Source organism: Daktulosphaira vitifoliae, unplaced genomic scaffold, assembly GCF_025091365.1.
Source record: "Daktulosphaira vitifoliae isolate Bord-2020 unplaced genomic scaffold, ASM2509136v1 Scaffold_1, whole genome shotgun sequence".
NCBI classification, from domain to species: Eukaryota; Metazoa; Arthropoda; class Insecta; order Hemiptera; family Phylloxeridae; genus Daktulosphaira; species Daktulosphaira vitifoliae.
Genome location: NW_026099572.1, coordinates 24,519,435 through 24,591,523, shown reverse-complemented (window position 1 = coordinate 24,591,523; position 72,089 = coordinate 24,519,435). Strand labels below are relative to the sequence as shown.

Sequence of the window (72,089 nt, the reverse complement as noted above, 5' to 3'; positions counted from 1 at the left end):
CTGCGACGGGTATGGTGCGAACCTCGTACGTGAAATATTATAATAAAACGGTGCGATAATTGTTTATCACATTTATAAGCTGATTTCAAGCTAGCTCATTTTTCTCGACTTAAAAGAAGCAAAATAATAAAATAAGTTTAACGTTACATTCTGTCGTTTAATTCATATAATTTTTATAAAAATCATTGGCCTATCCATGAAAATTATATTAAAATAAAATAATCGCCTAGTTTAGACAATTTTATATTGCATTTTTTTGGAGGGAATGGGAGTTGGAAATATAAATAATTTTTAAAAAGATATTAAAGTTATCAGTCCTAATAAATATTTTCAAATATAAATGCCAATGTAGTTTATTTTAATTTTTTAAAAAAAAATTTCAAATTAGTGTTTGTATAACAATTTATTAAATTTCTGAATTTTGCAATTTTCACACAAAAATCATACTTTTTAATACTTTTACAATTCCTGATGACATTATTTTATTTAAAATAAAGGATATTACATAAGATTTAACTTAATTTATACATAAGTGTTAGGATCACACATTAAGTCCTGTGAACTATATTATGTTAAGTTGAAGAATTTCTAATTTTTTACGCCTATTTTAAATTTTAAAAGTCCCTTGTATAAGGGGAAGATGTCAGATAATTGAAAGAAGGATGTCAAATGCAAGAGACTTGTATAGGTCTTTATAAAAAAATAATTACTGACCCAAACATTTTTCAAAAAACTATAGTAATAATATAGTTGAAGTTCAAAGTATAAAATCGAGAATAAAAAAAATAGTCTGTTTTTAAATTTGGTAGCCGTTTATAGCACTAATATACATACTGAGGACAACATTTTTTTTTTTTTTTAAATGAAATATATAACATAAAATTTAATTTAAGAAATATATAAAGATGTTTGAATTACCAGAACACTTTCAAAAGTTAAGTTGAAAGAGTTAACTTTTCATGTAAAAGTTTTTCAAGGTTATTTTAGTTTTAAGTAAAAAAATTATATTGTAATTCAATATATTACCCTCAAAATTGAATATAATTGCAATGCATTTTTTGTGTAATAATCTTGAGTTTTTTATATTTCTATAACACTCTAAATAATTTGAAAATAAAACTATGAAAGCATTCTATAATAGAGATTTTCATTGTAATGAATAAAAATTCAAATATAATAAGTCGTAACTGTATTTAATTTTTTTATTTTATAATATAGGTAATTATTGTGTAAAATAGATTTGTTTTACTAGAAATATAATATTTTAAAAATGCCAGTCAAAAATTTTGTTGAAAAAACTATTTACAAAAATATTTTTTAACGCTATCTATGATTATTATATTGAATCATTTCTCGCTTGATTATTACCAAGTTAACATAAGAACTACTATAGCAAAACAGTAAAAAAAATTTGTATGCATCAATTTTTTTATTATTCTATAAAATCACTATTAAAATGTTATTTATTATTTAAAATATAATAACCAAATTACTTATTACTTTTTCAGTTATTTTAATAAATTTACATAAAGAACTACTTTTAAAATTTTTTAGCTTATTTAATGAAATTTAAACAGAGGTTCATATACCTTGGTAATGTTATATATTGATATGTAATAAAAATACTAGACAGTGGAGATGTGGTATAGACGAGACAAGTATAGATTTTATCTAATATTAATTAAAATCAACATCACACAAAACGCTTCAATGAGATGCTGTTGATAGTATTTTAATTTTAGAAGGAAGTATTAGGAATATTTCCAAAATCAAATCAATTATCATTAGTTGATTACAAGTTTTATAATTTATAAGTATAATTGAGGAACAAACACTTATTATACCGATTGAATTTAGTATGAAATGGATCTTCAATAATTTAGTACTGTAATTTTAGCGGAATAATTTTAAAATGTTATAAAATAGTTGTGTAACTTATATACCTGGCAGAATTTTTTTCCGAATACTGTAATCATATTTTAATAATTACTTATATAATCAAAAAGAAATGAATAAACCTAAAATAAGCAATTTCTATAGTTATCAATACATAAGGATTTTGATAGATGTAAATTTATTCTAAATACAAACATTTTATCGTAAAAATTATTTTTCTAAATAAGAGTATTCGGTGCTTTTATATTTTGTAATACATTTAGGAATACTTAATAAAAAAAAAAACATTATAATGCAAAATGTGAATATTTAAAATTTTAGTGGAAACGAGGGAAATTTGTTCAGTTTTTGGGGTGTAATGTTTTTGACTAGATACGATTTGTGATCTTTTGACGTATCGACGAAAAAAATCAATTCGGTGAGAGCTGAAAAAAGGGGTAACAGACACAAAAAAAAAATCATAGTAAAATTAATATCTTCTGAGATTTGCATTGAAGCTTAAATCATTTTTAGATTTCGTATAAAGATTCAAGAAAGTATTCTTAGAGAATTTCAAAAAAGTATTCTATACAAATATAATAATTTATACGTTTTATTTTTATTTTACAAACATTTTACAAACATTTATTTTAAACAAAGTATTTATAAATTTAAACCAAGTCATATAGCTTGACGCGTTTTAGACATCTTAGGTTATTGAATTTGTCCAAAGGTTGAATTGCCGCTATTTTTTTATGGTGTTCCAACCTTGTTATATGCCTATGTACAAACCGAGTGACTTCATCTACTACGGTCGGTAACATCATATCGCGATGAACTACATAATTTCTATCGAATCAATAAGCCGCGACGTACGAAGTGAGATAATTTGACAGCGTTATATAACCCCTATGCTGAACTTACTGGCACAACCCACAATGGAATTCTGTAAATCCACATGGGTTTTACGAACCATACGTATAACATACGTTTGTTCTTTAGTGATAGCTCAATATGTTTTTCAAACAACCAGTAAAGTTTGCTATGGCAAACTTGTTATTATATATTTATCAACAAAAATAACAGAAAATTAATTTTCTTAATTCTGTTATATGCAGGCACGTAGCCAGAAAATATTTATTGGAGGGGCCAACAATTTTGGGCATTGTATCATTTTCCATAATTTGTTTCCCTTGAAAAGCTTATGGGGGGCTCCCTCCACTCCTCCTTAGACAGTATCCCATTCTATGAATCTTACAAGTTCAAAATTTTACCATTGGTTGGTTAAAAACAAATTGTTTTTGTATAAAGTATACTAATTATTACAGTATTCTAAAAAAACCAGCACAGAGGGGTCGCGGCACAGTGTTGACGTGGCATAGTTGGATCAAGTATAATGATATCTGACAGTTATTAAAATCACTATTAAAAAAAAAACGCTTCGATGCAAATCTTTAGATAGTGTTTAATTTTAAAAAATTGGTGGATTATTCCAAAAGCTACATAATCTGCTAGTTCTTTATTAATATCCTGATTAAGATAAAGTCTGTCGAATGAAAAAGGGATTATTAAAAAATATTATTTCTCATAAAAAATTGTATTGATCCATACACTTTTCAATAAGTTATAGCATTATAAAGTTAAAAATATAAAAAAATAAAATCGAGAATTTTCACACAATAATAGCATATGTTAGCCATTTTCACCGTGAAGACAAAATAAAGTCCGAAATTTTTTTATCCATAGTAAAGTAAATTACATTAGCTTTAATTTAATATATATATACAGGGTGATTTTTTTATCATAACCCACTCAATTACTTATAGAATAATAATAATTAAAAATTTTTTTTTTTTTATTATCTTCAGTTACACATTATTCTTAAATTATTAACTATGTAATACTTTTTAAGTTCATCCCTTATGCCTGGTAAGGGTGTCAACTTTGTTTTTTTAAATGGTAACACATATTTTTAATTTAATAAAATGTTTGAGTTTTTAATTCAATAATAAATGGCATTTGAATTTTTAATAAAACTTAATTTGTTTATTAGATATAAACATTTAAAGTTTCAAATTTTTGAGTTAATATATAGGTATAATACACAAAGTATTACAAATACAGGTAGTTAATTGTTTTTTTATGATATTGCTATCACAGTCACGGATTGTTTATTATCAATTATGACTATCAATAGATATACTTTTTGTATTGTCAGTTAGTGTATTTATAAACTCACAACAATGTACCTTACTATCATTGATAATANTCAATAATGTACCTTACTATCATTGATAATAACAATGCTCTGTACCTGCTAATATCGATGTCATAAAAAATCAATTAGCTACCTGTATTTGTAATCGCTTGTGTATTATACCTATATATTAACTCAAAAATTTGAAACTTTAAATGTTTATATCTAATAAACAAATTAAGTTTTATTAAAAATTCAAATGCCATTTACTATTGAATTAAAAACTCAAACATTTTATTAAATTAAAAATATATGTTACCATTTAAAAAAACAAAGTTGACACCCTTACCAGGCATAAGGGATGAACTTAAAAAGTATTACATAGTTAATAATTCAAGAATAATGTGTAACTAAAGATAATAATAAAAAAAAATTTATTACCATAACTTTTAGCTCAATTCGCAAGACCGAAATTTTTATTTCCATAATAAAGTACATTACATTAGCTTTAATTTAATATATATATAAAAGTGTCAGATTTTCAAAACTTAAGTGTAATTTAAATGTAAATTTTTTGTGAAAAAGTTGTCATTTTGAATCCCCCCCTGTAGGCAGGTAAAAAGTCAGATTTATAAAAAAAAATATACCAAATGATAGGTAAATACATCATGCATCTATAAAAAAAATAATTATATTGATCCATACATCTTTCAAAAAGTTATAGCAATTTTAAGTAAAAAAAATTGAAAAAATTTCAAAAATAAGCGATTTTTAAATTTGTAATTTTTTTGGAGGTTTCCCCCATTTACGGGGAACGAGGGAATTTTTTTCAATTTTTGAGGGTAATGTCTTCGACTAGATACGATTTGTGATCTTTTGACGNTTTTTGAGGGTAATGTCTTCGACTAGATACGATTTGTGGTCTTTTGACGTATCATTGAAACACATCGGTTTGGTGAGAACTGAGAAAAAGTGGTAACAGACACAAAAAAAAACACATCATAGTAAAAGCAATACCTTCTCAGCTTTGCATCGAAGCTAATAAAATAATAATGTGAACATAAGCTGATTTAATTTTTCAACTTTTAAGCTATTAAGAAAAAATAATTTATACCTAAATACTAATAACAAATATCTTATAAATAATTTTGAAAATAAATATAAATTATAAACAATGTAAAATTTATTTTAATTAAAATTAAAAACAATTCCTGCCTTTTTTTAGTCATATTTTCATTATTATTATTTAGAGCACGCAAATAACAAATTAACAAAAACAAGTAAATTACCTATTATAACATCTAAATTATATAAAAAAAAAACTGATTAAAGATAAGATTTATCAAAAAATTTCTCATAGAGTATAACTCTATCGAATTTTGTAATCAACTATATTCTATAGAATTATAATCAATGCATATTTCAATAAGTATCAATGATACTTGGTAGTTTGCTATCATTTGTTGGACCAGAGTTAAAAAAAATTTATCTACAACCACGTTCGGAGTAACTGCTATTCCATTTATTATTACGTCCAGAACGTTATCTTTTTCAAATAACGTTTTCTATGAATATAAAAATGAAAATACAGCCATAATAATAACTGTATTACTCAATAGTAATCACAAATTAATAATAATTTCAATGTATATAAGGCCTAGTACGTTATTGATAATTCGTAAAAATAATTGAATTTTAAATTTGGGGGGNTACGTTAGTAATGATTCGTAAAAATAATTGAATTTTAAATTTGGGGGGGCCGGCCCTGGGCCACATTAAATTTAAGGGGGGCCAGGCCCACCCATGTCTACGTGCCTGATTATATGACCCTTGTTAGTTAATTATTATTTCAGTCATGAAGTTAAAATTTTAATGTATCTTAAACCATTGGTAGTTAGAGCACTTCATTTAAAGGTACTCATTGAATTGACATTAAAAGTTTGCAAAAAATATTTTTAATGAACGCTTAAATGTTTTTAGCTTCGATGCGAAGCTGAGAAGGTATTAATTTTACTATGATGTGTTTTTTTTTTTATGCCTGTTACCAATCAATCTCAGCTCTTATTGGACCGATTTTTATGAATAATACGTTAAAAGATCACAAATTTTATCTAGTCGAAGACATTACCCTAAAAAATAGAAAAAAATTAACTCGTTTGTCGTAAATGAGGGAAATCCCCCAAAAATTACAATTTTAAAAATCGGTAACTTTCGACATTTTTTAAATTTTTTATTTTTAAAACTGTCATAATCATTTTAAAAATGAACAAATCAATATCATATTTTTTTATAGATACCTTAGGTATTTAACTATTATTTGATAGATTTTTGTGAACATTTGACATTTTACCTACTCATAAGGAGGATTTCAATATGGCAACTTTTCAACATAATTTTTTAAAATGTTCCCGAAAGACTGACACTATTATATATATCTTAGATTAAAGCTTATATAATAAAATTTAATTTGAAAAAAAAAATTGACCTCGGGACTTGTCTTCATGGTAAAAATGACTGCCGTAATCAAAAATATGCTATTTTAGTAAAAAAATCTTGATATTATATTTTACATTTTTTAATATTATGTTGCTATAATTTTTTAAAAAATGCATTAATCAATTCTATTCTTTAATAATAAATACTTTATATATACCCCTTTCATCTGACACACTTTTTTATAAATCGGATCATATCTCTTTGTACAAGGCAGGTCAAAACATTAAACATACGTATTGAAACTAGGATATATTCAATTAAATTTTTAAAAGTGTTCCGGAAATACTTATACATATATATTAAATTAAAGCTTATGTAATATACCGTATTCAAAAATATGCCATTTTTGTGTTAAAATTCTGGGTTTTGTATTTTATATTATTTTAAAATACCTGACAAGGGGAGAACACTGATTTAATGAATATTATATAAATCGAATTGATATAGCATAGAAAGTTAAACATTTTAAAATTTTTCTAAGTCGAGAAAAATAATTTTGAATTTTTAACTAGCTTAAATTGCCATTTTTTCAGTTAACGAAAGTGACGTACGGTTGGTTAACACTTGTGTTTTACGCGCTTGAGGTACAAAGTTCCCAACTCGTGTATGACAAGGATTTTTTTGCATTTTTTTCTTAATTCTTTTTAAGTTAGAATAAATTTAAAACTTCTTTAATTTTTATCTCGTTTAGATTCAATAACTTCAATAAAGATCAAAGATCCCATCATTATAGTCGCTACTCGCGAGAAAAAATTTCTTATTCATATTAAAATTATTTTACTATATTTTAAGTTTTAGCTTCGATGTAAAGCTGAGAAGATATTTTTTTGTGACTATCATTTATTTTCTCTGCTCTAACTTGACCTACTTTTTTCAACTATACGTCAAATGATTATAATTTGTATCTAGTTGAAGATATTACCCACAAAATCGAAACAAATTCTAATTTATCAATTAAACAGTTACTTATTCCATGTTCTCCATACAGACAATTAAAATCATTTATTTCTAATGTTTTCAAAGTATTTATTGACGAATCAAGTTTGATATGATAATTTGATATGACAGGTTTCAACTACAATATTAAAACATTTTACTTTGTAATGAATATTTTTTTTACTCTATTTGTGTGTGCTACTGCTAGACTATAATATTTCAAATTTTTTGGTAACATGTTGCTATATATCATTTCTAAAAAAAAAAGTTGTTAGTTTCTCTTGAATTAACAATGGATTTTTAGATCATTTTAACAACTTTTTTTTGATTAATTATTTTAGTTAAAGTAAATCATTAAAATTAATTCAATTCATATTTCAATTGCAGAATCTTTTTAAACACCAAAAGTTACTGGAAAATTATTATTATTATTTCTATTTAAGTTGTCTATTACGATAAAAATGCAAAAAAAATATTGAGCTTATCTGATAAATTTACTATAAATAGTTATTATACAATTTCCTGACTGCATACTAATCTTAACGATACAATTATTTTAATTCTCATAAAATTTCCTATTAAATTATATCAATTTCAAACTTGTATATTGAGATAAAATTTATGATAATTAATTAATTTTTTTTTTTACAATAAACTTTCACAAAAATCAACTTTAAAGGATTAAAAAAATAGGTTAAAAATGTCATTTTCCTTATTTTTAATATATTAATATTCAAAATCAGTATTAATTTAAAACAATTTTTTTTGTTCTTAATTATTTTTTATATGTAAATACTTATTTTTTAATAATATTATTAATATTAAAACTTAGAAGTGATAGAAAAAAACTAATTGCACATTTGAAACATCGCAAAAAGTTTATTTAGAGAAGTATATTTTTGTTTCTGATGAAAGTTCCTTGAAGTCCAGTTTATAAAACTTATAACTTAGTTATAAATAACAAACATTTTTTATTGAAAAGTATTGCATCAAGCCCTTTAAATTTTTATACGCATTAAAAGTAAAAACATATACAACTACTATATTATTTTTATAATATCTCCGGAAAAATTACAATATTAAATTATTAAATATCAATTTCATACTAAATTGAATTACTATAATTATTATTTATTCATATATTATAATAATAAATAAAACATCTAATCGGGATAAAATTAAGGGAATAAGAGTGTGGGTTATATCTTACAACACANGTTATTGTTGCTTTTGAAATAATCTACTAATTTCTTAAAATTAATCACTATCTACAGATTTGCATGGAAGCGTTTCTTATGATAGTGATTTTAATCACTGTCAGATATCATCTATACTTGTCCTAACTATATCACGTCCATACTATGCTGTGACCTCACTGTGGTACCGTTTTTTTTTATTATTTTTTTGAAAAAGAAGGAATTAAAAACGGGTACTTACAATTCCTCATAAAAGAACTTAACGGTTTGATCTAAAACATAAACTTAAATATATTTAAAAAGAAAATTATAATAACATGAAAAACGGTGATTTTTTTAAACAAAAATAATATTTTTTGTTTAGTTTCGATGGCCGTTTATATATAACGTTTATAAAAGGCAAGGTGTCAAAATAATTTTTTTTTAACTTATGGTAAATAGCTTAATATTCAATTTAACATATGTTTAAATTATTTTTAAAAGTTAAGGTAAAAATTTGAACTGTTCTTAAAAAAGTTGTTATTAGAATCTCCCCTGATTTTAGGCGTTATAGATTATGCGTATAACCAAAAGTATATAGTTTTTTTTAAAGTTAAAGCTTAATTATTCAATCGGATATGATGTAAAAAAAATTTTTTATAGTAATTATTTAAACTAAATTCAGTGTTTTAATAGAAATCAAATAATTTTAATCAGAGTAAATATTTAATTTAATCTATTTAGCTAGTTTAGATTACTTAAGATTTTGTATACAACGTTAAAAATAATGCGTTCAACCGTGGAAGTAAGCATAAAATGTAGATAAAAAAAAACTCAATAATACAATTATTGAATCTATAAATTATGTAAAACTTGTTTATTTGATATGCAAATAGACAAGTTAAGTAGAGCACGAATAATACCGTCACAGCATATTAAATCTTTTAAGATCATGTCATGTTACTTATGGCTATTAATAAATACAAAAATTTATTTTATCACAGACGATAGGACACCTCTTTATTAGCATAGATTTAGCTAATTATTTTTAATAACATTAAAACATTATAAAGATAACTACAAAAATTTATAAATTATAAAAATAGAAGTAGACTAATCACTGTTATAGTATTTAAAGTCATCAAATAAAGCAAAAAATAATAATATTATAAAAACAATAGTTTTGTATATTACATCAAATAATAATTAAAATGTTAATTTATGATAAAATTATGTTTTAGCTATTAAAAATATTATAATAGTAATATCTTATTTATAAACATGTATATTTAACTAGTCGTAGAATTCATCTCCGAGAGATAGTTAAAGGTTTGAGCTGGAGCTATACTGTCAACATAGCTTGTCTATTATTTGTTTTTTTAAATTTTGTTGCTATAATTTTTTTACTATTTTAATTTTTTTCGTTTTTTTGTTTTTATCAATAATATTATTTATGTTATTGTTGTTATTAATGTTTTTGTTTTTCATTAAATGAGGTAAAAATTGATTAAAAAATTATTTTATTTCAATGTAAATGCTAAGTATAGAAAAGAAACAATGTTATTTTACTAAATGTTTATTAAAACTTATAGTATAAAAGTTTAAAAAATAAAAAAACAATATTTTAGTTATTAAACTGCATTAATAAATTAATAATACATAAGAGATAATAGTGTAAAATAATTAAAAATGCTCTAATGAATAAAAAAAATTGTATTTTACTATTTTTAGTGCTATGCCATCCATTTATATGTTATTAAGCTTTTCTTATCTGATTCCTATATAACACTATTTATAACAAAAGTTTTTATTTAAAAATTGATCAAATTTTTCAGAATTTTGATTTTACATAAAAATTGTAATTTTTCCTTTAACTTTAATTTCCGTTTTCAGCACAAAAACAAGTTCTGGTAACATGATTTTTTTTAAAAATAAATAATATTATATAAAATTAACTTAAGATATATGTAGGTGCTAAGTCACTATCATGAATCCCATATGGGTAAGTAAAAGGTCGCATTTCCAAAAAAATTATACCTAATAAAATAAAAATACCTAAGGTATCTATAAAAAAATATATTTTTATTCATATATTTTTTAAAAAGTTACCGCAGTATTAAGTAAAAAAAGTTTTATTAATGTCAAAATTTATCTATAAAAACCGCAATTTTTCAAATAAAATTTGTTTAACTTTTTTGTGCAAAAGTAGGTATTACGATTCCTTTTTGTAGTAAAACAAGACCTTTTTTAAGGAAAAAAATCATTTAAAAAATTTCGAAATTCACATATTTAAAAATTTTTAATTTTTTGGGGAATTCCACTATTTACAGGGAGTGTGAAAATTGTATTTAATTTTTAAAGGTAATGCCTTAAACTAGATACGACTTGTGATCTTTAGACGTAATTTGAGAAAAATAGGTCCACTGAGAGCTGAGAATATGTATAATTAGTGATCCTGCCCAAACCAATTAATCACATATTATTTACTTTCTCTCTTTTTACTGTAGTCATTATTTAATAATTATGTCATTCGTTTTTAATGAATTTTCATAACCCTTCTTAAATATCCCATATTTTATAAAAGATATAAGGGATTATTTTTGACATTTTGTAAACATTTTATACACTAAATTATGATAATCCTCTTAAAATTCTAAATAAATGGGCATTTTATACTTGAATACCAATTGTTAATGGTCCGATTTAATCAAACTAGACCAGTTAGGGACAATAAATACACTTTTCTGGATCAATACTCTTACCTATGCATACTTATAATAAAAAATACAAGAACTAAGTTTACTTCTTAAATTTTACAGGTAGGCAATTCTAATGACTGTTAAGAATAAAATGTTTAAGATTATCATAAAACACAATGATTGATTAACTATGAATCACTAAATATCTTTAAATTTATTTAACATAATACAATTTTATGTTAACAGTATCCTACTTTCTAAAACTTATTAACATCTAATCTAGTAAAATGTGTGTATAATTTGTATTACGTTTTACCTAGTTTACTTAATTTTTAAAGAGAAAGGTGTGAATAGACCAAATTTTTTATAAAAATCGTAAGACTAGAATACTATCCTTCTAAGGATAGTAAAAAACGATAAAACAGTATTATATTATATTATTTAAAACACATTGCGTGAGTAATAGTTAAGTTATTATCAGAGTTCATAACTGATAGCAATAAAAAATGCAATTTTGAGCACTATAATAATCACTTAAAAATAATTGTTTTTAGTGTTTTAAAATGCACCAAATAAGGGTTTATATTACAAAAAAATTAAATAAATATGAAAAAAAATGTCAACTCTAATTCTATGAAAATTATTGCAATTTTAATTTAATGCTCGACGTACTTTCACAATTTGATTATTAAAATGTAATAAATAATTTTTTTTGAGACAAAACAATTTTATTAAATGTTAAGGATAACATTCTAGTCTTAATCGTATTATACAATTTGTTTTTGATATTCAAACATTTTCCCTTGCTTCTACTCGAATATTTGATATTTATAACAAATATTTTACTGAGATTATACAAACATACAGTGGAGAAAATTCAACAATTTAAAAAAAAACATATTATCATATGTTTCATAAAAAAATTTATTTAAAAATATTTGTACTCTTAAATTAAGATAAATTTAGAAACTAACATTAAATTTGAAATCAGTGACCTTAATAAATATCCACATACTATAAAGAAGTTTTATATTTTAAAAATGTTTCCTCCTTTGTATTCCTAAGATATATAATCAAAAAACTTATATTACATTTAAGATTAACGACCGTTTGTAACATTACAAACTCGAATGCAGACAGTCTATAACTTTTGTTATGGTCTGTTAATCTGTTTTTTTTCGCTCAAGAGAATGCGCGAGTGAACCTTTTTTGACAATACAGTGTTAGTAACTTATTATTTTTGCTACTGACCTCTATTTAAATCAGTTAATCAGAGAGAATAAATATCATTAAAATCTATTTGTTTATCGATTTTGATATCTCCAAAAATGACTGTTTGGTTTAATAGGTTTTAAATGGCCATTCAATCGATGTGGGCGTCTGATGTTTGGAAATTTTCCACGGCGTAGGAAAATTTTGAAAAAGGGATTACAAACAATTTTCAATAATAACCAAATTTTAAAAAAATTTCAATGTTTTAAAATTAATAAAAAAAAATTCCTAAATCTGCCAATAATTTAATTCAGAAAAAGTTTTAGTTTTATATAATGATAAACAACGATATAGATATTGCTTATAGAGAGTAATCCACGATATTTTTAACAAATCTAATAAATTTTGATCAGATAGGTTTAATTAGTGAGAAAGAGGTATGGAGGCTGTGACATCAATGAAAAATAATAAAACAGTAGGACCAGATGAAGTGCGTGTAAAAGTTTGAAAAATATTAGGTGGTATTGGCATAAAGTGGTTGAAGGAACTTTTAAATAAAATCTTATTAGAAGGGAAAATTCTAAATGAATGGAGGATTAGTATTGTGGTGTCGATAAATAAAGGTAAATGAGACATACAGGAGTGTGCAAATTATAGAGGCATAAAGCTTATAAGTCATAGTATGAAAATTTGGGAAAAGGCAATAGATAAAAGAATAATAAATGAGACATCGGTATCTAAAAACCAGTTTGTATTTATGCCTGGTAAGACAACAATGGGGTCATTATTTTGTGTGAGGCAACTAATAGAAAAGTTTAGGGAAAAGAAGAAAAAGCTGTATATGGTATTTATAGATTTGGAGAAAGCGTATGATAGAGTACCAAAAGAGGTTTTAAAGTGGTCATTAATGAGAAAAGGAGTCCCGAAAAGGTACATTAATATAATAGAAGATATGTATGATGACATTTGTACCAGGGTAAAAAGTGTAGTAGGAGTAACAGAAGGTTTTCGGGTAAGAGTTGGAGTGCACCAAGATTCTGCTTTAAGCCCTTACTTATTCTCTATAGTGATATATGAAATTACTAGAGAAATACAAGAAGAGGTGCCATGGTGCATGTTGTTTGTTGATGATCAAAGGCTAGAGGTCTGGAAATTAGATTCTGAAGAAAAGGGTTTAAAAATAAGTAGAAGTAAGACAGAGTATATAGAGTACGAGTTTGACAAAGGAGAACCCGAGGTAGGTGAAATGAGTAAATCAGTGGCAATAGGCGAGGACGTGATTGGAGAGGTGGAAAGTTTTGACAAGGATGTGAGACACAGGATTAAGTGCGGATGGTTAAAGTTGAGACAAGCATCTGGCGTCTTATGCGATAAAAAAATTCCAATGAGGCTGAAAGGTAAATTCTACAAGACTATAGTGACTATACATCATAATATAATGTATAGTTCAGAGTGTTGGGTGGTTGATAAAAAAAGTAGAGTAGATAATGAGCAGAGATGAGAATACTTAGATGGATGAGTGGAGTGACTAGAAAAGATAGGATAAGGAACGAGCATATAAAAGGGAATATAAGTGTAGCGTCAATTGTGGATAAGTTGAGAGAAAATAAACTTAGATAGTTTGGTCATATTATGAGGAGAGAAGAATCGGAAGCTGTAAGAACATTTATAGAAATGAATGTTAAAGGAAGAAGAGGTAAAGGAAGATCAAAAAAGAGATGGAGGAATGCTATTGAATGCGATATGAGGAAAACTGATGTGAACGTAGATAATATGGGAGATCATGTCAAGTGGAAGTTTAGAAAATGGGTGGCAGAACCCAAATAGTTGGGATTAAGGCGAGGAAGAAGAAGAACAATAACTAATGTATTATGCTAATAAACAAAATCTTTGTACCTTCTATTTTACATTCCGTATATTTATATTTATAATGCTTATTTACCATTTGGCTTTTTAGCTTATGTATATATAAATAAAATAAGAAATTGATAAATTATTTACTTACTTCAATTGTGGTGTTATCGACTTTTCTTACTATAAATATTAAAAATGTAAGACGAATTAGTATTTAACCAATAAGTATCAAAATTATTTTTGAATTTAATTTATCAATTGAATATGAATAATTATATGATATTGTGGTAGCGTCTATACAAATTATAACTATTGTTTCCACAACAAGTAAAAACACAAGCATTCCATAATAACATTTTACATTATTAGTAAGTAATTGAAATTCACTAAATAATTGTCTAATATTTCTCGAATATCCAACATTAATATTGTTTATACCTAAAAAAAATATTTATAAACAATTATTTTTATATAAATAAAAAGAAAAAAAACAAACCAACCAATAAGTGCCAATAGATTGAGCTATACCATTTTAAGCTATAACAATTTTTTAAAATTCAAAAACTGTGATCATTAAATAAACGTGTATAAATATGTGATCTGAGGTTAACTTTAAATCCAACTATAAAAACACATGCACATTGCGCATGTGGCATGATTGAGACAAATATGATCAGATGATATCTGACAGGGGTTAAAATAACTACCATAAAAAATGCTTCGATGCAAATCTGTAGTGTCTACAATAATCTGTTGGCGTCAAACAAAGAGGAGTGGCTTCAACGACAAGGCATTACCTTTAATAGATGAAATGATAGACTGGAATTTAGACCAAATAAATATAATTGAGAAATTAATAAATAACAAAGTAAAATCATAAAACTTTTAAATTTAAACCTATTATCATATAACAACGAATACTTTAAATACATTACAAATTAACGATTATGTCTATATTGATAAATTGATCGAAGTAACTCTTTAAATGATAAAGAGGATTTTTTGTTCAATTATTGAGCGTGTTAACATCAACTAGGTACGGGTTGTGATCATTTGACAAACCGTTAAAAAAAATTGGTCAAATGAGAGTTGAAAAAATTGAATGACAGACACAAAATAAAAACTTTATAGCGAAATAATTTTAATATAAATAACAAATTCCTTCTCACAAGTTAATCAATCTAAATGAGATAAAAATCATATTAATTTTGAGATTTTTCTTAAACTCAAAAAGATTAACGAAAGAAGTTCAGAAAAACTGCGATGGACGTAATACTGATACAGTAATTATACATCACATTTTTAAATTGATAAAAAAAGACAATTTAAACTAGTTCAAAATATTAAAATTGTTTTTCTCGACTTAAAAGGAGTAAAAAATTAAAAATAAGTTCAACTTTATATTCTATGCTCGTTATATTCTTATAATTTTTATAAATATAAGTGGCTTCCCCTTATAAGGTATTTTATAATAATATTATAAAGTTATACAAGTTTAAAATCAAAATAAATATTTTCGAAAAAAAAAGTTTAGTTCCCTGACCATATATTTTTTAATACGTCAACGCTGTTTACACTATTTTTTTAAATGCACTGTACAAATGTTTGTACAAAAAATGTATTAAATTTTTTGGTATTTTGCAATCATTTTACAAATAACAAAAACAAACTACAAAAAACCTAAAAAAATTATGGCAAATTTACTAAAGTTCACTTACAATCTTTTAAAATTTTATTAACTATTTTATATCTGTTATCTAACATTCTCACAAATAGAGCATACTGCAACGAAGCGACCATTATGATACTATATTCAATATAAAAAAATATAAATATTATTTCAATGTTATTTTAAAAATGTAAAATCTACACATGAAACATGAGTTTTCTGAAAATACTAATCGTAGCAATGAAACTGATCGACTAGAGAAAAAAAACTGTTGTTTTGATATGCTGATACAATTATACTAATAAAAAACGTGACACTTTGAATAACAAACTTCAGTACCGTAAACTAAAAAAAATATTATTATGATAAAAGCATTAGTAAATAAACATGTTAAAATTTTTATGCTTTGCAAATATATAATTTAATTATATATTGATATAAAACACAAAAATGAGTATACAGAGGGCTCAGTAAGTAAGGAAACAAGTCAGATGTTACTAACAATGAGAACAATAGAAACCCATTTCTTTACTTACTGAACTCCTTCCATATATTTTTACCATGAAAATTATGTAAGTTAAAAATAATAACTATTGTTATGTTTAATCTACACGATGATTATAATAAAAAATAACTTAATTTAACATGTTTTATTCTAATATTAATTTCTTTTTTTTTGTTACCTGAACCAATAAATCGTTTTTAAATAAGGAAATTATCAATTTTTTTACTACAAGAAAAAAATAGAAGTTCAAATAAAAGACAAAAGACCACACCATAATTGAATATACTAAAGAGAAATATCCTTTATCTCTTGAAAAAGGAAATAATCCAAATGCTTTGTTTACATAGTACACATTTTTAATGTTCAACTCTATGGAGTCCATGACGCAAATAAAAAAAACTATAATATCTACTAATAATGTATTACATAGCTGACCATTCTTATTAAAATTTTGTATTAATACTTCACTCTCCTGTTTAAACACTTATAATATTCAAGTATAACATGACATTTTTTAATTTCGGAAAGCAATGCTCAATATTGTTATAATTTGTTTACTTAACTAAAAAATATGTATTTATATAGTGTATAGTAAGTAAGGAAACGAGCATTACTATTTCTAACAAATGACCTGTTTTCTTAATTACTGAACACTCTGTATAATTTACTCAAAGCTTAAATTATAAAATGGGATTTTTGATCATTTTTGTAATTTGTCAATAAATGTTATCTATTATGTCCAAAAAATTACCATTTAAAATTGATTGAGGCTCGTTTTATATACTTAAAAATGTCAATTCGTAGAAGACTCTATTAAAATTTAAAATTTCTTTTTTTTTTTCTAAAAACTACTATAATGTAAATAAGGTGATTCTTTTATTATTTATAAATTAATTAATTGAAAAATATGTACCCGATTTATTAAGTATACTACACCTTATTTTTCTAAAAATGTACAAATTATAATTTGATTTATTTTTAAGTTATCGTAAATATCTATTTTATTTTATGAAAATTATTCATAATTATAGATTTTAGAAGTAACTTTCGAAAGTTAATTGAGAATAAATTATTATTTTTGCTATTAAATGAAAAATGGTCTAAATAAAATTTTAATTTAAATCAGTTTTGTGTTATTACTTTTTGAAATATTATCATTAAAATATTTAAAATAAGTAAAAAATGGGCAATATTTAGCGCCGCCTTATTTTTTTCATAATACAAAAATAATAATACATTGTGCACCCCACACGTCTATCACTAAAAATTATATTAATTCAAAAAGTAATAATACAATACTGGTTATCAACCTGTCAACATTTTATTTAGGCCATTCTCCATCTAATATTAAAAAAATAATAATAGATTTCCATTTAACTTTCGAAAATTACCCTTAAAAACTACCGTTAGAAATAAAAATAAACTTGATATTATCAATGTTTTACAATATTTTGTACATTTTTATTAAAAAGTCTTTATTTAACAAACATATGGAGGGCAATGTTTTTAATAAATCACTATGTATAAAATTAAGATTTTTTTTTGGTTTCTTTCAGTTACATATCATTTATTAATAATGGTGTAATAATTATTTCTACTTTTGATACATTGTTAGCGTCAATTGTAATTTTTCAAATCGTAACATACATAATAAATTAGATTCTTTTATTAAATAATGATCTAGTAATAAATAAAGTTTTTACACTTTTATACCAAGAAAAGAATAGGAGTGCAGCAGAAAAATAATAAAAATAGTCAAATTCGTGTCTCTTTTTAAGTCTACATTTAAAAATCGACATAATTTCCGAATTACTTTTGTATAAAAATTTTTTAATCCGTCATTTTTATGAATAGGCCATTTTAGACTTTTTAAGCTAGTTGAACATGTATATTACCATTAAAAAAATAAATGTAATACTCCTGTTTATTTTAAGAGATAATGCTAAAAAGTAATTAATAACTAAAATACAAGCAACTAAAAAAAAAAAAAACTTTTCTTTTTAATTGAATATACTTTGCGAGTAGTTTAATGGGTTATTGTAAACAGATGAACTGTATAAAGTCTAGTTTATATCTTACCCTATATGTACATATATCAATCTGATACAACTATTTGTTAAAGATTTATAATTTAGAATCTATATTCCATTTAATACCAATATTAATTTTCAGTCTCTTATAGGAGCTTAATATAATTTATTACCTCTCACGGAGTACAAATCTAAACTATACATAGGAAATCTTGCATTGCACCAAAAATTTATAGAAAACGTCTTTTAACTAAAACACAAAATTTCATGTTATATGTATATTACATAATTAATATTTCTTTAATTTTAATTGCTCTCACATCTTGAAATATTTTTATAAAGTGTTTCAAAAAATGTGTTTTTTGTAACACAATACTTATTGAAAAATGCACATCTGTCGTTTTATTAAAATGCTATCTGTCTAATCTAATAAATAAATCTGATCTTATCAGTCTTTTTTTTTTTTGAGAGAGTTTTGCAATCCACTAATACCTAAATCATTATCAAGGACCAAGCTACTAAGTTAACGGGCGCCATCGCGGGGAAAGGGCTGGAGCCCCTACACACTTGCATTCGATATGTCAGAGAGGGCGCGGTCCCAGGGTTTTGACGGCAGTGGCTATCGGCTATCGATTGCTTAGGCATCATGACTGTGTAGTTCCGGAGCAACTCGACGACAACGCTCTGCTTCACCGTTGTAAATGCGAGCCGACGCCGACCGACGCCCGTCGATCCTCCTGCAGTGGGGTAAAGTTAACAAGACGAGCTGGACTAATGATACGTGGTTAATTTTGAAGGGTTTTGCAAAAAATAAAAAAAAAATTTATTTTTATTTCAAGTTTTTTAAAGTAATTTTTATTGATTTGTTTTTTAACATATTAATTTGTTTTATTTGTTATGTATAAAAGTTGCACATTCGATATTTTACGTTATAATATTTGAAAAAACTGAAAAGAACGTAAACTTTTTGTACAATAGCCATACCTAATGGGAATCATCGTTATCAACACACAACGTAGACAATTCCACTCAATAGCTCGTATTCAAAAACATCTTTAGGATATTTTTTAAGGTAAATTTTACATAATAAATTTATTAGTGTAATGAGATAGTCAACTCAAACGAAATGTTCAATCCGTTAAATTGTTATTAATAATGTTATCTATTGAAAACTCAGGATCGTGAAAACAATTTACATCCTAAATAAACATTTATACTATGTGATTTTTTGAAAATCAGGAAATATGTATACACATCACAATGTTAACGCCTAGCGTGTGTTAATGACATTTACAAATATATTTTTTTTTTTAATCTAACATCTCTAAATTACACTCGTCAATGCTTTAAATAAAAATATTTCCTAAAGCCTCAAGTTCGTTGACTGTCTCGGTCACTATGTACCCAAGGGTACTTGTCATGTGCACAATAAGAATTGTGCGAAGGTGGATAACAACAAATTGCTAGCAGGTAACAACAAAATCGATATAATTAACTTTGTTAAAATGTTAAAAATATCGAATAATAAACGTTTAAAGACACTTCCAAAGACAGCTTATGCGTTTACTATCATTATTTCAAAAACAAATGCTTTGTTGTAACTTTAAGCAATTTTTATTTATGTCAGCCATTAAATATTCAACAGACAATTATTGAGTGTACTCCAATGAACTGGCAGTAAACTTACTTGATCCAAAGACGTATTTATGGTCCAACGCCTATTATAAATTTACTGAGGAAAAAATATAGACTTAAATAATTGCCTTATCGAATGTTCAATGGTGTGTTCAATATTTCCTTATTGAAACCATCGTGCTGAAAACTCTTTAAGCAAGTATTTTATGGAAGACTATTTGAAATAAAAAATACAATATGCCAAAATTTCAGCCACTTTATTTGCACCATTAACGATGATACTTAAAATACAAAACCATTGTTAATTATTACAAGTTATGGTGCATAACACAAAACTGCTGATATTATACTCAATGATTTCATTGATAAGCTTATTGTATCAGAATTTTAGCGTATTTACTTTATTTAATTATTAAATTACTATAACATTCAATGAATTTGAAATTTGAATAACTTCTATGTTAGATCTCAGCCAGTTACATGTCTGCCCTTTGTAATGTCGACATTATTTTAACAAAAATAAAAGTTTTTAAAAATTGTATATGCTGTTGTACAATATCAACTTATTTTTCCTAAACCAGTACGTCAACAAATGAGTTAATTAAAGTTGACCTCTACACATACGTCAATGATTTATATAGATGAAATCACTTTAAATAAACTTAAGCATATGAAATAGATATGTGGACTTTCTTAAGGATAGGGATTTGAGTATTTAATATAGCTTCTAATAGGTCTTACTGTTATTGACTCCACTTTACGGGTAGCAGAATACACAAAGATGACAATAATAAAGAAATAATATCTGCTTTATTAACGAATGTCACATTTGATTTTTATGACAAAGCTTTGAAGGAGTCAGTATGCAAAACATTCAGGATATCTACCTTTCACGTTCGTGACGGTAACACTGTTTAGAGGTAGTAAACCAACCCTAATTCGAATAATAATTTTCTGCGAGCAATAGTAGTGTACAATAATGTTTTATTTTTAACTGAGCATGTCAAAATCCTTCCATGACCTTTGGCATATCGACTATTATTCTATCAGAGAACAATTTACTTTATAAAAAATAAATTAAGTGTTAAGCATTTATAAAAAAAACCCGACGGTTTAACATAAAAAAAATATTAAAATTATGTGCTAATATTAAATATCTTTTTAAAAATTGTACAACTAAATAAAAACCAATCATAAAAACAAACATATTTTTATCTATTACATTAAACAAAGGTATATAAAAAAATTAATTTAGATATTTTTTATTTTTTTTATTATTTTTACATTATAAATTAGTTTAGATTATTATTAAAATTGAAATAAAACTAATATGCAGTTAATTATTTTCTATACTTCCACTTCAATAAACCAATAATAACAATTAGTTTTATAAGATATGCGACAAAGAAATATAGTAGACCATTATTTTAAAAACTTAACATTTTGACTCTTGATATTTTTTAATAAAACCATATTAATAATCTACCTTATTTTCATACCACATCATTTGCAATAATCTCATTTACATATTTGTAAATTTATGCTTTTTCCAATTTTATTGAAAAACATTTTCTTGGATAATTTCTTAAAACAAATAATAAATTAAAAGGAATTCCACGAAAAAAAAGAGAGAAAATTAAAAATAATGTGCTCACTACTATAGTTATTCAAATAGGACAAAAAACTAATAAGATGGTAGAGTATTTTTAATCAAGATAAGTTATAAATCTAAGAGATAAAAACTTAATTCAGTTTAAATTTTCATTTTAATATAATTAAATAAAAAAGACAATCTAAAATGAAAATTATTCAAATTTTTAAATCAACTTTCTTATAAATCGTCTTAATCTCATTATTAAACAAAAGCAAAATGGCTTTCAAAGCTTTCAAGTTTTCCAACATTATCAATAATTAAAAAATGACTTAACTAAATAGTTATGATATTTTGGAACATTAAATTACGTCAAGTTGGCCATTCGTAATTTACCTAATAGTCTACATAACTACAAAAAAAACTATAACTTGTTAAAAGCCTTTCTTTTCTCTCTATACTCAATTAACCAAATTTCAATGCTCTTGCAAATTCAGTTAAACTTTTCAACTGACATTGTTAAACGACAATTCATTAATTTTCAATGTGGTTGATGTACAATTCAGTTTTTTTGGCCAAACGACAAACTTCAAGTCTTTACAATGTACACGTATTTCTTCAAATTTAGGGAATATAATTTATTGTTTTTTCAAAAAAATAGATTTAAAAAAATTAATTACAGAAAATTGATGAAATGTGCTCTATTAAATATAAGAAATTGAAGAAACAAATCATATTAAAATAAATGTCTTCTAAACTAAATAGTTGTGTATAAAACTATACACTTTCGTATAATAAATAAAATTTTTAAAACGCAATTTTTACATGTAAAATTAAGACATAACATTTACTTTAATATCATTATTACTAACAATAAAATAAAGTATTTTTACAATTGAGGTTAGCCAAATATTAATATTAAATATTAACGTGAAATGGAGGTAAAGGGTCTTATAATACATAGTTTACACCCGTTATCTTAGAATAACAAAGTTTATCTTGCTATGCATTACACTATAAAAGCTCTTAATTAATTTATGTTGCATTATTCCAGCTGTAACAATTTAAATTTTAATCCAAAAACAACATTAAAATTAATTTTCTAAGTTATTAATCGATTGAACAAGGAAATAGCGTCATTTTCTATAAGACTAAAACAAAATTTACCTCACTTAAAAAAAAAACAATTTAGCAGAAATTTTATGCGTTATAAAATATTTTTTATGTTTATCCATTATGCCTTACAAGGAGTTAAACTTTATTGTTTATATATTAGATAATAATATAATTAAGAAAAGATATTTCAGAAGTCATTTATATTTTTACATAGACGGGATGAAGTTAAAAAGATCAAGAAATGACTAGTGATAAATAGTTGCACCCAGTCATGACTTTAAGTTAGTTATAATTTCTGAAATACTGATACAACAATTGCTATCGAACAGTCATCTTTTTAAATAGATTATTATCTAATAAATAAGCTAGTTAATTTCGTATATTATCACCTAAAAATTAAGTTGACACTTATATCTTTATAAATAAAGAACATAAAAATAGCATATAAATATAAATATATATGTAACTAACAAAAGACCAAAAATAAACCACAAAGAAATTAGTACTTTAAGATTAATCGAGTAGTTAGCGTTAAAAGAATTACCTTGAATATTAAAATTTATTAAACTTTTATAAAACATTTTATAATTCAGTTTAATGTATGAAAATTATTTCTAAGAGTACAATTTAGAGGTAACTTTCGAAAGTTTTATGAGAACCTATTATTATTTTTAACTTCGATGCGATGTATTGGTTTTACTATGAAGTGTTTTTTTTTGCGTGTGTCTGTTATTATTTTTTCTCAGCTCTCGCCGAACCTATTTCTTTCAACGATACGTCACAATATTACAAATATCTATTCGAAGAAATTGCCCTCAAAAATTTTAAAATTTCCCTCGTTCCCCGTAAATGGGGGAAATCTACAAAAAAATTACAAATTTTAAAAATCGCTAGTTTTCGAATTTTTTTCAATTTTATTTACTTAAAACTACCATAACTTTTTGAAAAATGAACAAATCAATATCATTTTTTTTTATGGATGCATGATATCTTTACCTATCATTTAGTATATTTTTTTTTATAAATTTGACCCTTTACCTGCTCACAGGAAGTGATTTAAAATGACAACTTTTTCACAAAAATGATCTTTTTCAACTTAACTTTTGAAAGTGTTATGGAAAGTCTAACACTTTTATATATATCTTAAATTAAAGCTAATGTAATATTCTTTATCATGGAAAAAAAAATTTTGGACTTTATTTTGTCTTCATAGTGAAAATGGCTACCAAATGCTATTTTTGTGTGAAAATTCTCGATTTTATATTTTTAACTTAATAATGCTATAACTTATTGAAAAGTGTATGGATCAATACAATTTTTTCATGAGAAATAATATTTATTTATCTTTATATTTATATATTACACTTATAAATCATAATACTTCTAATCAGGATATTAATAAAGAACTAGCAGATTATGTAGCTTTTGGAATAATCCACCAATTTTTTTAAATTAAACACTATCTAAAGATTTGCATCGAAGCGTTTTTTTTTTTATAGTGATTTTAATCACTGTCAGATATCATTATACTTGATCCAACTATGCCGCGACCCCCCTGTGCTGGGTTTTTTTTACTATTAAATAAAGGATGGCCTAAAAAAAATGTTAATAAGTCAATAACCAATATTGTTTTATTATTTTTTTATTAATATAATTTTTAGTTATATGCAAGTCACACTCGTTATTCAATTAGATTTTCACAAAAAAAAATTCAAAACATAGATAAATATGTCTAGTATACCATTTATAAGATCGTTTGAATTTTTAAAAAATTATAATTTTGCCTTATAATTAATAAGCAAATTATATGAATTCTCTCTTAATTTTTAAATACAAAAGGGTTTATTTCTTTTTATTTAAGAACAAACAATAAATTCAACTAGATAAAATTCAGATTCTTGTAACGTATAGATGCGTATAATAGGTCCTGTAGGAGCTGAGTGTTTTTATCTTTACAAAAATTATTTACAAAAAATAACAACACCTTAGCTTTATATTCAAGCTAATTTACGAAATTGATCATATCAAGAAACTTCACAGATTTATATTGTCAAAACGTTCAGATGACGTATACAGAGGACAGATTTTCATCTGTTTTTATTTGCAATGTAAATAGATATAGAAGTTAATGAAATTCTATATTTAAGTGTCTTAAAACGTCGAAAAATGATAATATGTGAACTAGAACAAACAATGTATTACAAGCCACAGGGAGTTTACGGCATTTACACAACACGGCCATAAAAGTACGAAACATGATATTATACTGGTATGTCACTAAATGAACCTCTTCATTCTTGTAGTGTTGCCTAATAATTGATAACATTTTGTTTATTGAGATAATTCCCTATTCAAAAAAAAAAAAATCTATCAAAGGAATTGATGGACAATATTTATAAAAGATCTAAATTAAAAAAACCCAGCACAGGGGGGTCGCGGCACAGTTGTGACGTGGTATAGTTGGATCAAGTATAATGATATCTGACAGTGATTAAAATCACTATCAAAAATAAACGCTTCGATGCAAATCTTTAGATAGTGCTTAATTTAAAAAAAATTGGTGTTTTATTCCAAAAGCTACTTGATCTGCTGGTTCCTTATTAATATCTCGATAAAGATAAAGTATGTCAAATGAAAAAGGGTTTATTAAAAAATATTATTTCTCATAAAAAAATTGTGTGGATCCATAAACTTTTCAATAAGTTATAGCATTATAAAGTTAAATATAATATAAATAATAAAATCGAGAATTTTCACACGAAAATAGCATTCGGTAGCCATTTTCGCCGTGAAGACAAGTCCAGAGGTCAAATTTTTTTTTTTCAAATTAAAGTATATTACATTAGCTTTAATTTAAGATATATATAAAAGTGTCAGACCTTCCGGAACATTTTCAAAAGTTATGTTGAAAAAGTAAATTTTTTGTGAAAAAGTTGTCATTTTAAATCCCCCCCTGTGGGCAGGTTAAGTGTCAGATTTACAAAAAAAATATACCAAATGATAAGTAAAGACATCAAGCATCTATATAAAAAAAAATTATATTGATATGTTCATTTTTGAAAAAGTTAGAGCATTATTAAGTTAAAAATATAAAAAAAAATTATTTTACAAAAATCGTAATTTTTTATTAACTTTGATGTCAACTTTCACCACGAAGACAAGTCCAGAGGTCAAATTTTTTTTTTTCAAATTAAAGTATATTACATTAGCTTTAATTTAAGATATATATAAAAGTGTCAGACCTTCCGGAACATTTTCAAAAGTTAAGTTGAAAAAGTTAATTTTTTGTGAAAAAGTTGTCATTTTAAATCCCCCCCTGTGGGCAGGTTAAGTGTCAGATTTACAAAAAAAATATACCAAATGATAGGTAAAGACATCAAGCATCTATATAAAAAAAAATTATATTGATATGTTCATTTTTGAAAAAGTTACGGCAGTTTTTAGTAAAAAAAATTGAAAAAATTTCGAAAATTAGCGATTTTTAAATTTGTAATTTTTTTGGAGGTTTCCCCCATTTACGGGGAACGAGGGAAATTTTTTCAATTTTGAAGGGTAATGTCTTCGACTACATACAATTTGTGATCTTTTGACGTATCGTTGAAAGAAATCCGTTCGGTGAGAGCTGAAAAAAAGTGGTAACAGACACAAAAAAAAAAAAACATATCATAGTAAAACCAATACCTTCTCAGCTTCGCATCGAAGCTAATAATAAAACAAATATAGCAATCAGAAACCGTTCATAAATTAAATTTAAACCTTTTCAATTGTATATTTTCCAAAAGTAAACTTATTAAATTATTAGTGCTTGTATATCTACATAAAATACAATTGATATAAAAGTTTATTTGAGAATTATACGCTGATAATTCCATCAATATAATTAATCATTTATTAAAATTGTCTAGTTTTGTACTCCAAGTAATTTTGTACTTAAATAATATCTAAATTGATTACAATCGATACATGAAAATGTATTATATCAAAATCATAAAAAAAATTTTTAAGGTAACATTTTAAAATAATTTGTTTAGAAAACCATGTTCGATATCAATATAATTTAAATTTTTTTTGATAATTATAACATTTTTCTTTCTTACAATGTTAAATTATGCTGCCTTTATTTAAAATTTTTCTATAAAACTAAAAAAAAAATATTTTTCAGAGCACAGACCTAACATTATTTTTCAGGGCATCATAAATAACGCTTATTTCGATTATTCTATTCATACAAAGTATGTACTATAATGTAAGTGCCACACCATAAGTATGGTATTATTATGACAAAAGTAGTATTATCATAATAATATTTTAAACGAAATTTTAATCAAAATAAATTTAATTTAAACGTCTCTCTATATTTATCTATAAATTCTAAATTTAGCATTTAACATTATAATATTAGAACAATAAATATACTCTTAAGGTATGTTCCTTAGAACAAATTTTTTCATTGATTTTGTGAGTACTTTTAAGTTTTATTTGCGAACTGAGTTTGTTAAAACTTAACAAAAAAAATCTATAATTTGTTGTTCTTTATTTTTTCAAGACGAGTTTCAAAGAATGTTACATTATTAAAAGTGTGTTATGCTATTCGACGAGTAGACTAATCCGAATTGTCGAATTGGCCTGCGGACAATTTATATTCAAGTCTCGAACTTTATAAGCAAAAGTTTCTTTCAACGGTGACAATAAAATTCACAATATTTCATTTTATTTCTCGTTCATTTAATAGTACTAACCCTAAAACTCAGAAGTATACAAATGTTGATTGGCTATTATCAATTATTCCTCTCTTTCTTGAAGGCGCCTACTGATGTTTATGACTAACAAAATATTGATCTAGTTGATGACTTTTGCCCTAAAAAGATTTTCTGTACTAACTTGGTTGCTGTTTGTCATAAACCATGAATTTCCATTTACAATTTAATTTTTTACTAGAAGCCGTATATATTGCCTATCTATCTTGTAAAGAATTCCAATATGCGCTATGACTTTAAGTACTACAAAAGTTTACTTTATGCAAATTTTTTATGAAACTTGCAGTAAATGATAAAAGTATTCAAAATTATACATATTAAATTTTGTAATAAAATTATGATCTCTACTATGACTTGGATTTATCAATTTTAAATTGAATGAACTTAGTTACTAATTAGAATAAATCAATTGTTTCTTAATATTTAAGTAAAACATATAATATGAAATAAGTAAAAAAAACTGACTTTAAATTACTATTACTATAAAGAAATTACTTGTTTTTCTATAAAACAGTTTATTTATAATAAGTCGTTCATAACATATTTTTTACTCCATTAAATTCAGATGACTAATTAAAAATTATAGTTAACAGTCCTACATTTCTTAAAAATTTTCGTATAGTTACATATTCTATTTGCTATAGTTCCTTACAACTTTTCAAATATATATATATATTTTTTTCAAAGACAGTAAATATAAACTTGAATAAAATATCAAACGACATTTTTTTACGAGCCACATTATAATTTATTCATAGTATAAAAGATACCTTAAAGAAAACATTCATTTTGCTTTTAGATATCTAGAGAAATAATAAGCTCGTTTAATTAGCTTTTATTTCAGTGTATTATCATTACGCGAAATTAAGGAAGATTCTATTTAATCTTAAATTTTAAGTAAATGAAAAAAACTACTATATTGATATGTTTTAAAACAAATAGACAGAATTAGACCATATCAATAAAAATATTTCACTAACTCTGAATAATATTATATTTAATCAAATCATTATTGATTCACTAAGACAATAATTTGGACTACAATATCTTTAATAACACTAAGGTGTTCAGAATTAAATAGATGTAATAAACTACATGCAAATTTTAAAATCATATAGTTATCTCAAAGTAATTAAATATTATATATAAACTATATTAAATAATTGTACATTCAATGTCAGCTTAAACGGGTCTGGAATAATACGTCAAGTATTAATACTCATGAATTTACTTTTCACCGCCTATTTAAACATTTCTTTAATAAAAATCCGATACTACATAATATCCTCATCATAAAAATGACGCATACACTTTATACACTTGTCATAACATTAAGTCAAATAATGAACTTTTATATATAATGTCAGATCACACGTTTGAAAATTGACTTTAATAGTACTCACAGAAATGTTAAAACTGCTTTATTTGAAAAAAAAAACACGTGTAAATAGATTTTTTTACTTAAATGTTAAATTGTAAATACTAAGACACTCTAATGAATTAAGCTGAAAATTCAAAGCCTTATGTTCAAGTCTAATCTTGAGCAAAATATTAACAAAAGTTATTTGTACAAAAATTTTTTATATGACAAATTTGATAACAATTGTTATAATACAAATAATTTGAAAAATTCTTACAATTTTCACTATAGGTCTAGCTAAAAAAAAATTATGATAATCTTTTTGTTTTTATCTAGTGTAAGCATAAAAATCTTAACAATATTTATAATACATGTAAATTCATAAACCCACACATACTTATTCATTTGAACCCCTTGTATTGACCTGCCGTTTTATAGTAGTGGTGGGCCAGGCGCCCCGACGCCGCCGTATCGATCACAGGCAACACACACATTTACGTACATACCCAAAGCAAGGGCGTCGTCCGGGCTTATTCCCTTACCACCATCACCACTACTATTGCCGCTTCTACTAGTGAACCCTCTTCATCGTAGCTACCACCAGAGCTTTTTTCGCCTTTTCTCTTCTCGCTTTTTCTTAACTCGATCACACCTCATTTTCCACCTAACCTTACCAACGTTTTCATCAATTATTTTATGAATAAAACATCCATACTCGAAGCTTTTGTCGAATTTTCTTATTTGTTTTTTTTTTCATATAAAACCCAGAATTTTAAAGAATGAAACATACTTCTCGTAAATTATCTATGTTAAGCTGATAATATTACCAAATATTAATGCTAAATAAATAGTAGATACAACTTACAATGAATATTATTTCTGTTATTTTTAGTAATGATTAAATATTATCAATGTATTTGCTGTCAAAACTACATAAAGTTTTATTTTATTGTAAATAACTTTCCCCTGAAATGTTCATGATATTATAAATAATAGATAATGTATGTATACAAATTTTTCATTGTTACCATTATTCGTAACAATTGATCTATTTCCTTATTTATAGAACACTCTTTGTTAATTTGTTAATCATTGATTTTTTTTTCTAGAAACTAAATCACTTAATAGAATACAATGAATATTATTTAAAAACATGGAATGTTATTTGAAAATTTTACCTAGCAAATTTTATATCTATACCTTATTAGTTTTTGAATATATTGGAAATATTTAAATAAATAGATATAACACCGAATGTATAGGACACATTACTAGTTAACACATTAACATGGATCTTAAACTTTGACGCTCTTAATTGACTAAATATAGCTTCGAATAGAATCATTATGGACAGAATCATATCGTGTTAATTACAAAGTTAAATTAATTCTATGACTGGTATTCAAAAACTAATATTTCACTTAAATAGAACGTTGAGATTTTTTAACGTGTAAATAAAGGAAAATATTTTTTTTTTATTAAAATTTACGATCACTTTTAAATGAGAAATTTGTTTTAGTGAATTTAAAAAATATTGATTTGCATACGACACCATTGAAGTTTTTGGTTTTTTTTTTTACGCTCCTGAAAAATGAATATGATTAACATATAAAATGTAGAAAATAACTATTGAATTCAACTCTTTTTAAAATTTTATATTATTGTAATGTTATTAAGAAATAATACGGTATTGCTATTTAAATAATATTTAAAATATATTTGTATATATTAATTAAGAACTAATATAAAATTACTAATATTAAATAAATAATATTATCTAAATTAGAACTTGACCAAATAATTTTGATTTTTGTATAAATAAAAATATATGAACTTTCTCTATCACATTAAATTGGCGCATCAACTTCAGTTTTTATTACTCAGAAAGTATGAAAAATTCCAACACAAACATTGTGGAGTTCAAAGCAAGAATGTTTGTGGGAACCTTTTTTATTTCGTAACTAAAGAAACCTTTTATTATTTTTATATTTGTATGTTAATGGCCTTTTTAGGTACTAGGTATATTAAATGCAGTGCTTTTCCCCCGACCTAGAGTAACTACCTCATTTATTATAATTTAAATATATTTATAAAAGAGATTTAATTAAACCAAATTAAATAAAAATTTGTATTACTTAATTTATAAGTTAATTCATATCAAATTATCCATGGCTAATATCCAAATGTCATACATACATCGTTTTAAAAATACCTTCCCCTCGTAAAACACTAGAATTCATAAATGTCAATCAATGTAAATGTCAAGTTATTCACTACACTTTATGTAATTAAAAAAAAATTAGATTCAAGTATTAAATGAGAAAGGAAAAATTTTGAATTCATATATTTATCCTCGGCGAAGGATAAATACAATTTTATATTTTTACTTTATATATATATATATACATATATAAAAGTTTAAAACTAAATTATAAGACGTCTTTAAGATTAAAGCTATTAAACAATTTTACGAATTGTTGACATTTTAATTATTACTGTTGTATTTTTATTTTGAACATTTTTAGAAATAAAACACCATTATCTTGATTGATGAATATAAAAAGGATTTAGCGAAAATTCCGTTGTTATTTTATAATTAAAAATGTTATAGAGAGCATCTTTAGGCGTTTTAATCATATTTACATCTATTATATTTATTACTTAAATTTTCTTTAAAATTTATTATGGTTCAAAAATTAATTTGTTTTAATGTTGTAATATTGTAAATATTTTAGACTAAACAAAAATTTGAGATATTTGATTCAATAATATGTATACAAAAATGTAATAAAAAATTGTGTAATATTAACTACCCATGTATAATATCTCAGATAATTCATATAACTTCAAAAACTGTAATAAAAAGATTTAAATTAATAAATAAAGTCAATACGACTTTATAAATTCATTTTCTTCAAATTTCTAATAATAAACACTTTTACTATGTAATAATCGTTTTTTTGCATGAAAATAATTTTTAGATTTTTGAATATGGGATCATAAACATGCAATCTTATTTACGGTATATTACTGAGTCATTATTCACAACTTATTGAAAATTTTATATAAATTTGTTAAGAATCGTATTATCATGAAAAGGAATATTTTATTTTTTGATGTATAAAAATATCGACCATATAAAATATAGACAATAAAATACTAAAAAAAGTTTTTAATAACATTAGTAAAATGAGAACTATGAACAACTATATTGTAATGAACTTTAAACAATTGTCATTTAATTATTTCGTTCACACCAGGTAGTGTCCGACAATTCTTTTCTTTGACTCTTATGTCATTATGGTACATAAATTGTATTATTCAGCGTAAATTAATATTTTCCCTGTAGACAATTTTAATGGCGTGACGTGTATCTTAAGTTCGTGAGTAACTGAAATTAGTCAAGCACACAATAATATAAACCACAAATATTGATCCTTGGCACTTTTATTGAACACTGAGAACAAGTGCGTGCACGCGGGTCTGTCTGATTATATATATATATATATGTTTTATTTATTTATTTATAACTATATAGGTACTTAACACAATATGCACCTTAAAAATAAGAATAGAATGTACAAAAACCATAAAAAAATTGGATGAATAGAAAGGACTGTCTTCGACGCAAATAAAAACACTCTATAACCTTTCATGAAAGCCTACCTCACCACCATCAAGATTCTCATTTGTTTCTTTTCCGTTTTTCCCTTTTATGTTGCTGTTAAAGGTTAATAGAATTTATAATCGGATTGCCATTTTTGAAAAGGGTGCTGTAGAGTTTACCTGTATACTGAAGTCGTTCATTTACAACCACACATTTTTATTTTACAACTAGTAGCAAATAGTTACAATTTACTATTATAAGCCCATATTTACTTTGTTAAAGAACATAAAACATTTATTTAAATAATTTATTATATTTAATTATAAAATAAAAACATTGCCTTGCCGTATAAATAAACCCAACCAAAAAATAATAATATAAGGCATGACTGAAAAATAAAATTTCGAAGTTTTTAAATATCATAATACATTTTTTCTCAGATAATTTTGTTTATACGACATGTAAAACATGTCTTATAAATAAAATTATTGGTTTGGTAAAATACTCGAACCTGATTTGACATACTAGTACCATTTTTGGTCGAGAAAGTCCAACCATTTGCTTTTCTATATTGCATACGATTTTGTGACTAGGATCCTAAAATAACTCTCAAAATATATTTACTGGGCGTTAAAATCGAAATTTTAATCTCAATATGTATAAATTTTTTTAATTAGCTGCTTAGACTCCAATAATAAAGAAAAACACAAGAAATAGTTTATGGAATTAGACAAATTTGATTAGATTCTAAATTCAGATAACATTATCAGGTCTGTTCTTGCAGAACATTTCCTTTAAAACATTACTCCTTTCATAATCTAATTGATATATGATTTGATTTCACAATATTGTAATTCAGATTACTACGCTATATCTGCAGGTGAGGCATATTACTTAAGATCATCTCGTCGATAATTGTCACTATAATAGTATAACTTCTTCAAAAGATCTACTAAACAAGTTATTTTAAAGCATTTTTTATATTATTATTTGTTTACAATCTACTCTATTGTGCAGATTCGTTTGAATTATTTAATAGTTAGTTATTTTAAGTTTTTAAAATGGTCACTATTGTTCCAATAGTAATTTCAAATTTACGTCAAACTAGCACTGTGTAGTTAGCACACATATATTGTAAGCATTTTTTTGTTGTATAACGTTTAACGCTATTTAATTATATGAAGACACTCTAAATCAAAACTACACTATTATAATGACGAGATGGTTTGATAAAATTTTTATGACTTTACATTTTAACAATAATTACTTTTGATAACAAAAATCATAGTTATTAACACTTTTAAATAGAGGATATTATTTTTAATATATAACCATCGTCGAATTTTAGAGGGTAAAAGGTCAAGTATGTTTTAAAACACGTTCAGTGATAATCACGTTCTAGTGTATCCCTAACATAAATTTTACTTTATAAAAATTTCATGGTAGTATCGAAAAAGCAAATATCATGCCAATGTACATCAATACCAAGACCATACTAAGTATTTCAAGGCCTTCTATTGTCGATTTACAAATAATCTATTTTATTTTATTTTGAATAAATAAAGGCATAAAATAAATAAGAAATTTAGCATGTACAAAATTATACATCTATAATGGTTTAAATATTAATAAAAAAATAACTTTTATTTTACAATAAAAATACAGAATTTTTTTTTATTCAAAAATTTTTGTTGATATTATTGTTATTGAAACTTTTATGCATTACAAATACTGTAATTTGATCAGTCACAATAACTATCCTATGTAAGATACTAAAAACATATTTAAGTATTTTAATATTAAAAACTAATGTCATGAAAACACTTTTTAAAATATCTTATCTAACGGGGTATCAAATAGGCAATTTTAGTACACATTTGTATTAGGAACATATTATTATTGAATTATATTTAATTGGTTATTTGTCATTTTATTTTTAGAAAGTCAAACTAGATAGTTATTTCTAACTAAAACATTTATTTTAATCGAAAAACAACAAATTAATATAATAATTCAGATATATTAAAAACAATTTTTACAATATAACTTTTTTTATGACTCAGCATTTGAATTATAAACATGAAATATGCTACACTTATAACAATCAGTGAATTGTATAAGGTACAGTGCGGATGATATGATGATCAGTGACCATGATTTAGATAATGTGTTATGTAATAAGCATTTAGTGTTATCATTTATACGATGATAAATTAGCAGAAATACCGACAGGCTATTGAGTACTTAAATTAATAAACGTTTTTGTTGATGACACATAGAATTATTTTTAATGATTATTATGGTTACTGTCCTGAAGTAAAAAACACACTAAAAAGTATTTTTATAAAATATATTTATTTATATGGAATAAACTAATTTTTTTTTTTATCATTTTTGTCAATATAAATTATATATAATATTTAATGCTTATTGAAATAATAGTATTAATTAGTTTTACATTTACTAATAAATTTTTAATTTTTTGGTATTTTATTCAAAATTACATTAATTTCAAAAAAAAAATTCTAGTTTTAGTTAAGTTTTATCATAGACCCTTTTAAAGTTATAGCATCACTAATTAATACTTTAGAGTGATCCTGTATCTCAAACTCTTCAAGTTTCTGTTGTATGAATATAAAATCTAATTTCATTATCAAATAAATAATTCTCAAACGGTTAAAAAAAATTATTCATTATTAAAAATACATAATAACTAATTGTATTAATAATATAAATACTATTAATGAAAATTAAATAATTACATTTATAAATAACAACTTTCATAAATATTTTCAATATCTTTAATGTGTATACAGGCATTTCAAAAAAATTTTCAGCTGAAAGGTTTCGGTTGGCTATTTCTTTGTAATAATAATCATAAAATGTTACATGAAAAAAAATCCAATAAAAAGTAAAAGAGCTAGTAAGTTATTGCTTAAAAGTTGATTGACTGAAAATCAGTGACTAGATTATACGGTTTAAAAAAAGCGATTAGCTAAATATTACAGAATACCTATTTTATACAAACTTATTTTTTTATGTGAATAACCTATAATCATGTTGATAAAATGCAATTATACATCAAGTTCATTAAGACTATCTAGAAGTCATTCAATACCAGTTTTCACTCTTGCACACATCATTTACCTAACACCAAATTAAAATCAATACTATAGAATTTCAGTATCAAAATATACAACATTAATGTCTGTCAATTATACATTAACAATGATTATTTACAGACATCCAAGGCTTCTATTTTAATTAAGTTTTAAATTTTTTGTTGACCAGTAATTAATTACCCTAAGAGCCATAATAATTAATTTACATAAACTGACAAATATGTATTAGATTTAACTAAATATATCTTTTAAATATAAAATTAATTAGTAAAAAATAATTTTTATAACATGACTTATTCAAATCTTAAAAGTATGGTATTATATTTTTTTTTTTATTTGTTTTTAGGAGAAACAATGACATGGAAGAAAGAATCGTAGAAATACATACATTTTAGGTGAGAACTGAACATTTATAATTTTGTATAATAAATTATTACATTAATAAATATTAAAATTTCTTTTTAATATAGCTGTAAATAAATCAATTCTATTACATCAATTAACATAGTAATATTTGGTAACCAACATTAAATATTGTTTTTTTATAAATTTATTTTAGTTCTTATACCTTTATATAGTTTTCAAAAATTTCACAATAATATTTCAGCATTTTTGTTGTTATACGCCTAAAATTATTTTTAGAACATTTTAGATTGTACTTTTTTTTATTAAACTCTATAGATCAAACAACCTTGTCAAATCATGCATGTTAATTTTTAGTTGAAAGAAGCTGCAATGCGGCCGTAGTAGGTTTCGTGACTTGCGTTACTGGAGGCTATAAGGTTTTTAACTATACCTATAATCGTTATATACTTTTTTGCACTAAAATCAGCACAATTCTTATTTAATTTAAACATTTTCATCACAAATTATTTATTTATTAATTTTTATTAAATATAGTTATCAATTCAAAAATATACCAACTATTTCAAATAGAATATATCAATATAAAATACAATTTTTGCAATGCATACATGACAAAATGTTATATAGTTTATTAGGTCACGTAGAAAGATACTTAAATAGACCTTTTTAGTTTTATCAAACGATAAAATAGCCGTGATCACAAAAGGAAATGGAAAACATAGTACTCTTCCATATTTTTTTATTATAATGTATTTCTCTACGGAATTAAAATATATTTAAATACAGAAAACACCAATTATAAAATTGTAACTCGACTGTTTATGTTATTGTGAACACAGCTATAGAAAACTTATGTTTACCAACATAACATACATGTGTACGAGGGTGTACGTTTTTATAAGCTTCAAAATATTATAAATGATTATTCATAAAAGCTACATATTTTGTTATTCTACTCCAACTAGCAGTTGATGAAACTGAATGCGTGTCACTGATACATTAAGCTCTAACAGTAGTCGTCTAGGTGCATATATCATTTTAACTACATTTATATTGATATTAAGTCTAGTTTATAATTTATATTATCTACAATCCGAAATTAATCAAAAACATCTTTATCAGAAAAAAAGTAAAATTCGATTAAATTTTACTTAGTAATTAATAGTTAGCTACATTTGGAAAAAAAGTGTTGAGGAGATAAAAACTAGTTGATTAATGAGAGTTAATACAAATCATACATGAAGCTATAAAACAAAAAATCATTATCGCAAGATAAAATATAAGAGAAATAGCATTGATATAAAATAATATTTTGTTTTTTTTTGTCATTGTGTTTCACACTGATACGTTTATAAAAACATGCAAGTTCTGTTAAACTGTATAAGGTATATATTGATATACTAATTTAGCACTTAAGTATCTACAAGTTATGAATATTTTTTTAAATAGTCCAATAAATAAAAAGTAAAACTAGATGTTTCTCAAGTTTTTCTTATATTTGTTAAGAATTTCGTATGCGTTTCATGTCTGAGTGTTGATGGGACCTTACAGGGTTTCATTTTAACCGCCTTTCTTGAGCCATACCATTCTAAATTTCTTTACTATTACATCTTTTCTCATACATTTTACTTTCTCACTTTAAAATGGTTCTTTTACCACATATCGTTTTCTATTGGCTCCTTTTTTATCAGATTATCGTTGTCATAGGGTTACACCATCAAAAAATCAATATTGTGTTTTTATGCACCACGCATAATAAGGATATATTCAAGTTCAAAAAATGTTCGTTCGTTTAAGTCATTTTATTCTTTTTGTTAAATAATGATTTTTTTATAAAAATAGAAAGATAAAAATTTAGTTTATTTTTATAAGCCATCGTAAATATCAAGTTTATTGTATGAAAATAATTCATAATGGTAAATTTTAGGAGGAACTTTCAAAAGTTAAATAGGAGCAAATTATTATTTTTTGCTATTAAATGATGGATGGTACGAATAAAATTATGTCGGGTCCATAATCAGTTTTTTGTTATTACATTTTGAAATACTATCATTAATATATTTAGAAAAAGTAAAGAGTAGGACAATATTTAGCGCCACCCTATTTTTGTCATAATACATAAATAAGAATCCACATATATAGCGCACTCCACATGTCTATCACTAAAAATTATATTAATTCAAAAAGTAGTAATACAATACTGGTTATTAACCTGTCAACATTTTATTTAGGCCATTCTCCATCTGATATTAAAAAAATAATAATAAATTCCCATTTAACTTTTGAAAGTTACCCCTAAAATATACCCTTAAAAATCATTTTTTTTTTTTGTAAGTAACATGATATTTTTATAGTTTATATAAAAAAATTTAATTTAATTTTTATACTTTTATGAATAAATCATTATTTAATGAATAATTAGAGGATACTATACTTAAAAAATCACATTGTATATTATACTATACAAGGTGATCAATTCTAATGATCTATACTTGTCACAAATATGTCGCTCCCCCACTGTGCTGGTTTTTAAAAGTAACTTTATAGTTTAAAACTACGATAAAAATTTACATGACATATCTTACAAACGATTTTAAAGGGTCTATAAAAAATATAGAATAAATACTTATAAAATAACAAGTATTTAAATACATAGTGTAGATATTTAATACATGTGAGTACAGCTCGTACTGGTGTATATTTATAAATCAAGGAATTGATTGTTTCTAGGCTTCATTTATTTTACTGTATATTTTAAACCAACATTTGATAACTATTAAAAAAAAATTAATTAATTAATTATACTACAAGCACTTCTGAGATATATTAATTAATTAAACATAAAATAACTAAATAATGAATTGTGGATTTAATCACATCATTTTTATTTCAGATTGTTAAGTATTTGAACGTGCTCAAACTGTCTTATTCAAAGAATGATTCCAAAATAGAGCGTCGTCCCAGACGCCATTTTCCGGATGGACGAGAGGTAATAAAACTCATGATAAAGAAAATTATTTTATTAGTAAAGAAAAAAAAATTTTATCAACTTTCTAGTCTTCTAATTAAGTTCAAAATATTTGTAATGAATTTTTAATACTTTTTCTTTATTCTTAGAGGGTTAACGTGCTTAAGCCCTCTCCCACAGTCCGGAGGGGGCAGCCCGACAAGGGTATAAAAAGAGGTTTACCCGACCATGTCCATTGCTGACACCGATTCTTCATTCTCCAGTGAAGAAAGAAGCCTATTCCGTCCATTCACACGTGAATCACTGAGGGCCATTGAGCAACGTATAGCTGAAGAAAATGCTAAACAGAAAGAACTTGAGGAAAAAAGAGCTGAAGGGGAGGTAAATAATGGCTTATTGTTATACATATCTAAGTTTCGTTTAATCTAAGATCGTTTTTTCCTATTTTTAAATTTTAATTTTTAAAGCAATCAATATATTTTTTATCTCATAATCAATTTATTTTCTTAAGTTATAAAAACTATAAACTTCACTAGCGGTTTACATATCTACTAATATTAACCCAATTACTAATATTAATTTATTTATTGACTTAGCCTGTGCCATGGAAAAGAAATAAAAATAAAGATGTAAGCTAAACATATGTGAAGATTTAAAATATATGTAATTAGGCATCATTAGGATAGATATCATATGATATGTATTAAACACATTTTACTTTGATGCGTAAAAAGTATTATTACAGCATTTTATTTGCTATAATATTAAAGCAATGTATAATAGCATGCCATTAAATAGGTTAGTTAGTAATATGCAGTACCCAATTTATTCAACAATAGCTATATTATAAGTAAAATAATATATAGCTTAATGTATATTTAGATACTATAACGCACATATTATTAAGCATAGAAAAATTAAGTGTGTTAATAATTATAACAGTAGTTATAGAGACTAATTTAGATAATTACAGGGTGTCCCACAAATTTTTGATATCTTATAACTAATAACATTTAATTTAGCGGATAGTTAGCAATACTTTTTTTGAAGTAATTATTACAATTTTGGACAATGTTAAAAGCATTTTTTTTTATTATTATTATTTCTCTTAAACAAAAAACAATTAAAACTTTTTTTTTATTTCAAAATAGCCATTTTTGGTTTTTTCCCATACACAATTTTGATGGATTGATAACAACTTAAGAATACACACTTATTGAGTTACAAGCAATTTAATACATATAATGAGTATATAGTGTGGGCGAACTATTCGTTTTAAATATGCACTACTGCGAATTATACACCTACCCACATTACTTACTCTTTATATGTATTAAAATGTTTGTAACTCAATAAATTATTATCCTAAAGTTGTTATCAACGTAAGAAATGATATTAGAAAATATCTATTTAAAAATTATAAACAATTTTTTTTTTAATTTTTATTAAAAATAGAGATGAAAAATTTATTTAAAATATTAATTTAAAACTAAAAATTACTAAAAATTTGTGGATAAATATTTCCAGAACAGTGTTACCATTATCAATGCTTTTGAGTTAAATATTTTTTTTACTTTTTAGTATTAAATTAATATTTTACTTGTATTTTTAATTTTAAATGTAAAATGTGTTATTAACGTAGTCTAATACTGCAGTAATTATATTTAAATTAAGTAATAAAATATTCGTTGGATCTTTTAAAATTCTTGAATTTTTGAACTTTTTAATTTTATTAAATCATAATGGAATTCAAAATTTTCATTGTTTCTATTAGTAAATACAAACATATTATCTGTATATATATATATATATATATATGTATGTATGTATAATTTCAAAATACAAATTATAGTTAATCAATTAGATTATATAAAATTTTATGATTAATAAATACCTATAATGTATTAAATTATTTGTTTCGATTTCATTCTCTTTATAAAAATAATTAATTGTATTTCCGTATGTCTTTGCCATGTTAATGTTAAAATAAGTAATGTTAAAATATACTGAACAATGTTGAAATTAAATGAATAAGTTTTAAACATTTAAACATTAAAGAGAAATAAAGATATATTTTTTATTAATTTAATTTAAAATGGAATTATTTTAAATAAATAAATTTTATTAAACAATAAATATTTGTTCTCTAAAACTAATTCTTCTCATGAAAAAAATTAACAAAAAAAAAATATGAGTCATTAAAACGGTTATTATTAATTTAAGCAAAGGTTCCTAAAACAATTTCTAATTCAAAAGAAATCCATTTAAGATAGCTCAAATGATACTTAACACTTTTATTAAAAAGCTCGACAAAATTTTAATCTGTACACTTTTATGAAAAAAATTATTATTTAACATTATTTATCATTCTTAAAAACATTATATATATATTAATAATTTTTTCATTTTAATTTCTAAAAAGTTTCATTTATGCAATTTAAACCAATACATAAACTTTGAAAATTAAACACAGAAATAAAATTGAAATCGCATATTTAATTATAAATGTGTATTTAGAAAATCTCTCATCTATCTTGGATGAAGATGTTTTTAGTTCGTTGATATAATATAGATAATTTTAGCCACAAGTAATGAAATGTAAATTTTAGATTTATTGAAATTTAATATGAATAAGGCATAAATTTAAATCATTCAAAAATGTATGAAATATATATATCTTTAAACCATTACAGATTCGGTATGAAGACGAGGACGAAGATGAAGGTCCCCAACCGGACGCCACTCTGGAACAGGGAGCGCCATTACCAGTGCGACTGGTTGGTACATTCCCATCCGAATTAGCGTCCGTTCCGCTAGAGGATATTGACCCTTACTATCAAAATCAAAAAGTATATACTTCTAATTAATAAAACTTAACGAATATTATTGGTTTAAAAATGTCATTAAAATAATGACAAAACGTGAATACATAAGTTAGTAAGAAATAATGTTTTTCTCAGACATTTGTAGTAATTAGCAAAGGAAAAGATATCTTCAGATTCAGCGCTACTGATGGCCTTTGGGTACTAGACCCTTTTAACCCCATCCGAAGAGTCGCCATTTACATATTGGTACATCCAATATTTTCTGTTACAATCATCACAACTATACTTACAAACTGTGTTTTCATGATAATGCCCCCCACTCCAACTATTGAAGCATCCGAGTAAGTAAAGCGATAAGGTTCATTTAAACAATTAACTATGAATTTCTTTGTAATTAAAATTATATATTTATTAAAATACTAATTACGTTTATTTGTTGTTACGTATACATAATAATTATAAATACTTAAAAAAATATTAGTAAATGTGTAAAGTTATATTGTATACTATATGATATATATTTTCCAGTTTTATTTAACCTTAGGTTTATTAGAATTTATATTATTATGATATTTATCCATAAATTTAATAATTTACGTTAGATATTAGCTTATTTATATTATATTTACTAGATCGCTAGAGACTTCTGTAATAAATGTTGAGGATAGTGTTATTAAGTATACGTAGTGTTAGGATAATTGACTTTTTTGTTTTATATTTTTATGTTTTATAAAAATCTAATCGTTTCCAGAATAATATTTACCGGCATCTACACATTTGAATCGGCTGTGAAAGTAATGGCCCGAGGTTTCATATTAGAACACTTCACCTATCTTAGAGATGCATGGAATTGGCTAGACTTCATTGTTATTGCATTAGCGTGAGTAGTAGAAGTAGATTAGTAAATACCTCTATGAGGGCAATTATTACCACAATCGAAATACTTTAAAATACTAGAATAATTCTGGGGAGCAATGCTAAGAGTTAGTACGTATAATAAAGAGGATCAATAGGAAATGTATGTTTGCATCTTTTAACTTGTTCAAGTCTAATTAATATTATATAAATGTTGTCATATACAATTAAAATATGTCAGGTGAATTTATTTACTTTTTTTATTGTATATTGTGTTATCTTAGAAGTATTTTCCCAAACCTATTAAAAAATTGTTATATAAAAAATATTTGAGTTAAAAAATTGTGTTCATTAATAGTGTGTCAGATTAAATAGATCAATTTGAAATATTAGATTTATATGCTATTATGAATATTAGAAGACAATACTTAATTAATCTAGTCATTTACAATTTTATAGTAACTTATTCGTTTTATTCTATTAGTACTTAGCCATAGTTTTTGTTAAAGGTTATTTTATTATAGATTATGAACAACTAATTTATAAAATTATACTTTTAATTAGTAAAAATTATATACTATTTAAAAAGGTTATTGATTTTTATAAGCATGTGTAGTTAAAAGTATCAATTTTCAGTTACGTTACAATGGGTATAGAGCTTGGAAATCTAGCTGTTCTTCGTACATTTCGAGTACTCCGAGCGCTCAAAACTGTTGCCATTGTGCCTGGTAATTATTATCCAATATAAACAATCATTTTTGGATTATTTTAAGATTCTAACTTTATTTTTATACACAATTAGGACTGAAAACTATTGTTGGAGCTGTGATAGAATCCGTAAAAAACCTCAGGGATGTCATAATATTAACAATATTCTCACTGTCTGTGTTCGCGTTATTGGGTTTACAAATATACATGGGTGTTCTTAAACAAAAATGTATTAGGGAATTTCCGACTGATGGTTCAGCTGGTAATTTGACTGATGAAACTTGGATTGACTTCGTATCGAATAAATGTATGTAAATCTTAAGAAGTTTTTTTAGAATTTATAAAAATAATTTATTTTTATAGCAAACTGGCAAATTGGTGAGGATGGCGAATATCCTTTATGTGGTAATAGCACAGGAGCTGGGTAAGATACAATCGTGGTTAAACTTTAAAATAATATAAACTAGCACTAATTATTTTACTTGAAATTTTTTAGTCAGTGCGAACCTGGATACTTATGCATACCCGGGTTTGGTCCTAATCCAAACTATGGGTACACTAGTTTCGATACATTTCCTTGGGCTTTACTATCGGCTTTCAGATTAATGACACAAGACAATTGGGAAGCTTTATACCAACAGGTATACTGATTCTTCTATGTATAATGATTTTATAGTTATATTAACGTCTTAAAAATATAATCCCTTATATCAATTGTGCTTCTTACAAATCGGTTTTTATTATTTTTAAAGGTACTAAGAGCAGCTGGTCCTTGGCATATGTTCTTTTTCATAGTTATTATTTTTCTTGGTTCATTTTACCTTGTCAATTTAATATTAGCTATTGTAGCGATGTCATATGACGAGTTACAAAAAAAAGCAGAGGAAGAAGAGGCAGCTGAAGAAGAAGCTATAAGAGTAAGTTGAAAAACAATTTTTTTTTTCATTATATAATATTTTTTATTTTAAGGAAGCGGAGCAAGCTGCTAAAGACAGAGAAATAAGAAGACAAGCTCACGAAGAAAGAGCAACAGAAAGAGCAGAAAGAGCTCGAAATATAAACCAACATCCAAAATCACCTTCAGACTTTTCATATCAAAGTTACGATATGTATGCTGGTCAAGATAAAATGCATGGAGATGAGAACAACCGTGAAAAGATGAGTTTAAGATCAGCATCTATTACAAGTCAAGACAAACAATCAGAAACTGCAAGTGTGGAAAAGCAAAACGGGAAAACAAGAAATGTAAAAATTTAATTTAGATTAATTTATTTCTATATATAATAATTATATATTATTGCTATATCTATGTAGACTAGTTTAAGTTTACCTGGTTCACCATTTAATCTAAGAAGAGCATCACGGGGAAGTCATCAGTTAAGTCACCGAAATACAAGACCAAGATTTTCAGGAGTAGACACCAAACCTTTGGTATTAAATACTTTACTTGACGCTGAGGTAATAATTTAAAAACCTTTTAATCTAATTTCCCATTAACATATAATAAAATATTTGTTTTAATTAACTTATAAAATTATATTAAAACAGACTTCTTTTTTTTTTTTTTACAGGAACATTTACCTTACGCAGATGATTCCAATGCAGTTACACCTATGAGTGAAGAAAATGGTGCTATTTTAATCCCTTTATCTTATGCAAATTTTGGATCAAGACACAATAGTTATACATCTCACACTTCTCGAATCACCTATACATCACATGCAGATTTGATAAAACAACCAGTTCCAACAAAAGAGAGCCAACTTAGGTCAAGATCAGCTAAAAATTACCAAAATTCTGGGGAACAAAAATTCTACAAGGAGGTAAATCTAATTAAAAAATAATTCATGTGTATATTTTGAACATATAAATAAAAATGCTTAATTACTTTATAGGATGAATTAGATACAGGATCAATAAACAAATCCAAACAACAGTTAGATGAATGTAGCTACAACGAGCAACAAAAACATGCTGTCGTGGATATGAGAGGTTTGTAAACAACAACGAAAATCATAAATTAAACTATGCAGCTTTATAAGATTTGAAAGTACTAATTTCTCAAATTAAATTATAATTAAATTCTAGATGTAATGGTACTAAACGACATTATTGAACAGGCAGCTGGCCGTCAAAGCAGAGCGAGTGAAAGAGCAGGTATGTATTAAAAAATTTGATGCATAACCTAAATTTTTTGTTTTTTAATATATATTAATATTTAAAAAAACAAACTGTATAAATTAACTGTGTGCGTTATTTGTATTTAAAAACTGAATTATGCTCTGAAAACAAATACTTGCTATGTTCCTGTATAAACTTGCATGTAGTTTGCGCATACCTTATGTCTTACGAGTAACTCAGTTATTTACTTCAAATTATTTCATTTTAAAACACAAGGAAAACAATAGAACTATTAGCAATTAATTCTTCTAGTATTACTATTAATATGACAACTTGCTCACTCAGTACTTTTATCAGATATGCATGAACATTTTATCTCTTCTTAAAAATTATCTATTAGAAATTACTGTCCAAGAGTCTGCAATTTGGTGAAATAGAAAATTGTATTAGTCATTATTTAAACGATAGAAAAAAAATACTTCCCTAACATCGGCATTTATATATAAATTTAAAACAGCATTTATTTCCATACACGTTGCTTACCTTATAAATGTTTGACAATATTTTCTTGGTAGTTATGATTTGACATCAATTTTTCTGTTTTGTTTTAGTATTGTATTACTATTGAATCTGTAAGCACACACATTGTTCAATGAAATTTTGCTAGTTGGAATATTTTGAACTTATTAAATTTTTCTTTTATCATCCAAATGACCTATAGTATAATCATAATTAGTTTTCTAATGACCTGCTTCAACTAGTAAACATTCATGATTCATTGTGTAACAATACATTTAAATATTCTATTCTTCCTCTTAGTGTTGTTAGTCACTTATGTAGATTGTGTTTTGTTGGTAGACAATATTTTTATATAAATAAATGTATTTTGTTAAACGTTATTAACATATTAATTATATGATAACCAAAAAAAAAGAAAAGTGTACATTTATTTTTTGCTTTTAATGGATAGTGAAAAATTAAAAACTAAGATTGTTAAGATTTTAAATAAAATATAAGTGTACCAGTGATAATTAAATCTACATTACATCAATTGAAATATCAACAAATTCTAAATTAAAGTTGTTAAGTATTTTATTTATATAAAATATGAATAACTTAATTCTCCTTTATGTTCTTAAAAATCTATTGTCATTTTTTAATCAAATTCCTTACAGATTTCGTATTCTTAAATAATTTAGAATAAAATGTGTTTAATATTTGAAAACTAGTGTTTTTTATTTTACAATAAATAATCCATATAAATGTAATAAGTAATACTATTAGAAATTTTATATATTAATCACAATAAGTATGAAAAGTATATTTATTTGAGTTTTGACTAATTTTATTTTATTTAAATGAAAAACAAACTTTTATTTAAAAATTCATATTAATTTTTGTTTTATTTATTGAATAAGTATATTATATTGAATTAACTTTCAACAAAATTTTTTATTTTAGTATAAAAATTATATTATTTCATAGCTATTTACTTATAAGAAAATATTTAAAAAAATTAAAGGAAGTAAAATGTATTAGTGCCTCATAAAATATAATGAGTTTTAGAAATATATGTAGCAGTCTTTAAATAATATGGAGTTATTGTTTCCATTATAGGTTTCTTAAGGTATTCATTTTACAGACTCTTGCATATCTAAAAAAACTAATATATTTGAACTATTATTCTAATAGTTATAAAATAAATAATAACTTAAAATAAAAGGTGCTGAGATAGATGTTATATTAATCGTAATATTGGTGGCTACTCTCTTGGTTGCATGGGGTAGTATCCACAGTATACGTGTTTCCAACAGATGAGGATGCTGTGTGTGATGAAGATGACGAAGAGGAAGACGACGAGCCAACATTTCGGGAAAAATTTCAAATGTGGCTTTTAAAGTTCATTGATACATTTTGTATTTGGGACTGTTGCTGGCCATGGCTGAAATTTCAAAAAGGTCTTGCATTCTTAGTTTTTGACCCGTTTGTTGAACTATACATCACATTGTGCATTGTTGTTAATACGTTGTTCATGGCTCTTGATCACTATAAAATGGACCCATATATGGACTATATACAGAACAAGGCTAATCTTGTAAGTAAACTTAGTATCTAAAAATCATATTTTCTAACCAATAATAAAATATTATTGCTTAAGTTTTTTAGTGCAACATTTGGCGTGGAAGCAGTTCTTAAACTGATGGCTATGAGTCCAAAGTATTACTTCCAAATGGGCTGGAATATTTTTGATTTTATTATTGTTGTGTTATCTATTGTAGAATATCTTTCAGCTGGATATCAAGGTTTATCAGTATTGCGATCATTTCGTTTGGTAAATAAAAAATATCAATAATTAAGTGTATTGAAACGTATGACTAAAATTAATACAAAATTTCTACTTCCCAATTAGCTTCGAGTTTTCAAATTGGCAAAATCGTGGCCTACTTTAAATTTATTGATATCAATCATGGGTCGAACTATTGGTGCATTAGGTAATCTAACATTTGTATTGTGTATTATTATATTCATATTTGCCGTTATGGGCATGCAACTGTTTGGCAAAAACTATACAGGTATGAAATTTAATTTATTAACGTATATTATTTTTTATTTTTATTTAAGACAAAAAATTTATATTCATTTTTATTTTAGAAAAAGTTTACCTATTTAAAGATCAAGAACTTCCTAGATGGAATTTTACTGACTTTCTGCACTCATTTATGATAGTATTTAGGGTTTTATGTGGTGAATGGATTGAATCAATGTGGGATTGTTTAGTTGTTTGTGAACCTACTTGTATTCCATTTTTCTTAGCTACTGTTGTTATCGGCAATCTTGTAGTAAGTCTAATAGAAAAGTGTTTATAAATTTTAAAATATTTTATATAAAAGCAAAATAAAATTTAGTAGCAAATATAAGTATAGATTAATGACGGATGATTAACTACTTTTTTTACTGATTCAAATTAATTTTACTGATGTTTTATCAAAATAGTATTATACAACTTTTAGTTAAATTTTTAATTAATCATATGAAATTACTTTACAAATATTAATGGCTATAAGTATCTCAAAAATGTTTTATTTCTTTCTCAAAAAAATTATTTTAATGAAAAATAATAATTCTACATAACCATCAAACAAAATCTGCTTCTTAAAATAAGATAGAAGTTTAATTAACTTATTTAATATAGGTACTAAATCTTTTTTTGGCATTACTGTTGAGTAATTTTGGTTCATCAAACTTGTCTGTGCCAGCTGCCGATAGTGATACTAATAAAATTGCTGAAGCATTTGAAAGAATTGGTAGATTCAATAAATGGGTGAAAAATCATATAATGAATTTTTTAAAGGCGTTAAGAGCTAAACTTACCAATCAAATATCAGTTCAGGCGCCAGGTGAGGCCTGCCTAAACTACAGTTGGGACCAAGGTTAATTCCTTTTTCCTATAAAATAAATAAAGTATTTAAAATAACATTTTGACAATTGCATTATCAATATAATATATAATTTTTAAGAATTTTTTTTTATCACAATTGTGTAACAAACTTTATTGTTAAACTTAAAACAACTTTTGAATACATTTTTTCATCCAAATTATAAAATAAAACATCCAAGAACTATAAACAAAGAATAAATTTATTCTTGTCATTTAAATAATAATTATTATTAATATATTAAATAATTATTATTTAAATAACAAAAATAAATTAATATTTATGGATGCAATTGTTATAATTCATTATATAATTTTATGATTTTTCACTTGCAAAATATTTTTGTTATACAAGGTCAAAACCGTGAAATTGATTTAAACACCGATGAAGTAATTATTGATAGTTTAATGCCATACAAAGATAAAAAAGATCAGGTTGAAGTGACCATTGGGGATGGTATGGAATTTACAATACCAGGTAAACTTGAGTACAATTTACAGCAACAATACATTTTATTTATAAAAAATATATTGTATAGGAGATGTCAAACAAAAGAATAAAAAATCTAAAATTGAAAATTCGATAGGAAATCACCAAGTTAATGTAAAAGGATATAAAGAAACATCCAACGTGGATTTTGATAAGTAAATCATACTCAAAAAAAATAATAATTTTCGTTAAATAACTAATTATGGATAAACGAGTGCTTTAAACATAAATGATCATATTTGATGTTATTTTGAGAAGTATTTCATGGATTTAAGTTATGACATATACTTAAATATTATTTTGAAATCAAATTTTGGATTAATTCAAGTTCAAAATCAATTGAAATAAATCCAATAAAAAAAATAACTGAACTTAAAAATATACCTAAAAATTAGTTTTAAATTAACTACTATTTTCTTATACTCAACTACAATAAAATTGATTTGTTTATTATTTAAGTTTAAATTTTTAGTTATTAAAAAGCATAGTTTTCTTTCGTAAAAATATATTAATTCAATAATAATTTTTTTTAGGTCATAGCAAAATATTTCTTCCTGGATTTTAAAGCTACTTCAGTCAATTATGACATTAATTTTTAACTTGCCATCTCACGCAATTTATATATTCATACTTTAAAAAAACCATACAAAATTACTAACACATTTTATAAACTATTCTATGGATCATATAAAACTTGTCAAAACAAATAATTTTTTACGGTGTTGTGGTAATATATCACTCAAATATTGACAAAATCTGAAGAACTTTGTGGAATCTAAATCTTTGTAGTATAGTATCATTACTATATTAAATTTCCATTGAAAATATTGTTTGATAATGATCTTCCTACGTGAAATGTTAATTGAAACTTTAATAGCTTTGTAACGTTTTCACACCATATGAGAAAGTAAAGATTTTTCGAGTGTTATAAATTGCATATAGTTATATCACATGTGCACTTACAAAATTGTATGGTTGTTTTTTTTTTTTTTTTTTTTAGGTCTGTGAATAAGACATTGAAGAGCTTAAGCTATACTCGCTGAAGTATGTTATCCACATTCATCATATATAATATTTATATATAACTATTTATACATAACTAAACGTCATTTTGGTAACTTAAATGATAACATTGTTTAAAAAATTATTTAGTATGTAAGTTGATCTCGCTTTTTAAATAATAAACCGCAGTGTTTACATGTTATTCAGTAAATAAATATAAGTGATTACCATTAATCATCTAAATTAAATGTAACAAATTATAATAGTTACAAAGAATCTAGTTACTGTATAAAGAATCTTAGGCTAAAAACGTAATGAATAAGAAATCAAGGCTTCTAATGACCGAGTCTTCATTTAACAAAATTTTAAATAATAGTAAAATATAACAAAAGAAATACGTCGTTTAAAAAATAAAAATTATCTGTGATATTTCTATATACGTCGTATCTGTGATTAACGTTTTGTTTGTTTTCGCCTCTTTTTTGTTCATATTTATACTGTTATATATTTTCGTTCATTGGAGAACACTTTTTCAATATATAGTAAATTTATGTATATAACAAACGAATTTATATATAAAATTAAATATATGTAATAAATGCTGATTATATAATAATATTATAAAACAATTGCAGACATTTTGTTTTTGCTAGATATCATTTTGCTTTTGTCTGATCCTAAAAATTGAAATATTTTCATCAAAGAAAGGATCAAAATAACACCAAATTAAAAATAAATGATAAAAAAGTTTTAAAATTTAATTTATTTGAAATTAAATTGAAAAATTCTATGCTAGTAATTACTTAGTAGAGAAATTTTGTTATAATATCTGTTAAGTTTTTAGTTGTAAATCCATTATTTAGTGTTTATAGAGTTACCAAAATGACGTCGCTTTAGCTTTAAAGGCTTTTATTTTGGTATCTTTTTTTTTAAACAAATATGAGGAAAGAAAGCGTATAAACCTAATGTGATTATTTTCTAATTAAAAATAGTAATAATAATAAACGCTTAACCCAATTACTGAACGCACAAATTTTGTAATGGAGCATTTTTATTAATTAACAGTAAAATATTTAACGCGTCTTATAATCTGCACGGTTATTCTTAGACTTCAGAATTTGTACTAATGATTGAAAACTACTGAAAAATCGTTTTGTTACATTTTTGAAAATTGTTGAAAGTTTTAAGATTTAGGTAATGTTGTAAAATATTGTTAATTGATGGATGATATTAAGTATTGTATAAATAACCAATTATTTATAATTTTTGCTTAAGGGTTATTATGAAATTATTATGTTTACGCCTACGTTTTATGTTATTATAATTGTTTTGGGGTAATTTTTACTAAATAATAACTATATTAATTTTATTACATTATTATCTGCTGTATCTGAGACAAGGACAATGCTGAATAATGTAAATGAAAATATTTATGCGACGTTTTTCGCACCGGCATGTCCTTCCCTCTTTGACGGTACGAAAATTGTCGGATAATATTGCCTACAAATATTTTTTAATATTGTACATTTCATATTTTGCAATAATATATTTGTCTCTTTATTAAAAAAATTATTAAAACGTTAATTGTGTTATCCTTTTTTTAATATATTCCTTTATCCGTTAAATAAAAGATATTCATTAATAATTAAGGTTGGATTTGGTTTAAATATTATTGATGAAAGTGTTGAAATAATAATATTGCTAATTAAAAATACTTTTAATCTAATTTATTTGTTATAATCAAACAATCGTTTTTTTGTTAAAAGTGTTTTTCAGCTATTAAAAAATAATTATGACATACGAGCTATCAAACGATAAATTTTATCAAAACACATGATTCTTTAGGTAAAATAACATAACACCAAAAAATATAAAAATAATATAAGAAATATTAATTATTTAATGTATTTTTAATTAAATACATGATGTCAATAGTAACTTATCTATAACAATAATTATATAGTGAATTTTTTTTGTATATGAAATCATACACAATGCTTACACATAAAATTAATTAAACTATAAAAAAATAAATCAAATTATAGTCTATAAAAATAATTAAAATATAACGCCAAATATTAGAAAAGGGAATTACGTCATAAAAGAATTATTATAAATATTAATTGATTTGTAAAAATATAAAACGTGTACCACATTGCATTTTTGAACATAGTTTTAATAATTTTACCATGTTAAAATAATTTCTAAAGCTCTTTTTTTGTATCTTAAAATCTACAAAACATATGCATTGTATGTTTTATATCACAGCAATTATAATTAATAATATTTTTATAATGCAATAAACAAAGTTAAATTATGACGTGTTAAAATAGTAGAGTGATTAAAGCCACGCTACAACAGAAGCATTCGTCTCAATAAATATATAAACTAATAACAACAATAATATACAAAAATTTATTTTTAAATGATTGGCCCCTTTAAACATCGGCTAGTTTTGAGCTTTTGGATGACGACCTAGAATGAATTACTACCTTATGGCCATTTTTAGTGACGAATCCGTCGCTTTCCACCATAACTGCAGTATCGCGTCCATCTGGTGATGCAGTTTCATCTAAGTTTTGCTTCTGACGTTTTTCTCGAATGAATCTAAGCCAAGCTTTTTGTATGGTCATTGCGCAATACACCTCACGCATGCGCCATAATGTAGAACTAATCGGTTCATATTTGGCTTCTTCTGGTCTTGTTTGAATCTCACTAATCTCTGCGACGGTTTCAATGATGGGATTTCCTTTACGTGCGAAAAAGTCTTTTGTTAATGCATCAAGTATATCAACACAATATATCAAGTCTCCTTTGCATATTGGGATATCCATGGAAACGATTTTATACTTATTCGGTTTGTGAATTTTGAGAGGTGGTTCAAGTATATCCAAAAAGTCAGTCAATTGGTCGTATCGGATGTATCGAGTACCATCTGGATCAAAATGTTGCCAAATTTCATAATACATATCATAATCATCATCTGTCAAACCTTCTTGTACATCTTCCGTTGCTTGTGAATAATTCTCCAAAATTACCGCAATATACATATTGATAACAATCAAGAAATTAATTACCAAGTATGAAAGTAAAAATGCAGTTCCTACAGTCTTGTTACCACAACTACCCGTGATGCCCATCTCTAAGTTAGGTTTAATGCAGTTATCTTCATTAGTGATTCCATCGAGAACAGCATCCCAGCCAGAAGATGTAGACAACTATTACAAATATAACCATATTTTTAAAAATGTTTAATACGTACACAGTACTCTTACCATAAACAAAAGAATCATTGATTGACCAAATGTCCGAAAATTATAATCTTCGTCTAAACCTCCATTACTTGCTACGTTCATAAAAAATGACATTCCGAAAATTGCGAATATGAACATTACCAAGAACAAAAGTAGACAAATGTTGAACAAAGCTGGTAATGACATAGCTAGTGCAAACAACAAAGTACGTATACCTTTCGCTCCTTTTACTAGACGCAATACTCTGCCAACTTTGGCCACTCGCACTACTCTCAAAAGAGTAGGTGAAACAAAGTATTTAGAAATGAAATCACTTAAAATCAAACCTATTTTTCATAAATGAGTCTATTTATTAAATAAATAAAAATTTAGTGATTGAATTAACTATACCTGCAAGTGAAAGTATGACTACAACAAAATCAAACAAATTCCAAGGTTCTTTGAAATAGTAATATCGTAATGCAAATATTTTTAGCAAACATTCTCCCGAAAATATTACAATAAAAATTTGATTTAGTAGATCTAAAATATTTGTAAATTCTTTAGGTTGGTGATAATGATCTAATGTCATTATTAGCATGTTGAGTCCAATGAACAACATTATAAGCATATCAAACTTTTTATCTGTAACTATTTGGAAGACGATTGATTGTGGCCGCCACTAAAATATATTGAAAATTATAAATACATCATTCATTTATTAAACAAAATTAGATACATTTATTTACACTAGGCAAAATTTACTAAAGAAATATTATATTAATAGTATGAAAAAAACATTGGCGCTAATCAGCAATTATAATTATTATGAAAAATAAGTCAAAACCTTAATATACTTTACAGAGGCTAGAGTTTAAAAAAATTTAAATTAAAAATAGGATTACCCTAGGTCTTGGTATAGCTTTTAAAGGTTTCTTAGAGCTCATTTTTTTCATGGCGTTATAATATTTTTTTTGATCCTCTGTCATAAACATTTCGAGAGATGCACCTTTAACATATATAATTATCATAATTTTATTATGTGTGTTAATTTATTCTATAATCAAAAATTACCTGTTTTTTTCTTTTGTTCGTTGAAATTATCAATTATCACACCAATAAATAGATTTAGAGTAAAAAATGAACCAAAAATGATAAAAAATACAAAATAGAAGTACATATAGTTGTTGATCTCACGAATAGGTTGTTTATCATAACTCTAAAAATTGAATAAGTCAGGCTTATTAAAATTTATGTTTAAAATGGTTAAAATTAAATACATCTCTCGAATCGACTGCATCTCTCATAATTTCCATCCAACCATTAAATGTCGCTACTTGAAAAAGACAAAGGTATGCGTTGCCAACGTGATCAAAGTTCATTTTCGAATTTCTCCATGTATAGTTTTCAGCAAGACAAACATTTTTATCAGGAATGATTTCATGGCTAAGAGTATTACCATCTGCATCGACACACTATTTAAATTATATATAATGGTATTTAATACTCTCTAAAATACTTAAAACAAATTATGTACAAAATTAAACAATTTTAACCTACTTTATAATATTTTCCTGAAAATAGCTGCACTCCCATTATAGCAAATATTAACCAAAATATCAAACACACCAAAAGGACATTAAAAATACTTGGAATAGCTTGTACTAATGCATTGACTACTACCTGTATAAATTATTTAAAAATCGAGATTATTTTTCAAATAATGAATAAATATTTATAACAAATAATGTTTAACTAACAAAAGTTAAGTAAAAAAAACATGCTATTCTAAACACATTCCCTTAAAAACATGCATAATCATTCCAGTACTGTACAACAAATCTATCTTTTCTCTATATTTATGTAGACACAACACATACATATTAATAAAAAAAATGTTTAATTTAAATACTAATATTTCAACCCAGTTTTGGCTTGGTTTACTCTATTCTACCCTTTAATATTTTTCAATATTGAGGTCCATAAGTTGTGGGCCTCTAAGCCAACTGAAATTTATAAGCTAGATCCTAAACATAAAACATGACGACACTGTCTTAAACACAATGTAAAAAGTTTTTATTAACTGGTGTATAAAAATATACTTTTAAATAAGGTAATTATATTACGTACAGGACCGCATTTAAGAAGGTAAACGTTTGGTGCACTTGCCCCTGATAAATGATTTTGGAATAGCACTGAAGAAAATTTGCATTTTATGCTATCGTTAAAATTGTAAATTTTATGCATTGATACTATCTTTTTAAACCATTAGCAAAAAAACCGATGGATCATTAATATTTTTTAATGAGTGTCAAAATGTGGCATCCTAGACAGTGTAATTTTTAAATGCAGTACTGGTTATATCAAGATAATTTTGATTTTTAAAGAAGAATTATGTTGTACAGTACACTTGTTTATTGCGCAAGCTCATAGCAGAAAAATCTTTGTAAAAAAATTAGTAACATTTATTAAATATAAATTATAGAAAATATATTGTTATATTTAAATAACAGTAGATAATTATGACCATTAATTTAAAAGCAAATTATTTGATTTTTTTAATCATGCGCAGACTTTAATTGCAATGCATGATTGCAGTTTAACTCAAATGTTAAACGAATGAGTTCATATGTTACAACATTAAATATATCTAAAGTAAGACCAACATAGGTCATCTTAATTTTAAATGAAAAATTGTAAATTGGCTTGATCTACGAATTAGGCGATCTAATAAATTTTAATTATTTACCAATTATAATTTTCAAAAGAACAAAATAATTATCTAAAAATTTAGCTTTTCAACTAGTATTGATACTATAATTACGGATATAGTAGGTATTTATAAATATAAAATGGAATAAAAAATCTCTTTGTTTTTTTTTTTTTTTTGACCACGTACCCTCATGCCCTGCATTCTAGCCATAGCTCGCAGTGGTCGCAAAGCTCTTAAAGTTCGCATGGTTTTGAAAGCTTGAATTCCACTCGCTCCCAACAAGGCAGCAACAAAATTTATCAAGGATACCTGTGTAAAGTAGAGCCAAAGAAAATGCACAAATAATAAAAGTAAGTATGTATACGTAAATCAAAATTCATTGGTAACTTTTGTTAGCGGTGCAACCCACATTATATTCTACAAAATATAGGCGCGTGTTTTATGTATAATGTATATGTATGCATGTATAATATTATATTATTATTAAAGCAATAGCTTTTAGAGAAAACATTAAATATAAATATATTATTATTATTATTATTATGTTGTTTTCAGTATTTCTATTACTTTCCTTAGGTTTAAGTTATCTATTTCTTCAATAACAAAAAATTAAAAATGTAATTTTAAATAAAGAATTTTATAGCAAGAAGAGCGCAATTCCTGTTACTATACTATAATATCATAAAAAAATGCACACTCATACGCACACAAAACACCTCAGGCAAAAACACTGCAATTACAAAATTATCTTAATGTAGCTGCTGCAGTAAACAAATTATGAATATAATAGTCCTTTATTATATCGATTCCCTAGCCAATAGAAAGATATGAAACAAACGCAGTATTTATACAATGGAAAAAAAACACAGACAGTGAGTTCCAAATCACAAATATACCGTCACCGGCTCGTACTTACTCTCATACCCTCCCAACGAGATACCGCTCTCAAAGGCCTTAAAGCCCGAAGAGTCCTCATTGGTCTGAATGCAGGTATATCTGCAGCCCCTGCCCATATTGTTGCCAAATTTACTAAAGACAACTATAAGACAATTAATTGATTTACATCATGGTATAATTGTAATATAAAGAAAATAGTTGCTAAAACAACATTCACAAATTTTTTTTAATTTTAATTGGTTAAAAAATGTTTGAATTTATATAGTATTATTACAAAAATTTTCAAATAAAATAGTCTCGTGTCTAATGCTTACTTAAACTGAATTATTTTTAAGTATCATACACATAATTTTTAATGTTTTTAGATACACTTCAATCAAAATTGTTCAAAAAGTTTCGAAATTTTTTATAACACTTTGTTTCTATTACATAGAGTATAACACAAATTTATTGAATAAATTTTTACCATAACAATTATGAAGTCGAGCCAGCACCATGCGTTTGTAAAATAATTGCGGAAACCCAAAGCCAACCATTTAATTAACATCTCTAAAAAAAAAATTACAGTAAATATCCTATCCATATAGTACAATATATCTTGTAAAACGGGTCTATGTTGTAAGTTGACATCTTCCAAGGCCTGAAAATAACAGATTAAAAAAATATTAATAAAATACATAAAATAATTAAACATTAGATAATTTCAAAGTTATGTTAAATAATAAGATATAAATCATGATTACAAAATAATTAATAAAAATAATAGTAATGAATAAATTGTTCTAAGTAATTTTTTTTTATAACCATATTATAAATCTAATACTAGAAGTATAATATATAATATTATTACCAAAGCAAGACTACTAAGTAATATCATAGTAATAACAGCGGTTTCAAAATATTTATTTTCGATTAATTGAAATGTTTTTAACCGAAGCTGTGCCCATCCCAACCAAAAAGGCATATCATCATCACCGGCTAAAAAAGGAAATTTCTTATAACAGTTTGGAGGAAAACAATCTTCCGGATATTCTTCTTCCTCGAAAACATCTTCTACTACCTCACCCGGATCTTGTTCTTTATACATTTCTTCTTCAATTATTTCTTGTCCAGCTAATTCATAATTCTCTATATTTTCTTCTATATCAAAAATAATAAAATTAATATACATATACTTAGTAGTAATAGTTAACTTAGTCAGATTTTGCATACCACGTAGATCAGTCTGAATAGGTTCTACTTTTAAATATATTTTATCATCAGTACTATGCAAGCTACGTTTACTCTTTTTGTGACTTTCACTGTCGTATGGATCATGATCATGGCTCCCGTAAGATTTTGTACTACATAGAAATAAAAAAATGTTTTTATTAAAATTAATTTTTTTTGATGTTGATTCAGTTACACACATTTTTATTAGTGAACGAATGTTGTAGGTTCATTTTATTTTTTAAGCAATATTTTATAAACTTTTTAATTATTAATAGTTTAGTAATTAAAATAATATTTTAATATCATCGTCAACAATTATCCTACCTTCTTGATTCATATTCATATTTATCTCTAATTTGACAATTTTCATCAGTGCTACTATGATGCATACCAGAAGAATTGTAAGAGCTACTTGATTGTGGTTTCTTTTTTTTATCTTTATTTCCTCGAATAAGTAACTCCATTCCATCACCTATTGTAACATCTAGTTGTTCTTTTTTATTTTTGTAGATAATTCCTGCATCTAATAGTTCCTCTAAAATTAGAAATAAAACAAGTACTGTTTATAATATTTCTACTTTATTCAATGTTCATTCTTCATATAATTTATGACTGCATTATTCAATACCTACCACTGCTATACATGCTTATTCCAGTGATGTTGTCCAAACACTAACCTAAAAATATAATAAATAACAGCTCAAAATTACATTCTATTGTTGAATTTTCATATATTAAGTTTGTAAAAAATTTAACAAGAAATAGAAATGTTAACCTACATTACTATCTCTAAATACTTGGTATTGATTTTTTTATACAAAATGTAATCGCTAGGGTGCTCTGGCCACTTTCCAAATACATATGATTATAGAAATCAACAACAATTCATAAAATTTAAATAATTACTTTAAAGTTTATAACAACGAAAAATGAAAATAACATTAAAATACAATTTTAACATCTAAATCGTAATATAACTAAAAAAAAAAAAAATTTTACAATAAGATATATTAATAAACAAAATTTTCTAATTTCAACGAAAATATACGAATTTAAACTAAAATATTGGAATTTAAACGAAAATATACGAATTTCAACCAAAAATGAAAATGACATTATAACACAATTTTAACATCAAAAACGAATTATAACTAAAAAAAAACCAGTACAGTGGAATCGCGGCATAGTGGGGATGCAGCATAGTTGAGTCAAGTATAATGATATCTGACAGTGATTAAAATCACTATCATAAAAAACGCTCGATGCAAATCTATATATAATGTTTAATTTTAAAAAATGAATGGACTATTCCAAAAGCTACATGATTTCCTATTTCCTTATTTATATCCTGATTAGAAGTTTTATGATTTATAAGTGTAATATATATAAAGGTAAATGGTGGTGTTATTTAAAAAACCCAGCACAGTGGGGTCGCGGCATAGTGGGGACGTTGCATAGTTGGGTCTATATTATTATAATAATATTCAGAAATTAATTAATTTTAATTATTATATATCTAAAAAACCCAATAAAAAAAAAGTTGTTAAAAAGATTTACTCAATTGAGCTTATTATAAAATTTGATTATAATTGTAAAAATTCATCGTTAAATCCAAGTGAAATTAAGAATCATTTTTTTTTTTAATTTATGATTTATATAACAACATGTTACAAAAAAATTTGTAATATTATAGACTGATAGTAGCACACAAAAATAGAGTTAAAAAATTAATAAATTACAAAGTAAAATTATTTACTCTTGTACTTGAATACTTTTATCATATCAAATCTAATTCGACAATAAATACTGTAAGAATATTAGAAATTAATTATTTTAATTGTTTGTATAGAAAAAGCTGTTTAAGCTACTTTTTATTTGAATAAGGAATATTTTTTCAATTTTTAAGAGTAATAACTTAATCTAAATACGAATTGTAATCATTTGACGTATCGTTGAAAAAAGTAGATCTAGTGAGGGTTGGCAAAATAAATCGTAGCCACAAAAAGAACCACATAGTAAAAAATAATATTAACATGAATATAAATTTCTTCTCACGATAGGAGACTATAGTTTAGACTTTAATTTGGTATATATTTAAAGAACGCAGTATTTCCGGAACATTTTCAAAAATTAAGTTGAAAAAGTTAGTTTTTGTAAAAAAGTTGCTATGTTTAATCCCCCCCCAGTGAGCAGGTTAAGTGTTAAATTTAAAAAAAATTATATCGAATAAAAGGAGAATATCTAAAGTTTTAGTATAAAAAAAAATTATGTTGATTTGTTGATTTTTGAAAAAGTTATGGAAGTTTTAAGAAAAAAAAGTCCCAAACGCAAGGAGATCTTCCCAACAATTCGCCCCCGCCATAACATTGGAAAACACCTGCGCCGGTCCTGGCCAAAAAATCCTAAGCTGGTGCCCCTAACAGGGGTTGATCTGTTCAACGCCAAGAGGGGGTGAAGCGGGAGGGAGTGGAGCGGTTGACGACGGCTCCCAAAATGGAGGTCCCTGAGGGGCCCAAGGCCAAGCCACCGCCATCATTCCGAGACTGCCGCGCAGCTTCGGGCCAAAGTCCTGAGGGCAGAGGCGGTGATGATCGGACCACTCAGAGAGGATCAACGGTACGCCGCGGTCATTAAGATCGCAATGGCTGCTGTTGACCTCAAAGCCCTGGGGGTCCAATTGGCGGGGACCAGGAGGACCTGAACGGAAGCCGTCCGGAGGTCCGGGGCTCAGGCGCCCAGGCTGACAGCCTGAAGGTCGCCCTGAAGGAGCATGACGTGCGGGTCCACCGTCCGGTGATGACCGTGTCTGTCATGCTCCTCGACGTGGAGTAATGGACGGAGGAGGGCGACGTGCAGAGTGCACTACTGGACGCTCTCCGCCGTCCAGACGACAAGGTACCGCTGGAAATCGGGCCAGTGGTGGTCCGTGGGAACTCCGGCGGCAAAGGGCGGTACGTTAGGGTGGATATGCCTACAAGGCTGGCCCTCTGCCTTGCAGGTCTCGCACGTATCCGTGTGAGATGGGTCACCTTTTTTTTAAACGACCGGCATTATTGTGGGCCGCCCTGGAACTGCCGTGAGGCATTACTTCAGGGTGGCCCACGCCATCTTAATAGTTCACACCACCACGTTGCGAATCAGCCCGAAATTAATCAAGAGCTAATTCGCAACGTGGTGTGGCCCCCTCTCGTTAACCGGATCCCGCAGTGGGAACCGTTAGAGAGGATTGGCAAAATAACTCACAAACAAATACACAAAAAACAAGAACAAGAACCTAAGGCACCGGCCTAAACCAGCGCCTCAGATCCTCCTGTGCCGGGCGGCGTGGCTGCCTCTGTCTCAGGCGTTCCGCTTCCTCCTTCTTTAATAAGACGGATTCGGCGAACGCTTGGACGAGTCTCCACGCCTCCCGACTCCTCAACATCAGGTCCACCATGGACTCGACTCGGAACGTGCACCCTAGTCGAGACTCCAAAGAGTCCCGCTCCTGGGCCCACGCCTCTCACCGGAAGAGGGTGTGCAGAGCGCTATCAGCCTCTCCCGGGCGATCCGAACAGTGGTCGCACATCGGCGCGGCTGCTTTACGAATACGGTGTAAGTACTCGTTAAATCAGCCGTAGCCGGACATCACTTGGGTCAGACGATAAGTTATCTCCCCGTGAGTCCGGTCCACCCACCTGTCCAGCCGATCGGGTCCTATGAGGACCTGGCGAGTACGCCACCGGAGCATGGTCATCCACCTGAGCGCTAGGCGGTCCTCGGGTTCAAGGGAGTAATGTGCGGCCTGAGAGATGGGTCACCTGTCGGCTAAGGATCCTTGTAGACGAGAGTCTGAGGTGTTACAGGTGCCTGGAGCACGGACACGTGGCGCAGGCCTGCAAGGGCTCGGACAAATCCAAGGGGTGCTTCTCCTGTAAAAAGGATGGGCACCAGGTCAAGGATTGTTAAGGATTATACAAAAAGTTGTAATAAAAATCAAATAGATAATATTTCTCAAATACATTTCCCAAATATTATTCAAAATGAAATTTATTTAAATTTTCTATTATTTTTTTAATTTATTAAAGCTTAAACTTCGATTGCCTCTTAACCAATTTAAAGAAAAATAAAATAAAAATATAATATAATATTAATTGCAATAGAAATTAATATATTTGGTTTTATGATTGTTTTTACTAATTTTATTTTTTTACATTTTTTGATTAGATAAAATAAGATAGCATGGTAATTTTTTGAATTCTCTTAAATTGTCATAATTTTTATTTATTTTATTGTACCTGTCCAAAAAATGTAAAAATGTTTGTTTGAAATCTGTTTTTAAGTTAAAAAACTATTCAAACTCATTACATAATATTACAAATATTTTAAATATCATCTAACAAACTTATAAATAATATATGAAAATTTAAAAAATGTCTGATAAATTAATAAAGAAACAATATTATTTTAAAATATATAAATTTGTGACCTCCCTTAGAATTTATCAATTAACTTATACAAACATAAAAAGGCGAGAAAAAAATGCGATTGTCTTTATTTCAATATAGTAGTCATTTATAAAATATATTATATTTGTTATGTTAATAGTTACATTTAATTAATTATAATTAAGTTCATTCATCAATATTCAATTGTCATTATTTAAAAAAAATATGATTAAGCTTAAATTTTATCAATAATATGACGTTTGTTCAAATAATATATTTTTCAGCAAAATTGAAGCTATCCAATCTTGATTTGAATTTGAAAAGCCAGAAAAGCAATCGTCATACTAAATATCTATATAAAATAAAATTATATGGAGAGTAAATATTATCATTGATTGTGCTTAAAGTTGACTGTTATTCAGTTAAATTTTAAAGCATAGTTAGTTATTTGATGATAATTTTAAAAACTTAAATATAACATAGTTAAATTGAATAAATATAATTTTTAGGAAATCATTGGCGATATATATGTTAGCAAAGGGCTACAATTTTAAACTAGGTCAATAATTTTAACTTACTGCCAACAAAGTCCTAAAAGATAATTCAAAAACACCACATGGAACTAAATGAAATCTTGCGTGCAACATGTATAAAGAAGAAAATTGCACCTAAAAAATATTTAAAATAATGTTATTTTATTTTACACATTTTTTCATAATCTTCACTTCTTTTAAATCCAACAAAGAATTAGTCTTCATATCATTGAGTATAGTTTGAGTTCTATTAATCTATTAGAAAAGAATACATTTTAAAATAAAGTTTTAAATAAGTTTATACAAGATATAATATAGTACGATAAATTACCTCTATTTTACATATATGAACAACCCGAAAAAGTTCTATGCAAAATCCCAATCGTATACAGGTAATGACAAAACAAATTATAAGATTGATTTTATTTACTTTGGAAAAATAAGGAATAGAGTAGCCAAAGCAAATTATCTCACACATTGAAAAAGCTACAAACATGACAATTGAAATATCGAACACAGAATGTGTTATTTGTTGAGCTCTATTCTTAAGCTCTTTCCATTTGGCTCGATATAATTTCCATTTTCTTATCGATGTGATATCATTGTTGATTTCCTTAATAGCACGACCAATAAGTAGCATTAACATATTATACTGCACAATTGGCAGACATACTACAATATCGAAATAGGTAGTTTGTAGAACATCAAAACCATTGATAAATTGAAATTTTATAGCTAACCACAATATTAATAATCGTAATTCCTCTGTTATAATATGTAGTATTATCCAACCGTAAAAGTACCAAGCGTAAGAAAACAATGAAGTATTTTCCAAAGATGGTATTAAGTCATCAATTGATCGTATGGTACTAACTAAAACTTCATTATCAGCAAACAACTTAGAACAAACCATTACTAATGGAGTTAATATCCTTATATGAAAACAAATGACGTTGAGTATTGACATCATATCAAGTACATGAACTAAAAGTGTAGTCATACGAATCATGCCTCGATGGTAGATAAAAATATTTAAAAAAACGTTAATAATATAAAGTGACCAGTACTCGAATAATGCTTTTTTGGTGTCATAATATTTAAAACCTGCTCCAAATACATTACATATAGTAAGTGAACATTTTATACGTTCAAATAAATACGCCATATTTAGATTAACAAAAAACTGGAAATTTTTTTTTCACTTGGCGATATGGTTTACAATGATGATAATCAACTAACTAGACAACAACAACTTTTGTAAATCAATTTTATAAAAATATTTATTAAAGTATAATATTATGGTTCAATAAATGACTAAGTGCAAAACTGTCAATTTGAAAAGTTTATATTATTAATAAAAATCAAGGAGTTGAATATATTATGTCACCTATTGAATATATAATTTAAATTGACAGTTGGAATAGAAACAAATTCTAAAAAAATTATATTTTAGTTTATAGCATGTTATATTTATACAACTGTACAGCAATTCTGACGCAATCCGGAATAATGCGCAGTGTATCCAACTATTAAACTCCAACGAAGTATGCAATGTGATTCTTTTGTAATGAACCAGTAAATTAAAAGAAAAATAACATTTAGAATTTTTATTTGTTTCTATTAGTTACATGTTTTGTTCAATATATCAATAATGAAGTATTTTCTATATTCAACCCTTATACCTTTTAAGAATAGCAATTCAATTAAAAGTTGCCAGATAGACCTGTTTTGCTTAGTAAAATTTTCGATAAATAATGAATTTATCTTAAAAATTTTTAGACTAATATTTAATTCATTTTTATAAACCATAATAAATATCAAGTTAATTGTATGAAAAAATTTGTTTTAAGGTAAATTTTACGAACAACTTTCAAATGTTAAATGGGAACCTATAATTATTTTTTTAATATTAGATGGAGATTGGCCTAAATAAAATATTGACAGATTGATAACCAGTATTGTATAATTACTTTTTGTAATATTATATTATTACATTAAATATTAACATATAATATTATGTTATCATTTGTACATGTATTTCACATATTATGAATATTATGAATATATAAAATCACCAAAACAGAGTTCTCTCATTTAAAATACAAAATAACCAGTTAATTATGGGATAAAATGTACTTATTGTAAAGATGATTAAGTAACGCCTACACGCAGGGTCCTCATTATAATTAATCAATTAGAATAGAAAGCTTCAGCTTCTAAGATCATGTTAGGGATCACTGGGCTAACCCCTTTGGACTATAAAAAGCCATTTTTCCCCATCTAAATTAGTTCTTTCGGCGATTTAAAATACACAATATCTACGATACTCTACTCAAGATTTCACTCTTCAGGACTTGGTCTTTTTTTTAATTTATTTACACTTAGAATATTTTTCTTTAAAACTAAATGACACTTATAAATTTCAAAGTGAATTTTGTTTTAATGAATCTTTTAATTTAATTTAATTTGTTCATTAAGTAATAATGTTTTATTTTTCTTATTGTGGAAATGAATATCAAATAATATTTTAAACATTAAATTTTTTTTAATTATGTTATTTTAATAATAAATCCAACCAAATTTTAAATTTTTATTTAATAGTAAAAATCTATTGTGAGCTTTTCTGTTGGGTCTCTAAGCTTAACGTCTTTGTTCTAACGAACATCGTGCCGGTGGACAGAGCTAAAGGTCACAATTTTCTCAGTTGATACTGAGATTTAAATTAATTTATTATTAATTTTATTGGTCTAAGTGTATTGCAGCTCTATACTTACTGGATAGCTAGTCATTGAGCTTGATGTCTTTGCTTTAACGAGCATCGCGCCGGCGGACAAAGTTGTAATAAACCAAAAAGAAAAATAAGAGCAAAATTGTCTCATCAATATAAGATGAAGGTTCAAGAAGGTAAAGAAAAGGGCGGTAGCTATGGGGAACGAATGGTGTGATATAGGTTTGAGGGAAATAAATAACGAAGGGTAAAAATGGTGTTGATGTGGATTTTACTATTGAAGGTGTGAATGCTTATATTGTACCAAAAGAAAATTGAAGGGTTGATTCTTAGTCAGAGTAAAGACATAATGTAGCGTATGTATGGCCGAATAATAATAAAAATTTATTAAACAAAATAATAAATGGCAGAGTAACACATGTTTAAATGTGGCAAGATATGTAAGGGTGCAAAGGATATAATGATATGAATAAAGAAGAATTCAGAGGGGTGAATAAACGGAGTTTAAATACATGAGGGTAATGATCAAATAAATAAAAATGTACACAAACGTTGTGATAAAAATAATAAGCTGATCTCAGGGTTGAACAATATTGAATAAATTAAGTCAATTATCCTACAAAACTTTATTACCTATCTTAATGGTCTATTACGCAATAGAGTATTTATAATTTGAAAGCGGAAATTTAAATTTGTACTTACCTCGTATCCCACGTAATTTAATGCTTATTTTAAACAATCCAATGTTAATTATGAGTTCACACTGTATTTCACACGTTGTACACTTTGAGTTTGACAGTAAATATGAACGTTTGAGAATAAGTGTTTAATTATAAATAATACGAAACCATTACACAAAATCTATGACTATATATGCAAGAGATTCTATACACTCTATGTTTTTTTTATAACTATATCAAATAATGTATCCTTAGTTGACTTTGTAAAATGAGTATATTATTTATGAGATTATATTTTATTGAGAGATCGACACCAATATTTCTTAAATTTTCCTCTGGCCTGGCCCAAACAAAATTCAGAAATATTTATATCTATGTTAAAGATTTGTCAAAGCGGAATTGTGGTGGCCCAATGTGTCCCGGCGATATTGCCTTGAAAGGATGCGGCACAATAATCACCAAGACAAAAATTAAACACTAAAAAACATATTCGTAAGTTTCTCTGTGCTGTCTGCCAGCGCGATGTTCGTTAGAACAAAGACATTAAACCAAAATGGCTAGCTACCCAATAAGTATAGAGTTGCAACACACTTAGTCCAATAAAAATGTTATTAAATTAGTTTAAATTGAAATAACTGTAACCTTTAGCATATAATAAATATTTACCATTAACTGAGAAAATTAGAGTTGATTCGGGTTTATTATATATAAAAAAAATAGTTTTTTAAAAAAAAATGTTTGAGGTTTAAAATATTAATTGACATTTATTTCCATTATAAAATAAAACATTATTGTTTAATGAACAAGTCAAATTAAGAGATTAACCAAAACAAAATTCACTTTAAAATTTCTAAATGTCATTTAGCTTGAAAAAATATTCTAAGTCCAAATTAAATATAAAAAAAAAACTAAGTCCCAGAGAGTAAGAATCTTGAGTAGTGTGTCGCAGAATTTGTGTATTTTAAAATCGTCGAAAGAACTGATTTTAATAGGAAAAAATGGGTTTTTATAGTAGATGAGGGTCGTGTAGCGATACCTAGTGTGATCTTAGAAACTGTAGATCTTAATTAATAGTTAAATGTGATTGTCTGGACCTAATTGAGAACCCACACATAGGCGTTACTTTGAATCTGTACGATAATCAGATTTAATTGCCTAGTTTATTGATTATTTTATGTTTTAAATAAGGGAACCCTGTTTTGGTGATCTTGAGAATCCATAATATTGACATACATGTACAAAAGATAACATAATATAATATTTTAATATTATAAGTGATAATATAATATTACAGAGTAAAAGTTGCAACTAGATATTATCTAGAATTATGTATATTAGATTAGAATATATTTGTAAACCTATGTGTATTGGGTAGCTAGTCTTTGAGCTTAATGTATCTGTTCTTACGAACATCTAGGTGATTATTGTGCCGCATCCTTTCAAGCCACTAGCGCCGGGACACATTGGCCCACCAAAATTACAACTATATAAATTTTTACATAAATATTTGATGCCAAAATCAACATTGGATTACTTGAAATATTATTGCATTACATAGGACGTAAGGTAAGTACAATTTATCCTATTCTTTCGAACCTCCAACAATCTATTGCGTAATAAACCATTAATAAAAATTAAATAGAAGAATTAATAAATTAATAATATAATTTATTAATAAAAAAATATAAACCATTAATAAACAAATTAAACAAAATTATATAAATTAAAAAAATTAAACATTCCAACCAATTTTACATAAATTCTATTTTCCTTTTTATTTTATACATCAATTCTACATTCTATATTATATATCAATTCTATATTACCCTTTCATTCCATATTACTTTTTACTTTATATTTTACCTTATTTTATTTATTTTATTTCTATTTTTGGTTCATTACATTTTTGAGTTAATAGAATTTTTAACTATAAGCTAGACGGGTGTGTAATATTGATGAATTCTGTGCGTCATAGTAAAAATAGGACGTTGCTGATCACTACCATACTCCTCGTCTTTTCTAAATCTTAAAATGCTCATACCTCGAAGATTAACACTTCAAAACTAGTTATCAATAAGGTTATTATACTCTAAACGTGTTCAAACACTAAAATTTTCAAAATTTGCATTAGTCTTATGGGTCATCGACAGTGCTCGAATTGGGGAGGTGCGCAGGGGAACGTAGCTCCTCTACTTTTTTTTAAATTTTTTTGCGCACCCCAACTACTTTTTTTTATTGGGACGGGAGGACGGTGGAAAATACTACCTCTTTTTTTTTTTTTTAATATTAGTATGATCATGAAATATGATTTATTAATAAATACTAAATAAAGTAATGAGTAAAAAAAAAAAAAAGGTCTTCAAAATGCTAGGGACGCAGTTTTCAAATTGTTAAGNAGTAAAAAAAAAAAAAAGGTCTTCAAAATGGACGCAGTTTTCAAATTATTAAGTTGAGCTCCCCTACTTATTTTTGGCTAATTCGAGCACTGGTCATCGATATATATATATAGAGTAGTATTCTTGTATAGATGAGTAAATTACTGTGGTTCATTATTTATAATAAATTTATTATAAAATTTTTATTTATAAATTTATAATTAATTATTTATAAATCAATAGATTTATCATTGACACTAAATTTATCCTAAAATAATACATTATTTTAATTTATTATTTGATCAAAATAACGCTAAAAATGTTATTTTGGTTTAGTTGAATAATATTAGTAAAATTTTAGAATATGACTATTAATAATCGCAAAAACATAGTTATTTAATTTATTTGATTTATGAACGATTAGTAATGAGCTGTAAATAAAATTTATATTTTACCTAGGACTAAAGTATTTCATAAAAACTCAACTGCTAAAATGTTTCAACCAATTTAAAATATACAAAACTTTTAATCATATGTAATTTACTTATTCGATCAAAGTAATACTTTTAGCCAATTTTGATTTGAATTTGATATGCCAAACAAGCTATGGCCATCCCCAAAATCTAAACGAAATAAAAATTTATTTTAACTCAAAATCGATTAAAAACATTATTGAATGCTCGATGTGATAAAATGAAAATAAATAAACTGTTTAAAAATTAATATTGAAATTTAAAATGTTGAATTTTTTCAATTCGAGCTAGTGAGTATCCCACCTCTTAAACTCTCACCAATCCGAACAGTAATTTAATTAAATAAAAATTAGAGTTGTAGAAACAAATTTAACATTAATAACTACAATTTATATTTTTTACTTACAGTTAATAAAGTTCTAAATGATAGATTAAAACAACCACATGGCATTAGATTGAAATCTGAATGTAACATATACAGAGAAGTATACTGGACCTATAAACGTTAATAAAAACTATATAATTTTTCTTTAACTGTATTATTTTCTTCTATAAAAAATGTTTTGGTAATTTTATTTCTTTTAAATCTAAAATAGAATTCATCTTAACATCATTAAGAATACTTTGAGTTCTAAGAATCTAGATAAAAACATAAACAAAAATGGGTAATAAATTTTATTACATTCAGGTGACATTAAAACTTATAAAATATGCAGTAAATTACCTCATATTTGCAAATGTTGGCCACTCGAAATAGTTCAACGCAAAATCCCAATCGCATAAAAAATGTAATGAAAAAACAGATTATTAATTTCTTTTTATTATAGTCAACTAAAACGGTAAATGTATAACCAAAGCAAAATATATCACTCATAGTGTAGATAACAAAAATAACAATTGACATATTGTAAACATAATGTGTAATATGTTGTGCTTTATTCTTAAGCTCTTTCCATTTAGCTCGATATGGTTTCCATTTTCTTATCGATGTGATATCATTGTTGATTTCTCTAATGCCACGACCAATAAGTAGCATTATCATATTATACTGCACAATAGGGATACAAATCACAACATTTAAAATCGTCCCGAGAATAGCATCCACACAATTGATATATTTAAAATTAACAGCTGACCAGAAAAAAAATAATTGTGAAACTTCCGTTATAACATGTAATATTATCCAACAATAAAAGTACCAAGCGTAAGAAAACAGTGAAGTATTTTGTAAAGTTGGTATTAAGTCATCAATTGATCGTATGGTACTAATTAAAACTTCATTATCAGCCAACAACTTAGAGCAGACCATGACTAATGGAGTTAAAATTCTTATGTGAATACAAATGACGTTGATTATTGACATAATATCCAGTCTATTTACAAAAACAACTGATATACGAATTATACCTCGATAATAAGCTAAAATATTAAAGAAAACGATTCCAATATAAAGTGTCCAGTACAATAAAAAAGCTTTCTTGGAATCATAACATCGAAAACCTGCTCCAAAGATATGGCATAAAGTAGATACGTGCTTAATACGTTCAAGGAAAAAAACCATTGTAAATTCAATTCAACAAATATATTACAAAATATGACTTCTGACTAATTTGTTAATAAAAATGTAAGCAATGGCAAGTTTATAAATGTATGAAATGAGAATAGACATCAATTGTACTAGTATTACTTTTACCAATCCATTACATTATAATAAATTAAATATAATGTTACGACTGAATGATTTGCAAGTGCCAATCGTTAATCGTTTTTTTAAAAGCTTAGTCATTGTAATACATAGACATTTTAGAAAAATATCCATTATGATAATTTTATAAGGTACTATTCAAAAAGGTTATAGGTGTATAAGAAAGTAAACATTTTTTCATATTACTATTACTTTTCATTTTGAGTACAAGTATTATTTAATAACTTTACTATTTTTAAATAAAAAAATTAGAATATAAAATATATATCAACACATATAAATCATCCATATAACTTATATACTAAATTAACAATAGCCTTTTAAAAATTAACAACTAGATATGTCGCCATAAGCTTAGAAACAAGAATGGTCAACAAACATTTTCTTATATAGATAATGTAAAAACATTAAAAAAATGTTTAGAATTTAAGTAAATAAAATTCATTTTAAAGAATTATTTGAACTTTGTATTACTAAACTACATATGAGAAAATACACTAATGTCC

General features: G+C 25.6%; 4 protein-coding genes across 9 annotated transcripts; 1 reads left to right on the top strand and 3 right to left on the bottom strand.

Annotated features, from left to right (window-relative positions):
- Positions 1 to 19,370: 19,370 nt before the first annotated feature.
- Positions 19,371 to 52,191, top strand: LOC126896671 (sodium channel protein para-like). 4 transcript variants are annotated; one of them, XM_050669636.1, is made up of 26 exons: positions 19,371 to 19,720; positions 36,183 to 36,231; positions 39,096 to 39,191; positions 39,320 to 39,551; positions 39,767 to 39,799; positions 41,864 to 42,019; positions 42,131 to 42,336; positions 42,747 to 42,875; positions 43,487 to 43,578; positions 43,653 to 43,865; positions 43,922 to 43,982; positions 44,055 to 44,199; positions 44,311 to 44,475; positions 44,528 to 44,803; positions 44,873 to 45,016; positions 45,130 to 45,381; positions 45,454 to 45,550; positions 45,647 to 45,715; positions 47,467 to 47,774; positions 47,838 to 48,011; positions 48,090 to 48,252; positions 48,332 to 48,519; positions 48,873 to 49,077; positions 49,471 to 49,593; positions 49,655 to 49,760; positions 50,606 to 52,191. In XM_050669636.1, exons 4-26 carry the CDS (start codon positions 39,399 to 39,401, stop codon positions 50,646 to 50,648), a joined length of 3,501 nt encoding a protein of 1,166 aa, XP_050525593.1. In that variant the 5' UTR covers positions 19,371 to 19,720; positions 36,183 to 36,231; positions 39,096 to 39,191; positions 39,320 to 39,398; the 3' UTR covers positions 50,649 to 52,191. The 4 variants fall into 4 exon arrangements, with proteins under 4 accessions (XP_050525593.1, XP_050525585.1, XP_050525611.1 ...); XM_050669628.1 differs by having other exon boundaries at positions 19,372 to 19,720; positions 48,873 to 49,110; XM_050669654.1 differs by lacking the exon at positions 39,767 to 39,799 and having other exon boundaries at positions 19,372 to 19,720; positions 47,494 to 47,774.
- A 293-nt stretch (positions 52,192 to 52,484) lies between these two features.
- LOC126896691 (sodium channel protein para-like) lies at positions 52,485 to 59,461 on the bottom strand. 3 transcript variants are annotated; one of them, XM_050669678.1, is made up of 14 exons: positions 59,295 to 59,461; positions 58,987 to 59,197; positions 58,663 to 58,793; positions 58,301 to 58,590; positions 57,917 to 58,090; positions 56,740 to 56,862; positions 55,401 to 55,523; positions 55,121 to 55,315; positions 54,915 to 55,059; positions 54,746 to 54,849; positions 54,252 to 54,522; positions 54,077 to 54,187; positions 53,883 to 53,953; positions 52,485 to 53,825 (listed from the first exon to the last, which is right to left on the bottom strand). In XM_050669678.1, the coding sequence occupies exons 1-14, from the start codon at positions 59,305 to 59,307 to the stop codon at positions 53,046 to 53,048; spliced, it is 2,742 nt and encodes a 913-aa protein (XP_050525635.1). In that variant the 5' UTR covers positions 59,308 to 59,461; the 3' UTR covers positions 52,485 to 53,045. The 3 variants fall into 3 exon arrangements, with proteins under 3 accessions (XP_050525635.1, XP_050525631.1, XP_050525622.1); XM_050669674.1 differs by lacking the exon at positions 56,740 to 56,862 and adding an exon at positions 57,470 to 57,592 and having other exon boundaries at positions 53,883 to 54,187; XM_050669665.1 differs by having other exon boundaries at positions 53,883 to 54,187.
- A 3,885-nt stretch (positions 59,462 to 63,346) lies between these two features.
- Positions 63,347 to 64,824, bottom strand: LOC126896790 (uncharacterized). Its single transcript, XM_050669884.1, has 4 exons — positions 63,954 to 64,824; positions 63,815 to 63,877; positions 63,668 to 63,757; positions 63,347 to 63,441 (listed from the first exon to the last, which is right to left on the bottom strand). The coding sequence occupies exons 1-4, from the start codon at positions 64,785 to 64,787 to the stop codon at positions 63,385 to 63,387; spliced, it is 1,044 nt and encodes a 347-aa protein (XP_050525841.1). The 5' UTR covers positions 64,788 to 64,824; the 3' UTR covers positions 63,347 to 63,384.
- Positions 64,825 to 69,830: 5,006 nt separating this feature from the next.
- On the bottom strand, positions 69,831 to 71,494 carry LOC126896800 (uncharacterized). The gene is made up of 4 exons (XM_050669894.1): positions 70,603 to 71,494; positions 70,455 to 70,517; positions 70,285 to 70,374; positions 69,831 to 70,028 (listed from the first exon to the last, which is right to left on the bottom strand). Exons 1-4 carry the CDS (start codon positions 71,437 to 71,439, stop codon positions 69,972 to 69,974), a joined length of 1,047 nt encoding a protein of 348 aa, XP_050525851.1. The 5' UTR covers positions 71,440 to 71,494; the 3' UTR covers positions 69,831 to 69,971.
- Positions 71,495 to 72,089: the final 595 nt, after the last annotated feature.

Excerpts from the sequence above, each read along its gene's own strand:
- LOC126896671 (XM_050669628.1), top strand. The coding sequence starts at position 39,399 with ATGTCCATTGCTGACACCGATTCTTCATTCTCCAGTGAAGAAAGAAGC. Across the intron at positions 44,476-44,527 it reads CTGAAGAAGAAGCTATAAGA|GAAGCGGAGCAAGCTGCTAA; the intron begins GTAAGTTGAAAA and ends TTTTATTTTAAG. Across the intron at positions 45,716-47,466 it reads CAGAGCGAGTGAAAGAGCAG|TATCCACAGTATACGTGTTT; the intron begins GTATGTATTAAA and ends TGCATGGGGTAG.
- LOC126896691 (XM_050669674.1), bottom strand. Across the intron at positions 58,091-58,300 it reads TACTTAGTAGTCTTGCTTTG|GCCTTGGAAGATGTCAACTT; the intron begins GTAATAATATTA and ends TGTTATTTTCAG. Across the intron at positions 54,523-54,745 it reads AAGCTATACCAAGACCTAGG|TGGCGGCCACAATCAATCGT; the intron begins GTAATCCTATTT and ends AATATATTTTAG.
- LOC126896790 (XM_050669884.1), bottom strand. The coding sequence starts at position 64,787 with ATGGCGTATTTATTTGAACGTATAAAATGTTCACTTACTATATGTAAT. Across the intron at positions 63,878-63,953 it reads TTCATATATGTAAAATAGAG|ATTAATAGAACTCAAACTAT; the intron begins GTAATTTATCGT and ends CTTTTCTAATAG. Across the intron at positions 63,442-63,667 it reads CTTTTAGGACTTTGTTGGCA|ATATTTAGTATGACGATTGC; the intron begins GTAAGTTAAAAT and ends TATTTTATATAG.
- LOC126896800 (XM_050669894.1), bottom strand. The coding sequence starts at position 71,439 with ATGGTTTTTTTCCTTGAACGTATTAAGCACGTATCTACTTTATGCCAT. Across the intron at positions 70,518-70,602 it reads CCAACATTTGCAAATATGAG|ATTCTTAGAACTCAAAGTAT; the intron begins GTAATTTACTGC and ends GTTTTTATCTAG. Across the intron at positions 70,375-70,454 it reads CTATTTTAGATTTAAAAGAA|GTCCAGTATACTTCTCTGTA; the intron begins ATAAAATTACCA and ends TAACGTTTATAG.